The following is a 72,089-nucleotide window of genomic DNA, read 5'->3' as shown; positions in this document are numbered from 1 at the left end:
ATCCGACTAGGAGAAATGATGGAATAACAGTGGCAAAGTTACTGTTAAGAGAGTTGATTCCTAGGTACGGGTCCCCAGTGACAATTGAGTCAGACAGAGGGGGACACTTCTACAATGAGCTCATGGGTTTGATTTGTGAAGCCTTGAGCATACAGCAGAAGCTACATTGTGCATACAGGCCAGAGGCTTCTGGTGTTGTTGAACAGATGAATGGCACAATCAAAAACAGGATTGGTAAGATGTGTTTAGCCACTGGAATGAAATGGCCTGATGTCTTGCCTCTAGTGCTAATGACTATTAGGTCTACTCCAGATAGAACTACAGGGTTGAGTCCACATGAAATATTGATGGGACGAGCAATGAGACATGCATTCGTGCCTGTCAACAAATTGATGACAATAACTGATGACATGATTTTGGATTACTGTAAAGGCCTGGCTGACGCAGTTCATTCTGTGTTTCACCAGGTTGGAGGAGACGCCACCACACTAGAAAAGAAGCAAGCCCATGATCTGAGTCCAGCGGACTGGGTGAGGATAAAGGTGCACAGAAGAAGAAATTGCTTGGTTCCAAGGTGGGGAAGGCCAAGACAAGTCATTCTGACTACGACAACTGCTGTGAAGTGTGCTGGTGTGAAGAACTGGGTTCATGCAAGTCATACTCTGAGAGTTCCAAATCCAAAGGATGGGACTGGGAAGGAGTATTTTGAAAAGTCAGATTCCAGTGATGATCCAGACACTGAAACAGTGAGAAGAAAAAAGAATCCTGAAAGGGGGGAAGAGTTGGAAAGAGAGTCAGGTGATTCTTTTTTCTTACCAAGAGAAGCTTCAAGAGAAACATTGAGAGCTTCAGAGGAGAGTTCAGATTCTGTAAGAGTGCCTGAAGTTGTTCCAACAAGCAGTGGAGAAAATAAAGGAGGAAAAAGGAAAGAAAAGAGCAATTCCACAGAGACTACACTTGAATCAGATGAAGAGGTTGAAGATCCACCTGAGATTATTTCTAAAGAAGTAGGGTCAGGAGAAGATAGAGAGGGACAGATTGCGGAAGACCCCCGAGGAGGTATAGGGAACATTCCTGATAAGCTAGGTGAAGGGACAAGTAGACAGCAAGAAGACTGCGTGTCGGAGACCCGAGGAGGGACAGTAGCAGGGAAATCTCAATCGGTGGGGAAGAAGTCTGTGGAGCAAAAGAAAATTGTTGATGAACAAGAGGCAAATGAGACGGAATCGGATGAGAGTGAGAATGGAAAATCAGAGGGTCGAGTTCTGAGAAAGAGAACTTGGATCGGAGAAAGAAATAATAAAGAAGTGAGACCGAAAAGGAGTGTAAGAGGAGATCTTTGGCCTAACAAGATAAAGAGGCTAAGGTACAGACTGACACGAGCAAGTTCAAGTTCATCGAAAGCTGAACAGGTGAACGAGGTGTCGAGTCAGAATCAAGCAAAGGGTGAGAAACAAGAAGAATCAAGAGAACCAGAGGAGATCAAGAGAATCAGAAAACCTAACCAGAAGTATAGGTCACCGGAATGGACGTATGTGGCACTGTCTGAAGAAGAAGAGGCAGAAAGTCAAGGAAATCCAGAGGGGACCTTACGAGAAGTGGTTGAGGAGGAGAAAACAGTTGGAGTCCTGAAAGTTATCTTGACTGACATTGGAGAAGAGTCAGATGCTCAGGATATTGAAGACCTGATACAATTTGATGTTGCTGAAGAAGAAGTAAAAAGTGATGAAAATCCAAATTGAGTGAACTGAAGGAGTCACTTGGAGAAGAGTGAAAAGAAGAAATCTAAAACTAGTAGATTGAAATAATCTAGTGTTCTAGTGTTTCCAGTAGTGGAGTAGAAGAGGCTAAGTCAAAAGACACTGCCAAAGTAGTAAAATGGCTAACATAGAAAATAATCATCAAAGTAGATGTGCCTTCTTGAAAAGATGGTGTAGAATGTGCTGCTGCTGTACCGGATTAATAATGCTGTTATGGAGTGTACTAGCTTTATTAGTTACATTTAGGGTTACTGTGGTAAATATTTAAATTACCTGTACTATTTTTTATGCGGTAAAGTCTAGTAAGAATAACTCAGTCAAAATAAGAGGCAGAATCCGTGGTATTAGAGGTTCTGAAAAGGACTTTATTCCTTACAAAGGAATTATGGTTCGAACCAGGCAATCATATTCCATCACCACGAAGGTTCAGGAAGGGATAGGCAATACATTATTGACAAGTAACAATATATATATGAAAAGCATTGCATTAAGACAGATGCAGGAGGCGTAACAGCTGATAATACAGATAAGAATACACATACGTAATGAAAATAGGCGTAAATACAGGCGTATACTAGAAACGTCATTGAAAATGATGTCACAAGTGGGTGGATCTATAAGAGAATCCTGCAGTGTCAGCAGAAATATTTGGCAGAGATGCGCGCGCAGCCGCATGACGTGTGATTGACGTGCAACTAGAGGGTGAAGGGGAATTGACATTTAGCTCTACATGTGGAGACAGAAGTCTGGGGGGTCAGGTCAACCTAATCCCAAATCGTATCTAATATCTTTGTTTAAGGAACTGTTTTATCCAAAAGGAAAGGTCTCTCGGACGGAATCTATTCTATACTGACTGTTAGTGCATGTACAAGCGTCTATGTGTCTACATGAGATGCGAGGGGGCAGGAATCTTCCATGGTGACAGGGGCTATGAATTACTTGCATAAAGACAGCGAGGCCGAGCCCTTTGCTCGGTAGCTGGAAGGATGTTTACCTAAACTACTAGACAGGAATGCATTGGATGAGGAGCGGAGCAGATAACTTGAAGGCTGAATACAGTTTTTGGCAGGCAACAGGCCGCGTCAGGCACCGTTAGCCGCGCAGGGAGTAGGACAAAGTTCATGGATACGGATGCAGGTCCAAGCTGGAGCATTTCAGAGGCAGAAGCAGAAAAAGGCTTGATGGCAGAATTCAGGGCCTACTCGCCTGAACTGTAAAACTAGAAAAGTGAACCATATAAAGTCGGTGGCCAATCATACTTAGGAATGGAATATTCGACCCATTCATGGCGGATCTGAATAAGGGCATGTTGACGTTGGACGCACATGTATTTGCGTCTTCATAGCTGGAACTGGAGGGAACATACATGTACTTATAGCATGTACATGGAGCCGTTGGGGTCTAAGATAGGGGACACAATTGACCATGAAAATTCATATTTCCTCATTCCCTCCTTGTCCCCTACGGACCCTCATGAAATATCCATCTTCATCAATCCATCAATCTGTTCATATAGCATCATTTGTTCTTCTTTCTTCTTCCGGAATCTTGAATGAAAATTTGAAGGCGGGATACACGATGTGGCACACAGACCACAAATCGCTGGCCCACATTGTAGACACAAGCAGCAACTGAATAGTATGAGAAAGCCAATACCTAGGAAGGATAGGATCCTCCATCCCCAGGCTGACAACACGCTCCAGAACCAACCGGACCAAGTCCAGGTGCCTGGATTCTGGTGTATCTGGCTTACGATCTTATGAAGTCGAGTTATGGCTTTATATACTGACGGCGCGTTTTCTGGAATGAAAACACAGCAACTTGATCCGATGACCCTACAGGCTCCGCCCCTATCGGCTAGGATGACGTCAAGGACAAGACGATTTTGGAGAACAACAATCCGCATCGCAGACTGCTCCTCTGTTAAGTTGCCCAAGGCGGAAGTAGTTTCATTCACTACTGCTTCAAGGGTTCTAGTTAATCTACGTATCAGCTTACTATTAGTGACTGTACCTATGTAGGGAAAGAAACCTTTATTGAAATCTGTGTATTTCTCCCATGCTGTTTCAGTGTAGTCGACAATCGGGAGATCTCTCTGCTGTCTATTGGGTACTAAATGGGTATTCCTATGATAATCAGGCGGGGCTAGGAAAACAGGTGGCAGAAGGAATGCAATGTAACAGGTGCCATCCCAATCTAGGGGTAGGCGCATGTATGCGGTGTGACCACAGATGAAGTAGGAGTGACGAGAAGCTCTAAATGTAGATTTGCCCTTATCACTGAATTCTATTACAGTGGTACATTTACTATGGCCCATGTGTATCGAACCATTCTTTCTTACACATAATTCGCCTCTAACTGGAAATACTGACATAGCGGGCAAGCTGGTGTAGCTTCGGATTCAACATTCAGGATCATGAGGTTAAGTGTAAAGTTACCTAATCCATATACTTCATTTTCTAGATCAGTCCCTGTTCTTTTGGGAAGTCCCTCCTTGTTAGGGTAGTAGACTTTAAGTAAAACTAGGTTCAGGTTTCCCCATACCCAGTTGTCTTGATAAACTACTGAATTTGAATCTAGGGAATTAATCAAACTAAACCATGCTCCACAGGAGCCATTGTGTGTGAATGGATACGGAAAGAGGGGCAGAACTCCCCTATATTTCTGATAGGGAGGGAGTCGGCCACATATCCAACAATTTGTAGCATTGCTGGTCTGATGAGAATGATGTAACATACTAATGAATGTGTTGTTGCGCAGCGCAAATCTATAGGACAACTCATGCGGGGGTAATTCGCTAAAAGAATGTTCGGCAGTAGCATTGAAAGCACGCTTGGAAATAGGGTAGTACATGTGTAATAATATACTGGCAATGATAATCAGAAGACTTAGAAAAAACATAATTAACAATGTCACTATGCAGTGACTACGAAGTGATTTACAGTACGCATGTTTCTTGAGCTGTTTCTGTCTATTTCTCTCTCTATTTCGATCTAGAGGATACATGTCAGAGACAAATTCAACCGATTCACCTTGGAGAGGACTTAAACAATCAAATTGTCTGACTTGCTAGACCTTAGTTTCAGTTTATAGTTTTCTTTTTCTGTCTTGTCAACCAGGGGGAGTTTTGAGTCAGTCTGTGAGGGAATGCAGGGCTGATAATTCAAGTCGGATGATAGTCCATGAAATTTTTTGATATGGCTCGAGTGCAACCACCCTTTACGTCCCTCAATCTTCACAGCTGTCCTTGTAGTCAATAAGACGAGTTTAGGTGACTGCCAGCGAGGCTCCAGCGGGTTCCTACTGTCGAAGTTCCTTATAAGTACAAGATCTCCCGGAACCACGTCATGGGGCTTCACCTCAGTGTTATCGGGAAAAGCTGCAGCTACCTGTGAACGACAAGATTGTAGTGCAGACATCAAGGAAGCCAGGTAATCTGTCAGCATATTACAATCAACATCAGTTATTTTACGGGGTATAGGCGTCCCCCACATATTTGGTGGTCTACCGAAGATCACCTCATACGGAGATAGCCCTGTTCGAGAGTGTGCTACCATTCTCATGTAAAAGAGCGCAACTGGTAGAGCTACTATCCAGTCGACACCTTTTTCTCTACATACTTTGGACAGTCTAATTTTCAAAGTTTGATTATGCCGCTCCACGAGACCTGCTGCCTCGGGATGTCGGACACAGTGGAATTTCCATTGATAGCCTAACAAAAGTGAAACATGTTTCATTAGCTCGGATGAGAACGGTTGGCCATTATCTGAGTACACGACACGGGGCAAACCATACCGTGGGAAGAATTCTCGAACTAACTGTTTGGCAGTAGTCGGGGCAGTGTAATCTGAGACGGGATACGCCTCTGTCCACCGGGAAAGAGCGCATACAACTACGAGGACATATTTGAATCCTCGACAACGTTCCATCTGGATATAATCCATCTGGAGGACTTCAAAAGGGTGATCGGGGGGTTGAAATCCACCCTGTTCTACAGGTACGCCTTTTCCTGGATTGAACTGACAACAAATCATACAGGTCCGTACTTTCTGTTTAGCTGCTGCTCGCAAGTGTTTATTGAACCAAATGTGTTGAATACTGTCTAGCATAGCTTTCTCTCCTAGGTGCGCTGGACTATGTATTGTGTTAATGATGACCTGAACCATTGAGTCGGGGAGAAACCATATAGATTTTCCCTTCGTCATCCATCCTTGATCTGTTTGGATCCCTCCTAATTCAGTCCATTTCTTTATTTCTTCTGGTGTAGCATGTGTCTGTATGTCAATTACATCAAGGGCGGGATCCTTAACTGTCATGCAGTGTGTTGGTGTCGGAACTATTGTCTTTGTCGTGTCAGTTGGATGAGTCTGATTCTGAGCAGTCTGTTTAGCTGTTCTGTCAGCTAGGTCGTTACCCTGAGAAATAATGTCAGTCACTTTTGTATGGGCTTTACACTTCATAATCGATATTGCAGTCGGCAGATGTATTGCATCTAACAGAGCTTGAATAAGGGGACCGTGCTGGATGTGGGCACCGTGAGAAGTTAAATAACCTCTCTCTCGCCAAAGCATGGACGACTCCGAATGCATAACGTGAATCTGTGTATATGTTGACTTTCTTATTTTTGGCTTGAATACAGGCTTGTGTCAGAGCGATGAGCTCTGCTGCTTGAGCTGACAAGGTATCGATACAATTTGTTTCAATAATTTCAGTGTCTGTTGTGACTGCATAAGCGGCCACTAACTCTCCTGTACTTGTTCTCATGCATGAACCATCTACATACAATGTCAGATCTGGATCTGATAATGGAATATCTGTCAAGTCTTGTCTGGGTTTCGTCGTAATAGTGATAACTTCAATACAATCATGTGCCAATGGGTCTGTTCCACTTAATGGCAAAAGTGTGGCAGGATTTAATGTACTACAACGTCTGATTTCTATGTGTGGCTGGAACAATGTCAATTCATAACCCGTCAGTCTTGCTATAGTCAAGTGTTGTGTTTGGGTCCGGTTCAAGAGAACCTCTACTGCGTGTGGTACTTGTACTGTCAATTGATGTCCTAACACTATGGCATCGCTTTGTCTGATTGCTAAAGCTGTTGCTGCGACTGATTTCAGGCGACTGATTTCAGCTACGGGATCTAATGTACTGGAAAAATAAGCACATGGCTTGTGTGATCCTGCTTGTTCCTGCGTGAGTACTGACAAAGCAGTACCTTCACGTTCTGTAACAAAAAGTGTAAAACGTTTGCTGTAACATGGTGTTGCTAAAACAGGTGCTTGGCATAAAGCTTTTTTTAAGCTTTCAAAAAGCTTGCATATGTTCCTGAGTCCAAGGGAGGACAGTCGATGTCGCTGCCTCCTGTGTTGTCAACTGAATGAGTGGTTTTGCTAGAAATGCATATTGAGGGATCCACTGCCTACAGTACGAAGTGAGGCCTATGAATGCCCGTACCTCCTTTTGTGTCTTGGGTGGCGGCATGTTAACAATTAACTGGATACGGTCGGGTGTAAGCTGTCTTCCCCCCTTGGACAGCAAGTGCCCAAGGTACACAACTTGCTGGACACAGAATTGCAGCTTTGAAGGGGACACTTTGTGCCCCTTGTCGGCTAAGAAATGTAAAACCGTCAGTGATGCTTTTTCACATTCAGGTTCGCTTCGGGCGGTGATCAGCAGATCATCGACGTATTGAAGCAGGGCAGTGTTAGCTGGCATGTGGATACTGTCAAGTTCTCTTTTCAGTGCTTGGCTATAGATGCTGGGGCTTTCTGTGAATCCTTGAGGTGCGCGTGCGAATTTAAAACTTCGTCCATTTAAACTGAATCCGAACAAATATTGGCTTTCCGGATCGATTGGGACGCTAAAGAAAGCGTTCTTGAGATCAATTACAGTAAAGAACGTTGCTTCTGAATCTATGGCTGTTAATAATGAAGAGATATCTGGGACCACGGGGTATTGTGGTACAATGCATTTATTTAATTCTCGCAGATCAATAACTAATCTATATACTGGGGATGCTTTTGGATCAGTTCGTTTAAGAATCGGAATTATCGGGGAATTACATACATTGGAGTCGGTTTCCACAACCACTCCTTGTGCAATGAGCTCGTCAATGATTTGCAGTAAAGCCGCTACAGCATCTGGCGGTAACTTGTATTGTCGCATTCGTGGTAGTACCACTCCTGTTTTGAGTGTGACTCGATATGGTGTGATGTGCATACAACCTACATCAGTGGGGCCTTGCGCCCATAAATGTGCAGGTAGATTCTGTAACCGGTGATCCATGTCTCTAGACACGTAGTGACCTTTAAAGTCACGCAAAAATAGTCGTACTCCTTCCGGAGAACAACATATTACAGCTCCTAGAGCCTTCAATGTTTTTATACCTAACAAGTTTTCTGGACATGATTTAGTAAGCAATAGATCTGTAGTCTGTGTTAATGGACCGACTGTGAATGCAAGTGGTTGCGATACTTCATTAATAGTGGGCTTTCCTGAGAAACCAAGGGAAATATTTTGTGAGCCTGAGAGGGGTGCCCCTGGGACTTCGCTGTGACTGATAGTGGTTCTGCTTGCCCCTGTATCGAGTAGAAACTTTCTGTCTTCCCCTAATACTTGACTCTGTACGTAAGGACCCTCTTGATCTACGGGAACCTCAATAAGGGGTAGGCCAACTTCCCTCTCTAGGCTATTTCATGTGTAGCGCTGATACTCTGGGTAGTCGTTTTGTGCATACTGGTACATCTGTTGTGTCGTGTTTTGTGTTGCAGCAATAGGCTGTGGCTGTTGTTGTTGTTGTGGTGCGGTCTGTTGTACAGCTGGCACAGGCTGTATATTCTGAGGTACTTGTTGCTGGATCTGATCCTGTCTAGGCGGACGTGGTCTCTCTTTCGTTATACCCGTAGAGATATTATGTTTCAGAACTGCGCAATCATGTATATAATGACCTGGCTGTTTACAATAGTTGCATGTCCCTCTAACAGGACCCGCTGAATCATTGGACTGTGTCGTACCCTTTTTATGACCGTCAGCTGGAACTGACTGAGCAACAAGCATTTTCATTTTCGTATCTTTATTACGTCTTTGTTCATGTTCTTGTTCTTCTCTAATTCTATTGTGATGATATTGTAACATTTGTAACATCTGTGACGGTGTGTTACCTTGCCAAGTACTCTCGAATTTCAGCACTCTACTCTTAACTTGGGGCAGAGAATTTTCAACTAATTTTGTCACAAACAGATGTGGATATGACTCACTACTTGCTTTTATGCCACTATTAATACCAAAACATTTTTCAAATCGGGAATAGAAATCACTAGTGTCTTCATCTTGTTTTTGTTTACAGGCTGAAATTGCACCCCAGTCTTCCTTTTTCGTAGTCAATAAACGTGGTAGTACCTGCACTAATAATCCTGGTAATGCTGTAGTCTTTTCCCCAAGCCCTGAACCTGCAGCTCGGGCCTTTTCTTTGTTTTCTAATGCTGTCCAATCTATCTTTTGGTCTCCCACCTCCCATTCCTTTTCTTTGAGTTTCTCGTAAATACCGGCAGGTAATAAGACTTTTAATATTTTCATAATGTCAGGGTATGTATACTCTCCCATGAGTAACATGTCTTTTATCTCACGGTGGAAACCTGCTGGGTCTTTGTCATGGCTAGGTACTACTTTCTTCATTTCTAATAATTCAATTTTAGTTATGGGCGTGTACACAAACACGCGTTTAAAAGTATTGTCATCACCTCTGACTGGGTGCACTTCGCGTAAGGGATTCTGTCTGTCTATGTGATACGTTTTTCTTTCCTTGGGGGGAACTGAAACATGTTCTGGGCATACAAAGACAATGTACTGGTGTCGATATTCGAGAATTTCTTTGATTAAGTCAGTACCTGAACCTCTCCATTTGTTCGTGAGTAATTCTATCAGTATATCAGGTAGGGGGCCAGGATCGGAGTGTTGGCTTCTATATAATATAAGGAGGTGTTGTATCATGTATATACCAGCTAAACGCTGTTCGTCTGGGGTAAGATTCAAAAACGTGTGTGCTAGCGCATCATCACTGTATTTTTCAGAACTGTCAGCCCATTGTACTGCTGACCTGGCTAATTCTTGTTCATCCATAGAATCGAGCAAGTGATACCCCCTTCGGTCTCGGAGTAATTTATCAGCAGCCTGGAATAAGTGTTCAGGGGACTTCGTATTTAGCATAGGGGCTTGAAAATGTCTGTTACATTCTGGACGTATCGGACGTATCGGATCAGTAAAGTATCTGGTATTGTTACAAGGTCTTCCCCTACCTACATAAGCTATTGTTTCTAATTGTCCTGTGGGCATTTCTGATTCTTCCTCCTCCTCTCCCTCTGATTCAGTTTTGTCTGCCTCCAATTTGGCTTTATGTATTCGTTCTACTTCTTTGCGGATCTTCCGGCACATAGCTACTATACACGTCTGTTTATCATGTTTTCCCTCTGATATATTCTGACCCCATCTGGTAAGTACTTGCATTTCATCCTGATCTACCCCAGGCCTATCTCTGTCTCTGATCAAGCAGTTTATGAAGAAGCGTAACAGTAATCTCTGTATATCCACTTTCTGATAATCCATGGCTTCGTCAATACTTTCAGGGCCTTGCCCTGTTTGGACAAAGCGATATATATTGTCTAGATGATTAATCATTCCTGGTAGTGTCGTTAAATATAGTGAAGCTCGTCATATACGTAGTGATGATAGCAGCATTCTGTCATTTTTACCGGGCACTGGATCATATCTACAATCTACAAGATGTTCCTTAAACATGTCGGACGTTGCTATTTGGGGTGTACGTTGGTTTGCTAAATCTCTAAGAGACGATTTACTTCGTGATGGTGGCGTGGCGAAAATTGCTGTCGCACCTCCTGTCGCACCTTCTGAGGTGCTAGGCACGAAAGGATTTGTGGGATGTAAGGTAGAAACTGAGGATGCAGGAAAAGCGGTGGAAACAGATGGACCTGTTGGATTGTGTGGAGGAGTTTGTTGTTGCGAATGTGGAGGCAGATGATCTCGGGGTTGAGCACCATCGACAGGTGGCGTGTGTGGAGGATCATTAACATATTCGGGAGCTGCATCGTCTAAATAGGAGGAAAGGAAAATATCTTTTGCGGTCTTGGGATGTGCTTTAATCGGGAGTAATGGGGGTGGCAAATCTTTCGGTATTTCCGGGGTGGCCTTAGGTAAACCTTCGGCCAAAAGAGGATACATACCATTCATAAGAGTGTTCCGTTGTCTGTCTACTTGTTCTGTTTTTACTCGGATACCTTCCTCAACTAATATGTTTTCTCGGGCTTTAGTTGAGTTCTCCCTACTTTTCTCTTCCTGTCTGAGCGCTTTCTCTGTGCGCCTATGCGACTCTTTGCGCCATAGTTCAATGGCATCTTTCTGTGACTGTCTGGCTTTCCTTTTCCATAATTCTTCTTCTACTCTCATGATGCAATCTGCATCCCATGTCCCAGCTGCGGGCCACCTCTGACTTTCTGCTAGATCCTTGGTGTAGTCCACCCATAAGTCAAGATATAATACGGCATCTAGGCCATGTTTATGATACATAAAGTACCCTGGAGTGTCCCTAGGTGGAATGGGAACAGCTTCTTCGAGTACTCCTTTTCTAGTTTTGATCTGTCTTAATTTTGAAAAGAACGGCATCTTTAAACCTTGCTACTTGGTTCTTACTCGAACTGGACTTGAACACAATTAATACGATAAACACAATAATGAACACTCATTCATACCACAATTTTTAAACACAGTAAAACATTTAACATTTGACATTTTAACGAACAATGATAATTAGAAGAAACTAGTTACTGACATAATACTTATACTAGATAATACTGGATTATATACATGAACATACTAGATATACTGCTAAACAGTACAGATACACTGCTAAAACAGTGCAGACCGGATCTGTGTACCCAAACCCGTCATGACCGGCACAAATTAATGTGCACGTCTAAATGCCTCCCCGGCAACGGTACTCACCGGGTAGCACGGAACGGAAGGCCTCTGAACTGAACTGAACTGGACCGGACTGGACTCGACTCGGAACTTCGGAACCTGGTGGGCCTCTGTATACCTCGGATCTTGCTCTCTCAGCTAGGCTCTGGTCGGGATACTTCGCACTTCTTACCGCCTCGTCTGGGTGTTGATCGCAGCCTTAGTCACCCCCGCTTGGCCGGAGGGAGATACAGGAAATCCTGCGGGTACGCGTTTTTGTCCGTTCAGCTGTGGCAGGGGACCGGGCCTGCAACGCACCTCCGGCGCGTGAGATGAGAAAGTGTCCCTGTTCGGGCGCCAATTTATGTGGTAAATATTTAAATTACCTGTACTATTTTTTATGCGGTAAAGTCTAGTAAGAATAACTCAGTCAAAATAAGAGGCAGAATCCGTGGTATTAGAGGTTCTGAAAAGGACTTTATTCCTTACAAAGGAATTATGGTTCGAACCAGGCAATCATATTCCATCACCACGAAGGTTCAGGAAGGGATAGGCAATACATTATTGACAAGTAACAATATATATATGAAAAGCATTGCATTAAGACAGATGCAGGAGGCGTAACAGCTGATAATACAGATAAGAATACACATACGTAATGAAAATAGGCGTAAATACAGGCGTATACTAGAAACGTCATTTAAAATGATGTCACAAGTGGGTGGATCCATAAGAGAATCCTGCAGTGTCAGCAGAAATATTTGGCAGAGATGCGCGCGCAGCCGCATGACGTGTGATTGACGTGCAACTAGAGGGTGAAGGGGAATTGACATTTAGCTCTACATGTGGAGACAGAAGTCTGGGGGGTCAGGTCAACCTAATCCCAAATCGTATCTAATATCTTTGTTTAAGGAACTGTTTTATCCAAAAGGAAAGGTCTCTCGGACGGAATCTATTCTATACTGACTGTTAGTGCATGTACAAGCGTCTATGTGTCTACATGAGATGCGAGGGGGCAGGAATCTTCCATGGTGACAGGGGCTATGAATTACTTGCATAAAGACAGCGAGGCCGAGCCCTTTGCTCGGTAGCTGGAAGGATGTTTACCTAAACTACTAGACAGGAATGCATTGGATGAGGAGCGGAGCAGATAACTTGAAGGCTGAATACAGTTTTTGGCAGGCAACAGGCCGCGTCAGGCACCGTTAGCCGCGCAGGGAGTAGGACAAAGTTCATGGATACGGATGCAGGTCCAAGCTGGAGCATTTCAGAGGCAGAAGCAGAAAAAGGCTTGATGGCAGAATTCAGGGCCTACTCGCCTGAACTGTAAAACTAGAAAAGTGAACCATATAAAGTCGGTGGCCAATCATACTTAGGAATGGAATATTCGACCCATTCATGGCGGATCTGAAAGAGGGCATGTTGACGTTGGACGCACATGTATTTGCGTCTTCATAGCTGGAACTGGAGGGAACATACATGTACTTATAGCATGTACATGGAGCCGTTGGGGTCTAAGATAGGGGACACAATTGACCATGAAAATTCATATTTCCTCATTACAATAGACACTTTTGAAATACACACTGAAAATATGACTAACATAGGGAAGGGTTCACAGAAAGTAGTGCCAACTAGAATTAGTAACATTTACATACATAAAGATAGATTGATTAATGATTTTTCTAGCAATGTTTTTTATAAAGTTGTTGTACGAATACGTAAAGACAATGGAAGTAAGGGATTGCAACGTTTGTATGCAATTGCCTGCATCCGTTTCAGAAGGTGTTACTTATCATCATCTTCCAGCTACGTATGGGATTTCATGTAGTGTGCTAAGTAGTGTTTTTTATCTGTTAGGGAAAATAGATTATGAGATGTCTAACACAGATAACATTTTTGGGCAATTACCTATGAATAAGAAACTAAATCCTGCAAAAGAAGCTAACATTTTTGGTGAGATTTTTATTGAGACAGAAGAATTAACATTAGATTACATTTTTAGAAACAATTTAACTTGTAGTTTGAAGGAAGAAGAAAAAGCTTTTCTGGATATGGTAGAGAAAAGAAGAGTGAGCATGCATTAAAAGGCAGGAGAATATAAAATGAGTGAGACAATATGGGATATTGAGATGGGAAAGGAGTTGAAGAATGGGGCCAGTCCAACTTTGGCTTTAGATGCACCACAGAAGGGTAAACTATGCATTACCAGAAGGAAATCCCAATATGATAATTATTTTGTTGGGACTAGTGAGTGTCATGATACATACTTTATTGCAACAGGATGGGGTTTTAAAGTTGGAGAAGATCCAGTTTTCCCGGGAGTGTATTATATTTGTGGGAATAAGGCTTATTACAGGTTGCCTGACCATTGGTATGGCACGTGTTATGTTGGCCTGGTCTTTCCAAAGATTTTTCATATAGATAAGATAGAAGATGTAGAACAAATGAATTTACTAACACGCTTTAAGAGAGAAACTTGGTCAGAAATTGTAGGAGATATTTTTGGAGCTTTAATTCCAGCAGTGGGAATTTCATTAAATGCATATGGAATTCGGAAGCTGTCAACAGTGGTGGATCGCTTATCGACAAGCACCGCTGGAGGGTTTCTATTGGTGAATACGGAGATGGTTGCCGTACGCGCCATGTCTATGCAAAATCGACTTGCCCTTGATATTCTATTGGCCAAAGAGGGTGGAGTCTGTGGAATGCTGAAGGTTCAACATTGTTGCACTTACATTCCTGATGAAAGCAAAGATCTAAAGATCTATATCAAGAATATTACTGATTTGCATGAAGAATTAGTACCACTGGAAGCTGAAAGTATCTGGACTAAAATGGCTAATAAGATGATTGCTGTTAAGAACTTTATAGCTAAAATAGGTAGTACCATATTTGGTAGAATATTGTTTCCTTTAACATGTGTGATTGTTGCTTTATTGATACTTAGATTAGGGTGTTTGTGTTGTAAAAACAGGGGAGGGAAAAAGAAAATTATGAGAGAAAATTCTGTTAAGAAACAAAAGAGGTCAAGGATAGACCCACAAGAAATAGAATTAGAAGAATTTAGGGAGAGTGTGTACCTGGATTCGAAGAGGGATGATTAAAGAGAGTCCGGTGTTTAATGTTGTTTATGAAAGACATTTCAATTTCTCCTAAAATGGGGACAAAATTTTTTTTTTGGGTTGGTTTTTGTGGTGATATATATCACCAAAGGGGGGATTGCAGGAGCAGGGTTTTCTATTGAAAATGTATTGAGAATTAAACTCCAGTTTATGTTTATATGTCATAATTAAAATTACTGATAATTATTTATTAAGTATTAATTTTGTTAAAGTTTCTGACTAATCGACCTTACTAATGAAAGAATTATACGCAGGATTGCATTTATGTTGCTTTATTAAAACGTGAACTAAGTTGGTGAGCAAATTAATAAAATAAGTGTTGCTAAAGTGCTATTTGTTTCGTGTTTGCGCTTCCAAATAACGTGCTTTAATGCTTCTTTATGTCGCAGATGACTAGTTAATTACATACACATAAGGGTATTAAATGACACTTAGCTAGAATAGGTAACTATGAGAATAATGATTTTGCTATTGATTGATTTTTCTAGCTAAGTGTCGTTTAGGTCAGGACAGGTCTCTCAGTAAAGTCTCCCGAGTCGCCGTCCTCTCAATCAGCGTCGATCCTCTCGAGCATAGGTTTGGGAAGAAGTGGCCTTAGACCCTCTCTAGTCTAACAATATTTATAGGGAAACTAACATTTTAAAAGTTACAAACAAACTATGGACGTCCGTTGAGCCGTTGAGCAGAGCGAGCGGGAAAGGATGTTGACTCGCAACATTTAGGAAAACCTCCGCTCTCGAAAATCACAAAAATAAAAACACGGAAGAAGGAAGCTCAAACTAAAAATGAAACATCCATGAATGCTCTTCCTCGGAACCATAGTAAAGCCACCGCAAGTTTATCAAAGTTCATTGTGGCTTTCTTTCTTTTCCAAGGATATCTGGTGACATCTGGCATCTAGCCCAGAGCTGCTGTCCTCACGGAAACTTTCAATACAGACAGAGGCCGAGGTCAGGTGGTTTCCAACCATATTCAGCGAGGCCTCTCCTCGTATTTCAGCAACTCAAATGCAGGCTGTAAATATCGGCCATCTTTTACTAGGCCAGAATGGACAATCTTAATTAAAAGAAACACAAAACAGCATTACTACATCGTAATGATTATACAGTGTTATTACCCACTAATACCCTTATGTGTATGTAATTAACTAGCCATCTGCGACATAAAGAAGCATTAAAGCACGTTATTTGGAAGCGCAAACACGAAACAAATAGCACTTTAGCAACACTTATTTTATTAATTTGCTCACCAACTTAGTTCACGTTTTAATAAAGCAACATAAATGCAATCCCGCGTATAATTCTTTCATTAGTAAGGTCGATTAGTCAGAAACTTTAACAAAATTAATACTTAATAATTAATTATCAGTAATTTTAATTATGACATATAAACATAAACTGGAGTTTAAATCTCAATACATTTTCAATAGAAAACCCTGCTCCAGCAGGGTCAGATTGTTTAGCCAAACTTGGTTTAATCCAAAGTTCAGCTTGATAATAGAAGCGTTACATCACAGATGTGTTGTGTGTCAACAGAACAATGTAGGGGAAAGAACGATAGTGACATTGAGCCACATAAGGAGGTCCGTTTGACAGGATGCAAATGGACTTTATTGAGATGCCTGTGTGCAACGGGCTGAGATACTTATTAGTTGCTGTGTGCATCTTTTCACAAGGTGTTGAGGCATATCCCACAGGAAGGAATGATAGCCTCACAGTAGCAAAGCTGTTGTTGATGAAGTTGATACGAAGGTTTGGCTTCCTGACTTTTTTATAATCGGACTGAGGCACCCACTTCACTAATGAAGTGCTGAGGTTGCTATGTGCTGCCTTGCATTGCACTTGCACGGATTAAGTTGTTGTGAAATACTTCAGGAACCAACATGATCCATTTCTAGAAGGAATTAAATTTGCGTACCAACCTTTATATTTATCAGAATAAAATATGAGTGCTTTCAAAATGAGATGCGGATAACCTTTAAACACGATATACATGAGCCCTGATGATGTTAAAAAGAGATGTTTTGAATGAAACCTGTTGGCTGGATGATTTATGTACACGTAAGGATTTCTTGGGAAGGAGAAAAAATGAAATAAAAAGGACTTTTTATAAATATTGCCTGAAAAATTATTGGGATGAGAACACTTTTCCCAGTGCACTCTTCCATTTGGAGTATTGCTATTTTTCTGCTGGACAGTGGTACCAAGCAACTGGTACAGGTACTGCAGTGCACAGGACTTTGATTTGTTGAAACGTGGAGTGAGATGCAGTACTTATGGTCCGCCATTGTTTTTTTGTATTTTATGATATGTATTTATTTACCGGAAAAATATTTCTCAACATGGAGAAAATAGAATACAAAACTTTACATTCCAGAGTGGTGCTTCCTTTCATGATTGCAGAACTGGACTGTTTGCACAATCTGATATTAGGAACATAGCAACATGTACAGGCAATAATGTGTAAAGTCAGAGGTATTAAATTTTATAGCCAATGAGAAGCTTTTCTTAACTACAAAAATGACCCTCACCTTTATTGGGTGCATAACAATTTACCCTACAATGACCATAGTAATATGGCTCTTATCAAAGTCACACATCAGTACTGCACAATTGTCATTACAATTTGGAGTAGGTAGCCCATAAGCCTACGACTGATTATTTGTTAACTATTAGTACCACCCACAAGTCGAAGGGTTTCTTGACCTACTTGTCAGTATTCAGTTTTCAGTATTCATCTATTTCCAGTATCCTAAAATGTCCAATACTTCCAACCTCTCACTTCTGGGATGAGTTCCATCTTGAGGCCTTTGTGAAACTATGCTGATTTTATCTACTCTTAAGCCATCTAAGAAATTTTTGGAAACAGCGGCATTATATTTTATAGGCAGATAGATACCCACCTCAGGCACGACCACTGAATGACCACTGAATCCAGCTGTTATGTCCTTGTGTTTATCATTCATAGTCCTGATTGTGTACGGTGAAGAATAAAAGTGCAAGTCCCATAATGAAAAAAGAACTGGAAGACATACTTATGCCTTACTGGCATCCCTTTAAAGGTTTATTTGGAAGTGCAAATATTCGCCTAATAAATGGAATAACATACCATCAAACAAACACTGAAAACATATCACAAGTCCATCTGGCACCCTTGCGGCATTGTATAGTGACGGAACTACTTGGTAACTGGTAACGTCCTTGCAATGTACAGTTGGTGGTACATTATCCCAATCAAGCAATCCTGTGAATGGGTCCCACTCCTACAATGTATACAAAAAGTGCCCTAAACCGAGTAGTAAAAAAAATATAACAAACATAAACAAAATTCTCAACATATTTTTTTAAATGCAAGAGAACAAAAGCCTCTATATTCTTGATTTATGTATTTAGTAGAAAATGATAATGTCCCTGGCTGCTTCCACCTTTCTCCCCTTACCCCTTCCCGCTAATCCTTCTAGCCCCCCACCACCCCTTACAACTGTATCTCCATTTCACTCTACAGCTCCCCATTGCTTTCTAGCTCGGTTTGGACAGTATACAATAATGTGTTTAAATAAAATCTAAATAATAGTTCTAAAAATGTAGCATATCTTTTAATGCAACACACTGCAACAAATAGTTGCTTTGAAACAAAATGCTTTTTACTCTCTTTGTTTTAGCTCAAGGTCGCTCGGAAAGTGTTTGGTTCTATTTGTCTGTGTGTCTGATCCCTCCTCCGTAATGGCGCCTAGCCTCACTAGCGATAATGGAATCTGGAAATAGGCGAAGGCCGGTTCTCTCTTCTGTCATTGAGTTATTTGTTAATCAGTCAGCTACAACAGTACAACAATACCAGGTCAATTGTAAACCAATTAGCTCTATCTACTAAGAGTCTGAGCAAAATGCAGTGTCTCCCCTTCAGCCCTTGTAGCAAATGTTGCTGGTCATTACTGTTTGAGCGAGGAATGACAAATCACAGTCAAGGCTTTCGTCTTTTCCTCTGCCCTTGCGCTCAGTGTGACCTTGAGCCCATTTCCAAAGTCTAGGTCACGGCTAGCATTGCTTTGCATAACGAGAATTGATGGGGTTTAAAATTGCTTGGGCAGCTCGATATCAATGTACATGTGGGTCTTTTTCAAAATGTTGAGTTACATATAGCTGTGCAAACTGTTCACCTTTAAGACTCACGTAAAAGTTAATTTAATGCATGCACGGCCCATTAGATAAAACACAATATAATAGCATAAGTTAGTAATTCCTTTAGTTAGGATGGAGGTCGCCATCTCTCTTAATTTAAATTTCTAAAATAAGATGTGCACGTGTTTGCTGTGTCCCTTTGGCAGGATTTGGAAGGCACCCAATGACAGTAGATCCTTGAGCAGGGCTTTGAACAGGAAAGAGACTGTGTGGTGTGTTTTGTTATCTTGCACTCTCTGTCCGGGTGCATCTGAAAGGTCAGAGCTTGGCATTTCAATTTCATGAGGAGAGTGAGATGATTGTCATAACCAGACATTTCAATTTTATTGCATTTCTTTAGTGGTCAAAATGTTAGAGTTTGACATGGCATTACGCGGAATGACTTGTAGGTAGAGTTCTCTTCTCTATCAGACCATTACTTTAGAAGCCTGCCTGTTTAATTTAGTTGAGTTTATTCTTTATATATACATTTTGTCAGTAATTCATGGTATACCGCAAACGTGGTAACAGTTACATAAAACTTTAAATAGATCTAACGTGACACGCCCAAATTGAAAGTAACGGAATTCATCAAGTAACATTTAAAACGATTCCTAAATGCAATGTAGCAAAGGGAAATGAAAATTTTAAAAAATGAACATTTTCAAATGGATAAGAAGAGTGGCAAGTTGGATACAAATGTTAATGAAAGTTCATCGCTTGTGCTCCTTTTTATAGCATGAATAAAACAAACTTTTTTTGATCTTAAAGCTATTAAAAGTCTGCTGTCATGTTGCATTGTGTGACAGCTGGTGATGTAACAAGTAGTGATTTTGATGTTAAATGGCATTCTTGTACACAATGGCGGCCTCTGCAAAATTTAAGTGGGGGACGTGGGAGGGGGGGATGGGACGAGGGAAATAATTATAATAAAATAAAATAAAAATTACCTGCCCCTCTCCTGCCCCGCCTCACCACCCCGCAGCACTCCCTCGAGGAGCCGCTACTGAGTTCTACATCACCTCTTATTCTGGTAGGTGCCTGAGTCCCAGGTATCTAGAGATTTGCTAATCTCACTTCACTACCAAAAAGATTTGAACACTCACAAGATACAGGTGGCCATCTTGTGTGTAGTTTTTATTTAAACTGCACTAAATGGAACGTCCGATGATTGGATTCATGGATTACACTATAGAGGTCTTACCTGTTGCTGCTACAGCCCGTCATCTCTGAAATCCCATTTCTGGTCATGTTGCACAGAAGGTATTTAGAGTTAGTACATTTAAATAAATATTGTGGACATGCGCTCTACAATTTGTGTGTCAAGCCCACACTGTAATCAGTAAAGTTTTATTTAACTCACTCTGGTGGAGATTTACAAAGATTTTGCCCCGTGTTTGAATAAAAAAGTGACGCAAAACTGCACAAAATCTTTCTTTCCTAATTTACTTTCCAGCGCTCAACTTGTTAAGCGCTGGAAATAATGTAAAAGTAATGATTTTGCATTACTTTTCGCCATGGGGGACTACCAAGGGTGGTGCATGGGTGTTCCCTTGCAACCACCCAATGTTTCTCACCCTAAACCCAATTTACTAAACACAGTAGATTGGGTTTAGTGTGAGAAAACTGTGCCCTTTTTAGATAGGCGCACGGAAGGAGAAATGTTTCTTTTCTCCTTCCTTTTCCAAATTTACACGAGTGCTCCACCGTGCAGCACGCATACAAAGTCGGAAAAGCTTTCCCTCGTGTCTATGCATAGTATTTTGAACAGAAAGGTAGCCTTCCTGTACAAAACCTATGCAAGACTCACACACACACCCTAGCGCTATGGCGCTACAGCGTGTGCGTGGCGCACGGCAGCTGTAATGAGCGCCGGGCCGGCGCAAGGGAAAGGGGAGGGGAGAGCCACATCTCTGAAGATGCGGTGCTCTCGCGCTCCTTCCCTGTCGCGCAGTTCAGTGCAGCCTCGCGGGAGGCTGCGCTGCGTTGCATGCAGGTTTGGTAAATCTCCTCCTCAGTGTACTGAAGGTCTGCGTTTAGGGATAAACAAGAGAATGCTATACAGAGCTTTTCCTTGACCTTAAAGCCTTCCGAGATCAGAAATGTAGTATAGAGGAGAGGCATTTTATTATACATGTTTATGCAGTAAGACACGCAAACCTATCCCCTTCAGTGATCGGTAAGTGCCTTGCACACTGAATTGTGGTCGTGTGTTGAATAATTTCTCGAACTAGAAGTCTGTGTTTATTGCTAATTACTTAAAACGTGGATTTTGTTCAAAGCTGTCGTATACACTTGAGTTCCGGAAAGCAGTGTATGTATGGGCGAGTGAATCGAGCACGTCAGTGCCTTCTTTACTGAAAATATCATCGCTGTTTATCGTCCCTTACATGATTACATGCTCAATTCCTCCACCTCAAGTAATTTTAGAAGCAGCCAGCTGTAGCAGGCTGACATTTCACAAAGGGTGATGACATTAACTGGGCTGAGTTTTGCAGTATGTTTTTTCACAATAAATCTGAAACATCCATCTCGTCCTTTATAGGCGTTCTGCTCAATCTCGGCTAGGCTAGTTAGCGTCTCCTGGACTGTGGAATGTGCATGCAAGACGTGAGTATGAGAGCCTGCATGCCTAAGTGTATAATGTGCAGGATCACACATATACGTATTCTTCTCATATTGTTATTTTCTTTTTTTTATTTTATCTATCTATCTATCTATCTATCTATCTATCTATCTATCTATCTATCTATCTATCTATCTATCTATCTATCTATCTATCTATCTATCTATCTATCTATCTATCTATCTATCTATCTATCTATCTATCTATCTATCTATCTATCTATCTATCTATCTACCTGTCTGTCTGTCTGTCTGTCTGTCTGTCTGTCTGTCTGTCATATTAAATATGCCAATTGGGGATAAAACAAAACCTAAAAGTGAATAATAAATGAGCGTGGGGTTCCTCCCGCAGCCCTCAATGATTATAATGGTGTGAGTTGTCCCGAGTGGGCACCAGGGCACGCCGTATATTAAAAAAATGATGGCTCCTACACAAGGGACCCCAAGAAAGGGACTGCTTACAGGGAGCCAGCAGGGCCATGGGTGCCCTGGGGCTCATCCTGCAGCACCAATGAATCATGGCCTGTGTCCTCAAGCGATCGACCCTACATACCCTACGGACTATTTTTGCTTTTCTACACCATTTGGACCTGAAGCTCCCAGCTGTGGCGGTACTTCTGGATGCAGCGAAAGCCTTTGATTCATTACAATGGGGGTACATGTTTGTCATCTTGCAAAGAATGGGAATGCCGCCGTTCTTCTTGAAGTGGGTGTGATCCGGCCTGGTCGCCAGGTTGCGTGTTAATGGGTGGATATCTGGTACATTCTCAATATGCAGGGGCACCAGGCAGGACTGCCCCCTCTCCCCAATGCTCTTTTCTTTGGCGCTCGAGCCGTTGGTGTGTAAGATCCTACAAAAGCATGCTGATGCCGCTCTGCCTTTCCGGGAGTGTCCGCTGGCTATCTCGCTTTATGTGGATGACATGATGCTATACGTCCGTGAGCCGGCCACGCATCTAGCATGACTACTATGTGAATACGTTCTATTTGAGTGAAATTCGGGGTTGGGAATAAATTGAGCAAAGTCCACGGTCTTTCCACTGACATACTGCACTCAAGAGACAGGCTTGGAGAACCCCCTCTCCTGGTCAACGGACCCTGTGAAGTACCTGGGGATCTGGGTGCACAGGGACCCTGATATGGTGCTCAGTATGAACTATGGGCGTGTCATTACCAAAATTACTGAACAAGTCTCCCGTTGGACTCGCCTTCTACTGTCATTGACAGATAGAATTGTTGTAGTGAAGATGACTATTCCTCCCAAACTTATTTGTGAATATTCCAATAACGTTGAACATAGCACTTTTTAAAGCCTTGCATACCTGCCTGCTGGCGTTGGTGTGGGCTGGCAAGCAGCACTAGATGCAGCTGGAACACTTTGGCACTGCTGTTTGAGCATGGGGTGTTTGAGGCGCCTGATTTGCGTTTGTATTACCTGTGCACGCAGGCACAATTTTTACACTATTGCCATTTCCCACAGCGATATTTACCGCATTTAGCTGTGGAGACGGAAACTGCATTTCCAACACCCTTAGCCGCTATGATCCTGCATGGCGGCGAGGGTGGCACCAGGAAGGAGTTTAATCCTGTCAGGTGCAGTGTCTGGACGTGGAGGGCCCTTTCTACTCGAGCAGGGAGGGACTATATATATGCACAAGAAATGGCGATTGCTGCACATCCGGGCATTTCTGTGACACATGAGCCTGGGGCCTTGAATGTCCTGCAAAATGCATATATTACTAAACTTGAGGACATGTATCTGAATCGGTTATTTTTTTCCTTGGATGATTTTCTGGCCAGTGAAACGTACAAATCAATGCACGGTTTCACGTACACTAGACTGCTCTTGGCAGTGCGTACTCTATACCCTGAGTTCTCTCTGGAGCCCAGAGTGCTGAAAGCGCTACAGGTGGTATGAACGGGAGGGGAAAGTAAAGGACTGATCACCAGATTATATAATGCTTCCCAAAAAGAAATTTACTGGTCTGGCTCCTCTTTCTTTCAAAAAATGAAACAATGAGCTTGATGTCCCTATGTCCTGGGAAAACTGGGGGTCTTGCTGTAAACTGACTGGGCATCTGACTGCCAAGTGTAATCTTCGCATTATACAGTATCTGCATCAGCTGTATGACACCGCTGCGCAACTGTTGAAATTTGGACTGCGGGAGGATGCAAGATGTACTAGATGTGGGCAAGATGGGGCTAATTTTATGCACCTGGCGTGGGGTTGTGTTGCTATACATAGTTTTTGGCAGTGTGTTGTGAAGGTACTCACTGACATGACACTGGATAGGATTGAATGCACATCAGAACTGAGTCTGCTAGGGCTGCTGAACAATGTTAAGCGTATTGTTGCTATCTCAACTTTGTTTGCGAAACGCGCTGTTGCAATGGATTGTGGTGGTAGAACGGGGGCCACTTTGGTGAAATGTATTAGAGACCTCATGTATTGCAAACAACAAATGGAGGCATATGCTGAGGAACTGCCAATGTCTTCTAGGCCTAAGGACTTTTGGGCTCCACTGACTACGTACCTATTGGAACATCCGGACATGTCATAATCGCATGTGGATAATCTGTCTACATGTGTTGTATGGTTTTTGTAAGATCTATTAATCCAGACTGCTCTTAACTGTGTTGCAAATGTGCTATCTTGCTTTGCACAGTCTGCCTTTTGTTTTGTGGGTTTGGGTTGGGGGACAGGAGGGGATAAAATGACTGCATCCTACTTGTCATTCTATTGATGTGCAGCATGGGCTCCTTTGTAGACTGCCAGATGTATCTTGCAGTATGATAAATAAAGCAATAAAAAGAAATGATTTAAAAAAAGGAATCATGGCCTGGGGTTCCCCGGGCGGGCAAAGGGGCACCCTCATAAATAAAAAAAAACTGGGTCTTGTGTGGTACCATAGGGCTGCTTGCAAGGAGTCGGCAGCACTGCAGGGGCCCTGGGGGTTCCCCGTGCTGCACTCTATATAAAAAAACGGTGGGTTTCTTGGGTGAGACCGGGACAACCAGAAAAAAATTTGAATATGAAATGAGCAGCCACAGCCCCTTTCAACAGCTGAGACTACAGTGCCATCTAGGGGCTAGTTGTGTGAATGCATTTTATGTGCTAAAGTGTATCACATAAACTACAAGGCCTTTACGTGGTTATTTTTGTATTTTGTTTTTTAAGGACGTAAAATATTAAAAAGCAGACATGTTTGTTTAATTTTATTTAATTAAAAAAATAGAATGTATCTCTGACTATTTATTTTCACATTTTTCACCACCAAAATGCAATAATAAAAACTATGCAAAAAGAAAGAGTTACATATATGTAGATTAATGAAACTCTATTAAATAATTTTTATGTAATCAATAGCAAGAAACATTGCATTTTGGGCATTATTGAAATGTACATTTTTTGTAGTTTTTGGAGCAAGATGATAGAGGTGCTTCATCTAGGGTGTTAGATGCCCAGGGTGGTGTGCTATGGGGCCCGGCAGCAGGCAAGGTCTCTGGCCAACTCCCCACCGTGCACAGCTGAAGGCTGTGCACAACATGGGGTTGACTGTCTGCGGGGAGCTGGTTGCAGGGCCTGGCTGCAGGCCAGGCCATGCACAGCTGAATGACATGCACAGCAGGGGGTTGGCTGTACAAATGGTAACAAGAAATTACTTTATGTTAAAACAAAATGCACTGCTAATTACCCCACATATTACATCACTCCTGACATCTTCTATGTGATCATTGATAATATCACTGTGAACAAAAGGACCGTACGGCTGACCAATGTTAAGCACACCAGATCCAAGTTCAATATACAGTTTCTTTAGTTGGTGCAAAGACACGTCCAGAGCAGGCCGCACTTGTGCTCTACTGGAAGACCAGATATACAAACTTGTATTTGACAAAGGGACGGTGCACTCAAGGAAAAGTCTTTTCAAATATCCCAAAGATTGTTTCTTTATTCTTATTCAAATCCAAGAACAGTCAAACTCAGCCAACGCGTTTCGTTCTTTACGAACTTCGTCAGGGCTGTAAATCAATCCAAATAAAAACATACATGTATATTGAAACACATCTTATACCACATAAAACACAACAACCTACATTGCCAACAATACATATATATCATGACAATACCATATATTACATACAGATGATTAAAAAAACGCCAAACACAAACATAATAAGTCTCACATATAAATACATTATATACAGTTAATAGAAAAAAGGGGGACATATTAGTCAAATGTACGCACAGAACAAGAGTTAAAACTATCACAAAAAACATACATATCCTGCCTCAACATGTATGTTATCTGATGTCCTAAAAGCGGAGAACTTCCATTTAAAGTATATATATATATGGAAGCCCAAACCATAAGTGAGTTTATAGGTATACAATAGGGAGATGTAGGGGTCTGTATGCCTAGTAGGTAACGGTGGTTTGTATGACCAATACCCTATTCAACGAAAGAACTATTATAATTTTACACAAATTCTTACCATGGATACTTTAAGAAACGAACTTCACGAAACTCAAAAAGATCGGCTTCCAATAGATATAAAAGTTCATGTAAAAAGGAGTATGACCTAATGAAAATAAATTTTTAGAAACAGTTATTACAGCCCCTTATGGGCATGGAAGACCGAGATCAGATGGAAATATGTACATTACAACGCTTTCCAGTTTATAGTGAAAGCTGCCTTACCTTTCCAAGTCGCTGAAAGGTATACGTATGAGTACGATCGTGTGTACGTCACCAGGTAATGTAAATGACAGTCAGATTCTTATTCAATCACTACGTGTCAAAAGCATTGTTCTGTCAACATTGTTGTTGTATATTTATGCCCAATGTGTGGGCTGCATATTTCTAAAGGAAAACAACACAAAATAGAAAATTACACGAAAAACCATCTATGATTTTATGTTAAATCACAGGTTCCCATTCCGAAACCCATCTCCTAGTGTTAACTTTAAATAAAAAAGAAGCGACAGCCTATATCTCCCATTCTAACTTATGTATATAGATCTAGAAACATATAAATCCTACATCTATTGTGCACCGTAAAAAATGACATCCGGTATCAAAGACATGAATTACAATGATAATGGACAGCATGTTGTGAGCCACGATTCTCTATAGTACATTCTATATATTTACGCGTTCCCTACGTGATTATACTTGCGGTATGCAAGTAGTGTCATAATCTCCGCCATAGAAGTAAACACACACAAGACCAACAAAGTATTTTCAAAATTCGTAAGGTAGCGATTCTTGAATGCCCGACAATATTTGTGTTATCGGTGTAATATTCGCGCAAGGTCCACACAATTTCCGCCCAAAAATGAAACACACACGAAAATAAGGGGGAGGGCTAAAAAAGATGTCCTCATACATCGTAAAGTAGCAATTCATGATTGCCTGAAAACGTTTGAACTATCGGTGTTATATTAATGCAAAGCCCGCTGGAACATAGTCACCAACAGCACCTTAGACAAGAAATCAAAAGACTCAAACATATCCGACTACTTCATTACTCTTAATCCAATGCATACGTCTTGTCTCACCTTTAAACGAGCGCGCTTCTCCTGATTACCGGCGAACCAAGTACAATAGGTCGAATGTCTTAAATACACTCCACCTACATATCCCGTGATGATACCGGAAGTATCAGGGGGCTACTCAGGTATTGGAACATCGTTTATATCCTATGGGCGCCATGTTGGAATGGTGTGCGAACATAGAGAGCCAGACATAAACAGTATTGTCCTAAGTAAACGCAAGATCCGTTAATGTATATCTATATAATTTCAAAATATAAAACACCCGTTAGGATCAAATCAAAAAAGTCGGTATATTCCATCGATATTAGTACACCCCATAGAAATGATGATAAAGAGATATGCGAGAGCCAGGCATATACAGGGTTGTCCTAAATGAACGCAAAGTACGTTCGTATGTATCTATATATTTTTTCAAGTTATAAGTCTACCGTCAGGATTATATAAGAAACTCGGTGTAATCGATCAATATTGATTCAACCATGGGCGCCATGTTGGAGTAATAAACGAAAGTAGTGATCCTAAATAAATATCAGTAAGTCAATTGTATCTAAATTTAAATTCGAACTAGACGCGCGCCTTAGTCATATATATTACTGACAGGCGGAAGATTCCAACAACTGGAATATATAATCGTATCAATTTGGCGGAGAGAGCCCGTAAGAGAAAATCATACGTATATGTAATGCGATAGTTGTCCACTATCATCTCAGACTCCAATGAAATAAAGGGAGTCGCCTGCCCTGATGGGCACACTCCTATCACCACAACATTGATGAGTTTTATGACAGGGTCACAGAGGAGTTTTATAACATCGAAACTCCTCAAAGATTCACTCCCAAAGTAGTTAACAATATCACAGCAACTGAGAGGTCAGCTCTGATGAGGTTGAATAAGGACACAAATATCGTTATAAGGGAGGCCGATAAAGGCGGGAACATCGTTGTAATGAATCGTGAGGACTACATGCAGGAGATCTCTAGACAACTGAATAATGAGGCACACTATCGAAGGATGAAGGAAAACCCCATTCCTAGCAGTACAATGAGGATCAATGCCAAATTACTGGAATGGAGGGAATCGGGCCTTCTTAGTGAAGATGAGTGCCGCTTTATGTGGGTGAATTGTCCTAATTTTCCTTGCATCTATGTATTGCCAAAGGTACATAAGGGTGGGAAATTTCCTCCAGGCAGACCAATCATTTCTGGGGTGGGTTCACCGACGGAGAAAATGTCAGAATTTGTTGACCTTAAGCTCCAGAAATATGTCCCCAATTTACCTTCATATGTAAGGGACAGCAAAGATATCCTAATGAAATTCAAAGATTTTGAATGGTCTGAAGACCTGATGTTTGTAACTCTAGATGTAGAGAGCCTTTATACTTGTATCAACAAGACCTTTGGTATTAAGGCAGTCCAATCCTTTCTGGATAGAGAGGATGCGAAATTTTATGACTACAATGAGATGATTATCACTATGATTAACATCATCCTGGATAATAACTATTTCCTGTTTGATGGTGAATGGTTTCAGCAGATACACGGTACCGCAATGGGTTCTAGGTTTGCTCCCTCTTACGCCTGCCTTTTCATGGGTTGGTTTGAGAGGGAGCATGCCTGGAACAGAGATGCCTCCCCCTGGACCAATTACATCGTGTACTGGGGGAGGTATATTGATGACGTGATTTGTCTTTGGTCTGGATCGGTCAACCAACTTGATCAATATGTATCCTTTTTGAATAATAACATGTACAATGTCAAGTTTACTATGATGTATCACAAAGAACACATTAATTTCCTTGATATTCAATTCTATATTAGACAAGGACAAATACATAGTAATCTGTACAGGAAGGAGACAGCGTGTAACGCTGTGTTGCACGCGGCCAGTGCACATCCCCACTCTGTAAAGAAAAATATTCCCTTCGGTGAAATGGTGAGGGTCAGACGTAATTGCAGCGAGGAAGATATGTTTCACACACATATCAATGATACTAAGAACAGATTCCTCAAGAGGGGATATGATCAGACGACTTTGGATAAAGCTGAACTTAGAGTCAACAAGATGAGTAGGAATATGACACTACAGGATAAACCAAAAAAGCCTGTAATTAACACCAGAGCTAGATTTATAACTCAGTATACTTCCCACAGCAACACCATTTTCAATATTTTCAGGAAACACTGGCACCTTTTGATGGGAGTTCCTGGTTTAAGAGATGTGATTAATAACAAACCATCCATTACGTACAGAAAGGGCACTTCTTTAAAAAGAACACTGTGTCCGAGCTATATAACCACTCCCCAAAGTACGCAAACTTGGTTACCAGATAAACCTAAAGGTTTTTTTACCTGTGGAACATGTAATATCTGTCCGCTGGGTAAAAATAAAACTTCAGTTTTCTGCTATAACAGCTCGAGACAGTTTGTGATCGAAAGTTTCATAAACTGTAACACAACTCATGTGGTGTATGTCTTGGGATGCAGATGTGGTATAATCTATGTCGGGAGCACTATCCGGAGTTTAAAACTCAGGATTCAAGAGCATAGAAGAGCCATAAAAACCAAAGATGTTAGATATCCTATCACCAACCACTATACCATGGAACATCCAGAGGACGATAAATTTTGGATTCATGCCATAGAACATGTTCCCAAACCTAGGAGAGGCGGCAACAGGGACCTGTTGCTGAGACAAAAAGAATCCAAATGGATTTGTCGTTTGAGGGCAATCAGCCTGGGGCACAACACGGATGGGGAAATGCACTATTTTCTATAGGGGAAGATGTTGGGGTGTTAGTACATTCCACACACCGGTCTCTGTTATAAGTTAGTTAGCTGTTCCACTAACTTTTGGATTGTCTGACATTTTTTGTACATTCAACACACTGGTTTTTGTTATAAGTTAGTTAGCTGTTCTACTAACTTTTGGACTGTCTAACATTTTTACAGATAATTATCCATATTGTTAGGTCTGATCGATTCTCATGACTTAAGGTTTTGGATGTTATATTACAATATAGGTAGGCTAATATAGTTTTCTTGCTATTAACAGATTGATCTGCCACGTCTTACTTTATATTCTCCATATTCCGTATTCCCCCGGTTATTAAATTTGAACTATCACATATATAAGAAAATCTTTCTTATACTTAGTGATAATCAAATTGTTACAAGTCCTGCTGGCTACATCAATTAGCGCTTCTGATTCATAAGGCCTTTCTAATGATGACCCTGAACCAATGTTCTTGTGCTCTTATATTTTCTACGGGCATTTATTTATAGGTTACATGCTGACATTATGTCTGCCTTTCACGACTGTTTCTTAGTTTCCCCTCTGCCGTTCCGATTCGTGTTTACTCATTGTTTCTAAGAAGCATAAAATTTAACATACCGAGCCCGGCTGGGCATGGTAGTAATTGTTCTAATTTCCCTTGTTTTCTTTTGCCCATCAGGGCAGGCGACTCCCTTTATTTCATTGGAGTCTGAGATGATAGTGGACAACTATCGCATTACATATACGTATGATTTTCTCTTACGGGCTCTCTCCGCCAAATTGATACGATTATATATTCCAGTTGTTGGAATCTTTCGCCTGTCAGTAATATATATGACTAAGGCGCGCGTCTAGTTCGAATTTAAATTTAGATACAATTGACTTACTGATATTTATTTAGGATCACTACTTTCGTTTATTACTCCAACATGGCGCCCATGGTTGAATCAATATTGATCGATTACACCGAGTTTCTTATATAATCCTGACGGTAGACTTATAACTTGAAAAAATATATAGATACATACGAACGTACTTTGCGTTCATTTAGGACAACCCTGTATATGCCTGGCTCTCGCATATCTCTTTATCATCATTTCTATGGGGTGTACTAATATCGATGGAGTATACCGACTTTTTTGATTTGATCCTAACGGGTGTTTTATATTTTGAAATTATATAGATATACATTAACGGATCTTGCGTTTACTTAGGACAATACTGTTTATGTCTGGCTCTCTATGTTCGCACACCATTCCAACATGGCGCCCATAGGATATAAACGATGTTCCAATACCTGAGTAGCCCCCTGATACTTCCGGTATCATCACGGGATATGTAGGTGGAGTGTATTTAAGACATTCGACCTATTGGACTTGGTTCGCCGGTAATCAGGAGAAGCGCGCTCGTTTAAAGGTGAGACAAGACGTATGCATTGGATTAAGAGTAATGAAGTAGTCGGATATGTTTGAGTCTTTTGATTTCTTGTCTAAGGTGCTGTTGGTGACTATGTTCCAGCGGGCTTTGCATTAATATAACACCGATAGTTCAAACGTTTTCAGGCAATCATGAATTGCTACTTTACGATGTATGAGGACATCTTTTTTAGCCCTCCCCCTTATTTTCGTGTGTGTTTCATTTTTGGGCGGAAATTGTGTGGACCTTGCGCGAATATTACACCGATAACACAAATATTGTCGGGCATTCAAGAATCGCTACCTTACGAATTTTGAAAATACTTTGTTGGTCTTGTGTGTGTTTACTTCTATGGCGGAGATTATGACACTACTTGCATACCGCAAGTATAATCACGTAGGGAACGCGTAAATATATAGAATGTACTATAGAGAATCGTGGCTCACAACATGCTGTCCATTATCATTGTAATTCATGTCTTTGATACCGGATGTCGTTTTTTACGGTGCACAATAGATGTAGGATTTATATGTTTCTAGATCTATATACATAAGTTAGAATGGGAGATATAGGCTGTCGCTTCTTTTTTATTTAAAGTTAACACTAGGAGATGGGTTTCGGAATGGGGACTGTGATTTAACATAAAATCATAGATGGTTTTTCGTGTAATTTTCTATTTTGTGTTGTTTTCCTTTAGAAATATGCAGCCCACACATTGGGCATAAATATACAACAAAAATGTTGACAGAACAATGCTTTTGACACGTAGTGATTGAATAAGAATCTGACTGTCATTTACATGACTATCTCGTCATGGGCACTGAAGAGGTTAATGGTAGGACAGTTGGTTTGAAAGTGGGGGAAAAAATCATGTTAACTTTTTTACAGATATTTGAACTAAAAGAAACATTTCGATTTTTTTTGCACAATATTACCCTATCACTTCTTAATTTTGAAAGAGGTAACATTTTTTAAGACAAAAATCTGGATTATTTGATTGCTTTTCTGTTTCTTTGTTCATTTTGAGAATAATTGATTATTCATTTTTTAAACTGTATTGGTTAACCTGTTTTTTTGGATTGAGTTATTTGTGGATTGTCCAAGAATGCAATGTGAAACGTTATTTTACTTCAGTATTTTTTTGGAATAGGCTGTTTGCAATTAATTTGTGGCAAACTCTCTGGTTTGTTGGATTACTTAAGACTCTTGGTGCGAGTTTAGTTAAAATATCCCCAAAGTTTGAAGAAAGAAGACATCTACATATAGGAAGTGAAAGAGCTTTTCCGCTTTAAAAAATGATCTAAAAAAATGCAAGTTAAATTGGTTTATGTAGTCAAAACAGGAGAGTAAATTTAGAAGGCACAATTTCTCTTTAGTAGTGTAAAATGTATGTAATATTGTCAAGGTATTCAGAAGCTACCATCAATGGAAATGGATGCCTCTTTGGCAACAGTTTTTCTGACAAATCTTACATTTGTTTTTGATATTCCAGGATTCAGACTACCTGACATTGATTGGACCATTCTCATTTACTGGAAACATTGTTATTTGTTTTATAATTTCCAGGAAATTATAGAGGTTGAGGGGACTTTTTTCTATTGAGTTGTTGAAAGAATTATGCCAACCCTCGATGGCATTAATGGTTTTTGCACCTCCTTCTAAGCAGGTTGAGTAACAGTTCCAACATTCAAACTGAAATCTTGATTTCCTTCTGCGACCTGACCTGTTTAGATCTATGCATGTATCTTTGAAGTAATTTAGAAGCTGAGCCAATTTTTTGTCGTTTCATGAAAAATATTCTGATTGTATAATTGAATCGTACATGTCATCCACACATTCAGGAGGTAGAAAATGTAATGTAGTTAATTTTTTTTAATTCACACTGCAGGTTACTAATTGACATATAATCCTCAGCTAAGGATGTTTCTGAATTTGTTCGCTAATATGCCTGGGAAAATTGAAAAAAAAATCTTTGAATTTGTTTGTTTGGATACATTTTGGTAAATGTGTTATTCATTTGTATTTCAAAGTCAATTATTATTTTCCTTGGAATTTTATTTATTATTTTAGATTTTATAACGGATAAAAATTCAATGTAAGTTGAGGATTGTTTTTCAGAAGGTAAACCGTAAGTTAATGGGATGGTTGTGTTGTTAATGTTAGCATAAACAGTTTAAATTTGGGTGAATGAGTGGAGTGTAGATTTAAAAGTGTCATCTGTCATCCAAATTTATCTATTTTCTAGGGTTACTGTGTTAGGTATTGCATTAAATGTTAGTATTAATTTTAGAGGGATCTCATTATCTTAAAGTAGAAACGATTCGTTATTAAAAGAAGCCACTAGTTCAGTGGGAATGTTTATGTCAGAGTAGGATTGAGAAATTTCTCTTTGAGGATAACTCTACTGTTAGTGCTGTTAAACCATTCTTCTTAAATATAGAATTGTGGTTATACTACTGGCAATGTGCATGGGATGTTCTGGCATAGAACTCTCAAAACTGAGCCAGAGAGTTCATTGGAGGTGGCTGCAAGTATCTTTGTTATGTTGAGTGTTTTTTTCCACTGTGTCACCAAGAGTAACAGGTCTGCCTTTGCAATGGGATAGAAAATATTCAACACACCTCCAAAGACTCCTGGGCGCAGTTAATACCTTTTTACAATAAATATCGCCTCCATATTTTTAAAGTCTGTTACTGTGTTTTGATTCAATGTAATTTGTTTGTCTTGCATTTTCCACTTTTAAATGGTCTTCAAAAGAAACAGAAAATAAATATATTATTATGATGTTCTAATGTTTAGTGTTCTTTGCTTCTTTTTGATTGGTCATTCTGAATAAATACATTTATAGGGTTAATTGATGGAGTCTTTGGAGAAAAGTTGTTCATTTGTCTGTTGAAACTGAGGAAAATTAGGGGAATATTTACAAGCCCCTATCGCAACTCCAACGTCACTTTGTCTGAGGTGTGGAGGCGATAGGGGCTTAACCTTATTTACAAGACAGCATTAAGCCACTTACGTAGCTTAATGCTGCCTTGTAAATAAGGCACTCTTTCAAGCTATAGTTAGTGTGAAAGGGGTGGGCAATGGATGTTGTGGTGGGTGTTCCACCGCAACACCCATTGATTTTGATGCTGCCCCATATTTACAAGGGTGGCGTAAATATGGGGCAGTGCCAAAATTAAGACCTGGATAAACCTGGTCTTATCCTGACGAAACAAGGAGAAATGTTTAATTTCTCCTAGTTTTTCTGTTTCCTGCATTGTGCAGCACACATTGAGACAACAAAAGGCCATTGTTTAAGTGCAGGAAGGTGCATCTTCCTGCACATAAGCAATAATTTAAAATAATTACGTTTTGCAACTCTTATGTGTGCTGCATTAAGCAGCACACATTGAAGTTACAAAATGCCATTTCAGACTGTTTATGTGCAGGAAGGGGCACATTCCTGTGCATAAACAATTTCCCCCTGCAACACAGGCACCCTTGCATTATGGTGCAAGGGTGTCTGCAATGGTGCTAGGCAGCTAAAGCAGCACTAGTACAGGAGAAAATGTAGGGCTGCAATGTATCCTTGTAAATACAGTGCAGCCCTGCGTTTCAGAAGTGGCGGAGCGTGGCATTAGGCCAAGGCGGCTAACGGCATGCTCTGCCACTGTCTCATAAATGTGCTCCTCAGTGTGTTAGCTTCCTGTTCTCAAAAAAGAATGTGATTAATATTGTTCTAATATATTATATGTTAAAACATTTATCTTTTGATTTGTTCTTTGAACTTTTGTCATTAGGGTTGCATCTTGGTTTGGTAGAGGGGTTAATATCTGTTGTACGTAAGATTGGAAAAAATTTTAGGGTTATTTAGTGATTTGTATGCTTTCTGAATTGTCTCTGTTTACATCAGATTTTTAAATTGTTTACCTTTCTTATGGTGCTTTTCTTTCCATATGGTTTGATGACTTGTGAACACTTTTTGATTGTTCAATGTTTCTTCTTTTTTGGAGTTTTGTTGTTTGGTTCTGTGATCTACAAAAGAAACCTCATATTCTCATTTGACACTGTGCAGCTTCCCAGAACTAACACTTGACAGAGATTAAATAGCAAATCTACCCCAGTCACTGTCCAACATCTTCTGTGTGGTAATACTTTGCGGAGGTAGGATAGTAAATCTTCCCCCCCAGCTACTATCCAGCACCTTCCCTGATGTAACAAAGGAGGGAGTTGTAATATTAAATCTGCCCCCAGCCACTGTCCAGCACCTTCCATCAGGTATAACTTGGCGGAGTTGCAATAGTAAATCTGACCTCAACACCTGTCCAACATCTTCCCTGAGTTAATTCTGGGCAGAGTCACCGTCCAGCACCTTTCCTGAGGTAGCACTTGATGGAGTTGGAATAGAAAATCTACCCCCCCCCCCAGTTAATGCCCAGCAACTTCCCTGAGGTAACACTTTACGAAGTTTGAATAGTAAATCTGCCCCCAGCCATTGTTCAGCACCTTCTGTGAGGTGACACTTGGCAGAGACGCAATAGTAGATTTGCCCCAGTCATTGTCCAGTACGTTTCCAGTGTATAGTGTAGTTCATCTAATGCTCTGACAATGGTATAAATAAATTAAAAACATTTTTACTAACTTATATTAAATTCTAATTAGAAAAGCCTCACATCTGGTTCATTGTTTTTGATATTCACCAAAAATATCTGTAAATATATAAAAAATATATAGTATATTCTTATAGTATACCTTTGTATTTGTATACCTATACATTGTGTAAGTTATACTTTCAGAGATAGATGGCAGTCTTTCACAGTATGTGTCTCCCTCCCCCTCCCACCAGAAGGTCACCTGCTTTTATATGTTTTTAAAGGTTGAAACATAATTTACATTGAAATAAGTGTTGCAAACTAAAGGCCTGATTTAGATCTTATGAAGCAAAAATATTGGTTCTGTTGGGAATACGCTTAGTTTGAATGACATTAAATGTTTTCAATAAATATTGAATTTTTCACTTTCCTACACACACATATAGAGATAATTAATTTGAAAAAACTGAGAAATCAATTTCCTTTTTAAACTGTATTTAAATCCACATATATATTAATACTGTACAGGACTGACCAAAAAACATATAAATCACAACGTATATAATGACCAACAGTGCATAGTGACATGACAATTGACATACATTACAATAAACTGAATAAACATAAAATTCAACAGTTATGTGTTTTGAATAAAGTTGATCCAAAATGAATAGCATATGACATCATAGTATATATCTTCTGTTTTTGAAATGATGAAATTGCATGGACCAATCTGATGAACAACGTCGACGTTTCGACCCTAGAATAATGTGTGAGTTTGTGCGCATCAATGGCGGGTCTTCCTCAGGACAATAGTCTAAATGTCAGCCTGAAAGTTCGAAATATAAATTCATCAACACTAATGTCACATCTGATGAATTCACTGGACTTCGTTCTTCGTCAGTTCGATATTAATTCTTAGAAAGATTAATTAGTCAATCCTAGTGTCATATTGTTCGAACATTTCTTGTCCGGCACGTTGAGAACTGGAAGCGGAATCTTTGCGCTCCAAATTTCGGTGATCGTTTTGACGGCACCGTCCCCTGACTTGTGACTGCTCAACGCCTAAGAATATATATCGAACAGACGAGGATTGAAGTCCATTTAATTCATTCATTATATACGTTGTGATTTATATGTTTTTTGGTCAGTCCTGTACAGTATTAATATATATGTGGATTTAAATACAGTTTAAAAAGGAAATTGATTTCTCAGTTTTTTCAAATTAATTATCTCTATATGTGTGTGTAGGAAAGTGAAAAATTCAATATTTATTGAAAACATTTAATGTCATTCAAACTAAGCGTATTCCCAACAGAACCAATATTTTTGCTTCATATACACACCCAGGTTCTGAGGGTCACTGGGTTACCCCATCACTCTTAATGATTTAGATCTTAAGCAAAAGACACCCAGAATGATGGGCGAAATGCAGAACTAATAAAACATTCACCATCAGTGAAGAGATCTGGGTTTAATCCATCATTCTTTTGCTAACCATGCCATCTAAATATGCATACCCCGGGTGTATGCATGTTTTGTGGGGCACCTCATAGCGGAGGCCACAGGGGGCCCGGCTAGTCCCCCAAAGGCGGTTTCCAACAGCCTTTATATAGTGGTCAGACTGCCATTGAAAGGCTCTCTGAAAGGGACATAGTAATCACTACAGCAGTGCCTGAGCAGGCACCGCTCCTATTGTAGGGTATTACGCTCCAACCGACGGACTCCTTGAGGCTGTCGGAAGCGTTGCTCGGTCCCTCTGCCCGCTGCCTCTGACTGCCCGCATCATAATGTGCCTGTTGGACAATGCCACCAGATGTCGATCGGATCGCAACCGGCGGCCTGCCAGTTGCGATCCGACCTACTTCATAATGAGACCCTTAATGTTGTACGGTTTGGGCAGACCATGTTGTCCCTCTGCCCCAATGATATTTTACGTGTGGTTCTCAATTTTCTTTTATTTTCTTTCAGTTCTTGGAGCTCTTGCCAGCTCCCATTCCCTATGCCTTCCCGGAAATGACTGGTTATTGTATACACCTAAGTTGGGAACATGGTCCGTGCAAATGTTATAATGAGGAACATGATTGGAATGCCCACTCCTTCCCTTAGATATGCTGTTTGCTCATATATGCGCCACTGTACTATGCACGTTGCAAATCTGCAGGAATCAAATTTAGTTAAAACATAAGCGGAGAAATTTTAATGGCATTGGCGAGGCCAGATTTTCTCCACTAATTATTCTCCATACATGTGAAGAGTCCTAATATGGATCAAGGTAGGCATCCCCTTCCAGGCACACACAATTGGTATTGACCCAGACAACGGATACATCTTAATTAAATGCAGGTTAGATCGCTGCCATAGAGTATTGGGAAGTATACATGCCCCCAAAAGCGACCAAGCAGCCTTTCTGACTAAGTTGTCTGGGGTGCTCTTACAGTGGAGCGGATTACCCTCACTACTCAGTGGAGACTTTCATTGTGTATTACGGCCTGATTTGGACCACTCTTTTCCTTCTAATCCTCACATGGTTTCCACCTGCAATGCCCACTCTCTGATTGAGTGGCTAGGGCACTGGCACCCGTCTGACATGTGATATGTATGCAGGGTCTACTCTTTTTATTCTTATCCACATTATTTACATGTCTGCATTTGTCACTTTAATGGTACACCAGATACCCTACCACATATTACTCACATTGATTATTTGGAACGTACACACTCTGATCATAATCCCCATGATGCTGGAAGACCTCCCATTTTGTTAATTTTCAACTACTGGATGTTTCTATTTCTCCCCAATTCCAACATCTTAGAGACTTCTCTCTTAATGCTGGCCCTCATCCTATTTAACAACCTGTAAGACTTATTTTTAACGAGGAGGCTGTCCTCTGTGTCGACATCATGGGCACACAGGTGGGTAGGCCATGGAGTAAGAGAGAAAAAAGAGAAGTACTGCTGCAACACTTGGCAACGGTCCCTCTGCTGTTAAGGAGTTGGAGTGGGGGAAAGAATCACTGCTTCCACAGACCCATGGTGATTTAAATGAGGTGTTGAAGCAATTGATGTGAAGCACCCTGTGGGGTTGCCTGGGGGTTTTAAGGTCCACCAGGTAAGTAGCCTTACCTTTCTTTTCAATCACCTCAGAGGGCCCAGTCCAATGGTCTTGGAGGGCCCTGGTTTCTGAGGGTTCCTTCACACACACTTTCTGCCTGGGCTGTAATTCCACAGTGGTAACATTGTGGTCATGCCACTCTTTTATCGCAGCCTAACTTGCTTCCAAGTTGTCAGAAGCTTGCTTTCAAAAGCTAGCCATCTGGCTTCTGAAGGCCAGCATCTAGCTCCCCACATCCTGGGGAATTTTCCTGGCTGCTTGCTCCTACCCCGTCCTTGGCAAAAACTCAGAGGTGCTCTAATGGGGAACCCATACAGAAGTTCACAGAGGCTGAAGCCCACACCCTTTGTAGAATCTCCCTATAGGCAAACAACAGGCATGGTAAGAGGATGTCCCACTTATTTTTCAGGGTCTCAGGTAGGCCTCTAATCATGCCTTTTGGGTTCTTTTTTAATCTCCCAACAAGCCCATTTGTTTGGGGGTAGTAAGGAGTGGAGAAATTTAAGATTACCCCAAACTCCTTCCACACTGACTGCATGCATGCAGACATGATGTTTGTGCTCCTATCGGACACAAATTCTTTGGGTAAACCCATTCAAGTAAAAATCTCCATCAGGGCCTTTGCTGCTGCAGGTGCACTCATGGTCCTCAGAGCGATTACCACTGAGTACTTAGTGGCATGGTCCACCAGAACCAGGATATACCTGTTGCCTGGTCCAGTCTGGGGATCCATAGGCCTGACAATTCTGATGCCCACCCTCTCAAACTGAGTGCCAATGACAGGCAAGGGGGTAAGGGGGGGCTTAAGCTTCTGTCCTGTCTTCCCATTGGTCTGGGAGGTTATGCAAGTCCTGCAGAATGCATCCAAGGGAATCCTGATTAGGGGTGGGCGGAATTTGCGAAATCCACTTTCGCAAATTAGCGCGAAAATGTTTAAAATTATCGCAAACAAGCGGAAATATCGCGAAGATGCGGAAGTTTTTTTCCCGCATGTTCGCGAGATTTTCTGCATGGTGCGGGTCGCCAACTTACCCAGCTGGTTGCTCGCGGGCGCGGCCATCTTGTTTTGAGTTGTCTCGCGGTGCATGATCGCGAGAAGAAAGACGTGATCGCGCGACGCATGACGTCACTGCGGGCGCGAACTGTCGCGAGACAGCGCAAATGACTATAAACAATACAACATCTCATGGAGAACGCGACCGGATCAAGAAAACTTGCCGGCGAACACAGGGATTCAGGTAAGGCGACCGCGCGCGCGCGAGAATGTATTATTTTACAGCGCGAGCAAGAAACAAATTATCGCCAAGCTGCGGAAAGCGAAAATTTTGACATTTTCGCGCTCTCCGCGGAACGCGAAAAAGTCAAATTATCGCAATTTCCGCGAACGGAACGAAATTTTAGCCCAGGCCTAATCCTGATCCTGGGCCAATAAAAGTGTGGGACAAGCCTGGCAAAGGTCTTGTCTTAGCCCAGGTGTCCTTCCAAGAGAATCTCATGAGCCAGGTCCAGTAGGCAGGCCCTGTAGCATTGGGGAACCATCAGGACCCTTTCTACCCCATGCAGAGGAGTCTTAGGCTCACTGTAAAGGAGGTTCTCCTCAAAGTAAAAGTGATAGCTACCAGAGACATCACCTGCCTTTGGGATTCAGCCTATTTTCTCATGCCCTCAAGGGTTGGACACTGTGCTCTACAGAACTCCTCCTTGGTGGGTCTACCTTCTACAACACGTGTAGGCAGGTCACCAAAGGAAGCAGAGCCCTCCTCAGTGGGCTCCTAGGCAGCCACCTAAGGTGCCCCATCCACCTCACTAGGAGGACAATCACGAGCTGGTTTCCTATGTCCTCTGCCTTTTTCCTTTTTAGCACCTGGCAGGGCCTTTGATCCAGGCTCCAGTCCTTTGAGAGTCCCATCTTGGGCAGCCATGGATCTTGTAGTTGCACAGATCTAATTAGGTAACCCCAACATCTCCATATGAGCTTCGAGCTCAACTTCCTTCCAGGTAGTGAGCTCAAGGTCATTATCCAACACACAGCCATGGCAGGGCTCATACCAACTCTCAGAATACCTGTAACCCCCACACAAAGGGAGCAAAGGCCATTGGATAGTGACCCTCTCTGTTATCAGCCAACACAACTTGGTGGAATACATTTGAAACTGACCCAGATGTCCGCCGCTTCAGCAAGTGTCCTGGGGTCAGTTAACTTGCTATCAACTAGCAGTTGGTGCAGCTCTGGGAAACTGAAATTAAGCAAGTGTTCCTTCAAAATCTCCAAAACATTGTACAGCTCTGAATAATCATCCGCCTTGATGCCCTTCACTCAGCCCTTCATTGCCTTGCTGGCATAATCCAAGAAATCCACTCACGTTTGTGATGAGATCTTGTGGCTGCACCTGAAGGGAAAGATCCATTAAAACGCAGTCATTACATAGCACTGATTTTACAATGCACCTGTTACAACGCAACTGATTTTACATTGCATGCAATTACAAAGCATGCAATTAAAACGCATGTCGCTACAACACATGCCATTGCAACCCATACAAATACAACACATGCCATTACAACGCATTATAAGGTAAGTAATAGAGATTTTTTAGGTTTAGGGTGGGTATGGGTTTAGGAGTAGATAGGAATAGTAATTTGTACCCCTACACTATCCAACACTTTCCCTACTGTTGCATTCACTGGACTGGGAATAGTCATTTTTGCCCCTACACTATCCACCACTTATCCTACTGTTGCACTCACTGGAGTGGGAATAGTAATTTTTACCACTACACTATCCAACACTTACCCTATTGTTGCCCTAAAAATCTTATGTCTTGTATTGGTATGCGTTGTAATGGTCATTTTATGCGTTGTAATGGCATGTGTTGTAAAATCATGCGATGTAATGGTAATTACAATGTAAAAACTGTGTTGTAAAAACATGCTTTGTAGTTGTTTGCATTGTAACATCATATATTCCCCCTGAACCTGAGCCTATTCCTCTCAGATGTCAGTCCAAGCCTGCTGACTACGATAGCCTTCATTGTAGCGTAGCATGTCTGGTCCTCTACCTCAAGTGTATAGAATGCGTCCCTTCACATCATGGGCATATACCTCCACAAACTACCACCCCAGAATTCTCAGACCCACTTTATCGCTGCAAACCATTTGTCTAAGTCATCCCCCACCACATAACTGTGCACCAAATGCTTTGGGATTCTGACTCTGGACTCAAAGTTTCCTTTACTCCCTTCTGTCTGCCAGCTCCTCTGGGGACAGGCTCCTGTAGGAGACAACGCTCTCTGTTCTGAGAACCACTATGACTCCTGGAAAGTTGTTAGCCCTTTCCATAGGCAGTTCCTGAGCCATCTCAGACTCCAAAATCAGGGCACCCTCCTTCTCAGAAATCTCCTCCTTGCCTGTGATGTCAACTGCTGCATACTGGGTCCCCGCCCAGGCTCTCAAAGACTTATGTAGCTCTTCCTTCCTGGTAAAGTCCCTTGTAGACACTTGAAAGTCCTTGCAGAAATCTTTCAGCTGCTGCTGGAAGATTCTAACCTGGTCAGCTCAAACTCAATTCCTGCTGATGAAAATTTGTGGCTTCTCCAGAGTGAAATATAATTTAGCAGAAAAATCAAATGGACAATGAGGGAGAATTGTAAAAGGCTTGAATTGGTATTAGGTATAGAGTTGTAGTGAACACTGAATTACCAAATGGTACTACACAAACACAAGTCCTATTCAGACTACTGATCACCAGTGTGAAATTGGGGGGCCTCATGTATGTAACTTTTTCACAGAATTGGGCCATTTGTGACCCAAAAAAAGCATTTTTCAATGTACAAACGCCCATTTTTCAATTCAGTAACCTATTACCGAATTGCACCACAGCTTTTGCTGATTGAGTGGAGGGAGTATTGATGCCACATTTCCACTCACTTCTGCTTTGTGACTGACGGGCTCCATCATGAGCGGGAGGCGGTCTAGTCACCTCACAAGATCACCCGGTGTACACTACAAATGCAGCAAATGGCGCTGACGTACAGCGGACGTGCGCAGCAGGCATGCCGGCGGCGCACCAAAGGCAAGCCCGTCTGTGCCCGTCTGCGCCCGAGCAGGACTAGGGGCCAGAATCCCTGGTTCACCTACCACAGGTCAGTTGTATTACTCCAGCGCACAGCTTAAAGCACTGAACTCCATCCTGGAGCCCAAATGTGTACACTCTATCCTGGTTCAGTCGTCCCAATCAAAGTGCTCCCAGTGCCAGTTCTAACTGCCCGCACCTACGAATCTTCCCCCATCTCATGGGAAAGTATACAATTTACTCCTACTTAATTGCAGATCTCTGCCAAAGCACACCAGTGAAAATCTCAATACTACTAAAGGAAGAAGTCCCTGAGGTTTTATTCCTCACAGAAACATGGCTCAATTCCAACTCAGAGCCGGATACGGTTCAAGCTCTCCCCCCAGGCTACCTGATCCAGAGAATGGATAGAGGGACAGGCAAGGGCGGAGGGATTGCTATTGTATATAGGGATCACCTGATTTGTCGCCTGCTGGGCAGTCCGTTGTTAGATTGTGAGAACATCCATTTTATGCTCGAATTTACACCCACCCTCACATTTTCTGGCATTCTGATTTACCGCCCACCTGGGGTGATAGGCAAATTCGGCAGAACTCTGCTAGAAACAGCCAGTAATCTTGTGAGTCTCGCTGCTAATTTTACACTTCTTGGAGATTTTAACCTACATTTTAACGACCCCTCAGCTTCATTAGCTACAGAACTGACACAGGACCTTCTGACCTACTATCTAGCCCAGAAGGTCTCGCTAGCAACACATGAAAAGGGACACCTCCTGGACCCCATCTTTTTTAACCTGGAAAATCTTGAAGGGAAAAAACCCATCCCCCTCCCATGGTCAGACCACTTTGTGATCGCCTTTCAGTGGGTACATTCCAATACGACACTTGGTGCTGCACCGCCACGCTCTCAAATTCGACCATGGTCTAAACTTTCTTTGGAGAGCTGGATATCAGAGCTGGAAAAAACTATACCAAACCCCGCCATTGACCCCATAACAGCTAATAAAAACTTCGGCAACTGGATCGAGAGGTTTCTCGATCTGGTGCACCCCAAAGTCTTAACCCAGAAGAAAACTGGCCCAAATAAGGCCCAGTGGTATAACTCTAATCTATGCACCCTACGCCAACAGTGTAAAAACGCCGAGAGTGGAGAAAAGACTTCTCTTCTGACAACAAAAAATAAATATAGGTCAGTCATTTGCCGGTATAAAGCAGAAATAAAAACTGCCCAAGCCTCTCACTACGCGTGAAAGATCCTATCAGCATGTAACTTCCCCAGAGAAATATTCAATATTGCCTCGCAGTTAATGAAATCCCCTGGCTCGGCGGTTCTACTGGATTCATCTAGTCAGCGATGTACCAAACTTGCAAATTATCTCTCCGCAAAGTCCAGAACATTCTTAAGATTCTCCCTCAAGAGATCAGGAATATTCCTATCATAGACACGAACCTCCCCTAAAACTGGTTTGGATATGAATGGCCGTCGGCAGTCAGAAAAAACAGGAATTAACGTCCTTCCCTATGCTAACTCAGGAATGTTTTCTTGCCATATTAGCATCTGTAAAAAGTGGATCCCCTTTAGACCCAGCCCCTCCCAACATTCTGTCGCTGGTTGGACCAACCATTGCCCCCACTGCTACATGCCTGATTATCTCCTCATTGGATAAGGGTGTGGTTCCCTCAGAGGGGAAAAGGGCAATGGTGCGCGCATTGTTAAAAAAAACCAACCTGGACCCTACTGAGCTAGGTAACTACCGCCCTATCTCGCTCCTGCCAGGTATCATCAAGATAGCGGAGAAACATGTAAATCACATCCTTTCCGCTTTTCTTGAGTCCAATGGTGCTCTCCACCACGCCCAGAGAGGCTTCCTCCCCGGACAAGGGACGGAGACTGAAATACTATCAGTGTTGGAAGAAACTCTGAAAATACTGGATGCAGGAGGAGTAGCAGCAATAATCCTCCTCGACCTGAGTGCGGCTTTTGACACGGTTAATCACTGGGTCTTGATTCACTGCCTCAGGAGAGCTGGAGTGACGGGAACAGCGCTATTATGGCTGCAGTCCTTTTTAGAAGAGAGATCCTTTCAGGTTTTCGAGGGCAATACCAACTCACGGCCCTTGCCCCTACAGTACGGAGTCCCACAGGGCTCTTCATTGAATCCCACTCTATTTAATGCCTATATGGCCCCACTGGCTGAAGTGGTGGCCCCTTTGGGATTCATATGGTAACCTATGCCGACGATACACAGTTGGTTGTAGCCTTGAACCACTCTAACCAACAGACCAATCTCCCTTCCTGCTTGCAAGAAGTTGTAAAATGGATGAGTCTATCCCATCTGAAACTCAATGGGGAGAAAACAGAGCTTATGATCCTTGGTAACTCGGTAAGTGCATTCCCCAAAAATCTCTGGCTATCGACCATTGGCCCAGCGCCGACACCCAAATCAGTGATCAAAAGCCTTGGAATCTGGCTTGACCAGAATCTCACCTTTAAAGCACAGGCAAGGAAAACGGCCGCCCTATGTTACGGCCTATTGAGAATCATTTGTAAAATTCTCCCCCTCCTACCGGCGATTGCAAAAAGATTAGTGATTCAGGCCATGATTTTGTCCAGATTAGATTATGGAAATGCTCTATATTTAGGTGCCCCTAAGGAGGGGATTTTAAAACTGCAGGTCATACAAAATTGTGCGGCAAGGATGCTTACCAACACCCCTAACCGATGCTCAGCCAGACCTACATTACATTCTCTCCACTGGCTTCCAGTACAGGAGAGAATTTACTTTAAGGCTGTCTGTAGAGCCCACAAAGCATTGAATGAAGGAAGGCCCGGAATCACAAATGCTATGATCCGACCCTGCGCTCAACTGAACTTCACCTTGCTATGGTCCCCAGAATCAAGAAGGCAAGAAGTGGCGGAAGGCTTTTTTCGATAAACGCTTCCATACTCTGGAATGACCTCCCACTACATCTATGGAGGGAACCGAACCATCTAAAGTTCCGGAAACAACATAAGACCTGGGTCTTCCCCTAAAAGATCAGCGCCCCTAGCCCCAGACGTTCACAGCACTGAGATGCCTCCGGGTAGCCATGCACTATACAAGTGCCAATACAATACAATACAAAACAGGTTCTCGATTCCGTATTAGGAAGGTCCGTGTTAAGGGCATCCCTTCCTAACAGTACCTTGCAGTGGTATGGAAGAATGTTTTGCGACTGAAATGCGGTCGAAAAACATTCGCATTTTACCTCCAACAAACACATTCACAAAGGGGAAAGGGTCCCAAGGAGACCCCTTCCCCTTTGTGAAAATATGTGAAAAACAGATTTAAGAGCAGACAATGGTCCCACGGACCACTGCCTACTCTTAAAAAATGAAAAGAAAACTTTTGTTTTTGTTTTTGAAACTTCTCCCATTTTTCTTTAAGGAACACTGACTGCATTGACATCATCCCTGTGTTTTTAGCGGTTCCCAATGGGTCACAAATTCTGACCTCCCTCATGAATATTAATTAGGTAGGTCAGTTGTGATTCCATTAGGAATCTCTAAATGTGCCATAGACACATTACTACATAAATATTTGTGATTACCTAATATCAAAGCGCAAAAATTCACTATTAGGTCATCACAAACTGACACCTATGTTTATGTGGCCCTGAGTCTCTAGTTGGCAGAGGTATGCACCCTGCCCAAGTAGAGACCACAATCCTTCTTTAGGGTAAGCTAGCTATATACTTTAAATTAACCTGTGCTCACCCTCTAGTAGCTTGGCACAGAGCAGGCAGTCTTAATTTAATAGGCAATGTGTAAAGTATCCATGCAACACACTCTCACAGTAACACAAGGAAAATATCAGAAACATACTCTAGACAGGTTTAGAACAATATAGAATATTTATCTGAGTAAAACAAGACTAAAACGACAAAAATCCAGTAAATAGAAACGGAGTTATGAATTTGTAAAGAATAAACCAAAAATAGAACTTAAATGTTAATAGCGCTAAAAGGTTATTTGCGGTAGTGTTAGACAGGGGTAAATTCAAAGATCAAGCCAACTGCGATAGAGTGCAGGCCAGCTACATGACTCAGATAGATCTGCTGACAAAGAACATTGGCTGAAGCAAAGCAAAAGCATCGAGGACTCGAGGTGATGGGTCGAAGAAGCGCTGCATCGATGTCAATCTCATGGAAGGAGGTGAGCATCGGCGCCGATCCACGCTGTCGAAGGCGGCTTCATCGACGAACCCTGTAGCCAGCAAGCCCTTGGAGTCACTTAGGGTTCAATTGAGATTGGTCCAATCCTTGTCCTCAGCAGGGCAGAAATCAGCATTCAGCAGGTCAGCTCAGCCCAGCAGTAAAGCAGTTCCTTAGAACAGACAGTCAAGCAAAGTGGCCATCCTTGTACCATTGCTACCTGGTCTCTGCCCACTGCCCTGGCCACCTCAGCCATCATGATCCACTCCAGGGTGTCCATTGACCCCTGCTCCCAGCACCTCTACAACCTCACAATGAACCCAATCAGCATGAAACTTACCAGCATCCTCAACACCTCCATATCCACAGCAACCTACTCAGACAGATGGAAACACGCAGATGTCACATACCTCCTAAAGAAAGCCTCCGCCGACCTCAGTGATCTAAAAAACAAATCTGATCTCCCTGCTACCCCACCCGGCCAAAGTAGTTGAGAAAGCCATCAACCAACAGCTCATCGAATTCCTAGAACAAAACCACCTACTGGCATGCTTCACTCCACTGGCAAAACGGCACTGAGACGTCGCAGATTACCACTACAGACAACATCAGAACACTCCTCCACCGCAGAGAAACTGTGACCTTTCTACAGCGTTCGACACCTTCTCTCATAACACCCTACTCAACAGACATTACAACATAGGAATACAGCCAGACTACCTCAAGTGGTTGTATTATGCTAAAAGTATTTATTAAGCGCGCATACACCAAACGGTTTCATGCCGCTGAGAACAAAAGGGGAGGCAGCGTCGACAGGACAGTTAGCTTACTCATATGCCTGAGAAAACAGCCTGGTCTAGAGTGGAGATGAGTTGGAGGCAGTTGTCTCTCATCTATTTGGTTATGCTGTTAATGGGGTTGCAAAAATTTGTTTTGGCGTTGGAGGGATCCTCTGAGAGAGAGAATCAGTTGAGTGTCATCTACGTAGGAGATTATTTTGAGTCTGTGGGATCTGATGACATCTGCGATGGAGGTCATCTAGATGTTAAACAGTGTTCACCTCTTTCCTTACAGTACGCACAGAAAGAGGTGAACACTGTTCAACATCTACATGACCTCCATCGCAGACGTCATCAGATCCCACAGACTCAAAATAATCTCCTACGTAGATGGCGTTAATGGGGTTGCAAAAATTTGTTTTGCCATCGACTGCCTCCCTTCGCCTCCGTCACCAAAAATATCATATGTGGCATACCACAAGGATCATCCCTCAGCACCACCCTGTTCAACATCTACATGACCTCCATCGCAGACATCATCAGATCCCACAGACTCAAAATAATCTCCTACATAGATGACACTCAACTGATTCTCTCTCTCTCCGAAGATCCCTCCAACGCCAAAACGAAATTTTGCAACCGCATGATCAGCATAGCCGAATAGATGAGAGACAACTGCCTCCAACTCATCTCCAACAAAACTGAAGTACTGATCTTCGGCAAGAACACCTCCACATGTGAACACAGCTCTCAGCCTGCAGAGCTTGGACCTACACCCACACTGACCGACCATGGGCGCAACATCAGCATCATCCTTGACAGCCAACTGACTATGAAACTACAGGTCAACGCATTTGCCTCCTCCTGCTTCCACACACTTTGCATGCTCTGAAGGATCTTCAGATGGATCCAACCAACACCAGAAAGATTGTCACTCAGGCCCTCATCATCTGCTGCCTCAACGTCATCAACGCCCTCTATGCCAGCATCTCGAACCAGCTTCTCAGAAGGCTCCAGACCATACAGAACGCTGCCGCCAGACTCATTCTGGACCTTCCCAAACAAACCAACATCACCCTCCACCTGAGAGGCCTCCACATCTAGAAGAAATGCCAGTTCAAGATCCTCACACATGTCTACAAGTCCCTCTATGGCGTAAGACCTGCCTACATCAACCATCAACTGAACTTCCACCAACCCTCGAGATACCTGTGCTCATCCTCACTAGACCTCGCACAAACACCCCACATCCATTACAGCAGCAGCAGTTGCTACTCCTTCTCATACATTGCTGCCAATACCTGGACTGACCTTCCCCTCTAGCTTCATACAGCCCCCTTGCTGACAGACTTCAGAAAGAGACTCAAGACCTGGCTCTTGAACAGAGACACAGCATACAGATACCCCTAGTGGCGACAATGTTGCACTTTACAAATGCTGTTTATTGATTGATTGATTGAGATTATTCCTCTGTCACACCTACACTTCCTGTGTTTGTGGCTGTCTAGAGGAAATGCACAAAGTGTAGCTGTCACCCAGCCCAGACATGTATAGGAAACAGGCTGCAAGGCATACAGATTAGTAGGAGCAGAGAATGGTAATGTTAAATCCAACTTTACCACTAAGTAGGATTTATCATTACCATTCCAAAGATATGAAACATGCTTTAGCTACTCCTTTCTAATCAGGATATACAGCTTAAAAGTGTTTTAAGGAGTTTTCAATGTTAGCCTATGAGAGGAGTAGGCCTTATAGTAGTGAAAAACAAATTTAGCTGTTTGTCACTACCAAGACATGCAGTACTTAAAAGTACATGTCCTACCTTTTACTTATACAACACCCTGCCCTTGGGGCCACCTATGGCCTACCTTAGGGGTAACGTATGTACAATAAAATAGGAGTTTAAGGTTTGGCAAGTGGTTTTAAATGCCAAGTGGAACTGGAGGTAAACGTTACACACAGGCCTTGAAATGGCAGGCCTGAGACAGGTTGGAAAGGCTACTTGTGCAGGTGGCACAATCAGTGCTGCCGGCCCATTAGTAGAATTTAGATTATAAGCCTTGGGTATATGGTATACCACTTTACAAGCGACTTATAAGTAAACTAAATATGCCAATCATGTATATACCAATGTTACCATGATTAGTGGAGGAGCACATGCACTTTATCACTAGTTTGCAGTGATAAAGGTGTTCCGAGTCCTAAGGCCAATAAAATGATACAGCAAAAAATGGATATAACCGGGCAAAAAGTTGGGGAAGGACCACCCTAAGGATCACAGGTCTAACAACTAGACAGATGACTCTCTGTGCCCCTAAAGAGCAGTTTCATCTCCTTGTGCTAACTCTGGGAGGCGGACTGAGGTCGGCCCTGCATGGAAAAGGAATGAAGTTCACTCTTGGAATGCCCTATTCGAGTTCCACGCAATGACCGCTTTTGCCTTATTCAATATTGAATCCTTAACAGGGATTATCTTACCCCCCAAAATGTAAATCATTATTTTATTCACACAGGTGCCACTTGCCCGCAATATTGGCTCCCAGATGTTGATATTTTACACATACTGTGATCCTGTCATCACTTCACCAGTAGTGGCATGGCGTCACTTCTCACTTGGCCACTTGTACAGTGTGGCCTTCTTTTCACACCTTGGAAATATGTATATTAGGTCTACGGCACCTCAATAAAAGACCCAGGGCTACCAACAGGTTTCTTGACCTAGGCCCTTTACTTCCCAAACACCTCACTATGCGCAAGTGGAAGTCCCCTACCCCTCCTCCACTTACTGCTTGGTAACACTCCATGATTGCATAGGGAGCAGGCGGAAAGGATTGCACTTCATGGGGACAATTCTCTGGGACTACACGAGTATCCCCTGGCAACCTGTTGGGGCACCGTTTTAGCAGACCTTCAGGCTGCTATGCGCCCATCAATATATTCCCCTGACTGATCCTAAGTAGCTGTTGCAGCAATTGGCTCCCTCACTGCATGCCTATTATGAAACCCTCTGTTGGCCAACAGTAACCATATCCCATTGATCATTGATTTTTTTAACTTCCTGCTGGGTTTGCTCCAAATTTTTTGTGTGCTAAATGGATGGGTGGGGGCCTGTTTCCTGTTTATATTACATATATTGTTTATCTGTTTGAGTCTTCTACGGATTGTAACAAATATGGATTGTCACTTTGATTCACACCTGGACATAAGAAATGTGTACCATGCTGTTTCTTCATACCATCTGTCATGTGCTTTACAGTTGTCATCTCCTAACACATTACTACACTGTTTGCTATTGTTATTTGCTTAATATACTGCAGACTGTTCATGATGATTTATCCCTGATGCGATTACTATGAACACTGAATATGTAAGAAACAAAAATATAAAATGTTTAATCAAATACAAAAAACCCCAGAAAAAAACTGACCTTAAAACAGAACACAATATTGCAACAATATGCAAATGATTTTAACCTTTTTTTTTAAGATGGTGGACGAAGTCTCTGAGGAAGGTCAAGTACATGTCAAAAAAACACTGACAAAATAATTAACTTTTAGACACATATTTGTTCACCAAAAATCACCGATTACAATTATTTTACAATCAATTGTAGTTAAACCTGACTAAACATATAAAAACAGGCATCCAGTCTTTTGTGATCAGTGGTACACTGCCTTCTGAAGTGATCACATGCACGGGAGAAAGCAGGACTACTAGAGAGATACTATTCCAAATAGTGTCATCTAAGGGCCTAATTCCAATCTCGTACAGAAGGCCCTCCTAGAGCCATCCGTAGCCTTACCGTCAGACTGACCCATCCCGGGAGTCGGGCCATCCAAACAGCAAAGTACGATGCGCAAAAGTCTAAAATTTCCGAAAGACTTGTATGCTCTGATTCCGGCTCCATTTTCCTTATGAGCAGGCTCCGTAAACGCTGAATGGAGTCCTCCGGAGGCATTTCCCAATCAGATTCCGTCAGGCCAAGTACGATGCGCACTTCCCATGCTCCAAACAGGTCACCACTTCCAGCACGTCAGAGCATCCCGAAGTGCGGTATTTCAGGTACGATTCACACCACAACACGATCCCTGTGAACAAGACGGAGCACCAATGTATCCTATCACGCATGTCATCAGTATACTGTATAACTACGGTCGATACTTCAACCCTAAACGACACGGTCATCACAGACGGTAAGTCAGACACCTACCACAATCAAAAACGGCACTACCCCGCGAAAGGCAACATAATACACAGCTTGTGATAAACTGCTGTCAATATTGGAGTGGGGGAATTCTTGCAGCAATATAGAAGCAAAGGGGGTGGTGGATGGCAAACACTCCCACCATTGTGCATTCCATAGGGGGGTGGATGCCTAACACTATCAGCGTTGTCCACCCCATAGGGGGTGGATGCCTAACACTACCAGCAGTGCCCACCACATAGGGGGGTGAATGTCTTACACTACCAGCGTTGTCCACCCCATAGGGGGTGGATGCCTAACACTCCCACCATTGTCCACCCCATTGGGGATGGATGCCCACCACTTCCACCGTTGTCTACCCCATAGGGAGGTGGATGCCAAACACTACCAGCGTTGTCCATCTAAAAAGGGGGGTGGACACCCATCACTCCCAGCGTTGTCCACCACATAGGCGGGTGGATGCTTAACATTCCCAGCATTGTCCACACCATAGGGGTTGGATGCCAAACACTACCAGCGTTGTCTACCCCATAAGGGGTAGTGACCCCCATCACTCCCAGCATTGTGCACCCCATAGGCAGGTGGAAGCCTAACACTCCCAGCATTGTCCACCCCATCGGGGGATGGATGCCCATCACTCCCAGCATTGTCCACTCCAGAGGGGACCTTTGCTGGTCGGAGCTACATTGAAACCGATCGGAGCGACAGAAAGTAAGTGTGGCGCTGTGTTTTTGTTCGCACAGTCTGCCCGCGTTGAAAGGGATGTGCTGGTACTAAATCGAAGCGTGTATTCCATTGCAGGAAATACAGACACCATTGATGGTTACACGCCCTGTTAGCAACTTCTCCAGTTGAACTAAGGGACTATATTATTCTTTCAGCAACCTGTAACAGAATGGTTGTGTAGCGATTAGAATTCCCAAAGTACTACCTCCCTTGCTGCTGCAAGACAGGATCATGCACGCTTTTACTCCCACATCGTTCTTTTAAAGAGATTTGCACCAGTAAGTAGCAGACAACTGTTCATACCGCTCTTTGAAACTGACTTTGAAGGAGAGGGGTCTAGAGGGAAAACGCTCTCTAAGAGGCAGTATTTAAAGGCTTGTTGTTGCTGCTGACTGCATTTTTAACCTTTTTTAACACGGCGCGAAGTTGAAATTTGGATGTTTCACTAAATAATCACTCCACTCACTGTAACCAGCTGCACACCCGCTCTCCTGCTAAATCGCCTTATTCCCCGTTCCACCACGGAGTGTTCCGATTGTTGTGGAGGGAAACAGCATTGGAGGCGGGGCACAGGGCAGGGGTCAGGGGGCGGAGCCAATACCCATAAGAATCGCATGGCAGCGCAGACGCACAGCGGGCGCGTCGCTGGTGCGCAAAAGGCGCGCCTAAGGCAAGCCCGTCCGCGACTGTCAGGGACCAGGGGCCAGAACCCATGGACCAAAAGTAAAGCCTCTCGCATACTCAGAGCACGACCTAAAATCTCTTTTCGAACCGCCCAAGGAGAAATGCAAACACAACATGAATCTTAGCGAGAATAGTAGAAATTGCAACTACTGTCCGTTCAAACTGCAATTTTCAAGGCAGCGCCCGGCCAATAGAGAGACCAATTCAGAACTAAAACTATTGCTGCTAAACTGTAGGTCGTTGCCAAAACACCACACCGAAGTTAACATGCTACTTACTGAAGAACAGCTGAAAGCACTGTTCCTGACTAAAAACTGGCTGCACAAAGATGCAGTCCCAGATGTGGTACAAGCACTCCCCCAGGATACTATATATTGAGGAAAGACAGGGTATTCCGTAAAGGGGGGGGATTGCCATCATCCTCAAAACCCACATAAAGGGACGCATCGAACCGGATATCTTACAAGACTGTGAGAACATGAGCTTCCCACTCACATTCAATCCCACATGCTCCCTATCAGGGATCTTAATATACAGACCCCCCCCCCCGGTCCATGCGGAATGTTTATAGAATCCCTTACTGACACAGTAGCAATGAGAGCAAACACGGCTGCCAACTTCACCGTCCTTGGTGATCTAAATCTACATTTGCAGGACCCCAGGAGTGGCGAGGCACACAACCTCGTACTCAATATGCAGGCATTACAACTTAAACAAAGAGTCGTAAGCCCGACACACAACAAAGGCCACATACTAGATCCAGTTTTCTCTAACTCAGACAGGATTTCAATAAACAACCCCTCCCCAGTACCCTGGTCGGACCATTACCTAATACCTATCATCTGGAAGCTACCAGGGTCCCCTCCCAACAACCAGCACCCCTAAGAATTGGGACCGACCCTGGGCAAAGTTAGATCCAGAAACCTGGGCCAACTCCCTCAAGGCCACTAAACCCATAATGGGCCCGACCCCATAAAAGGATACGATAAATTCAATGAGTGGATAACAACATCTCTCGACACCACCATTCCATTCAAATGGAGTTCGAAGAAATCGAATGAAAAAAGACTCCCATGGTATACCCCGAAACTAAGAGAGACTAAACAAAATTGCAAAAGACTGGAGAGGGCATGGAGGAGGGATTATACCTTAGAAAAAAACACAAATATAAGGAGGCCATGAAAGCATATCAAACAGCAATTAAGCGAGCCCAAGCTCAATACTACAAAGAAAAAATCAACCAGGCAGACAGCGCACCCAGGGAAATTGCCAGAATTGCAAAAAAACTTTCTAACTACCCCCTGCCAGAGAGGCCTTCAGAATCAGCCCCCCAACGTTGTAGGGAACTAGCAGAGTTTTTTAGTACTAAAATTCTTAATATATACAATGCCTTCCCTACATCGCAGCAGACGGACAATCCCAGCACAATAGGGGAAAGTCGGACAGAGGGGGCCAACCTACTGAGCGGTCTCCCAAATCTGGACATGACCACCCTGTCCACACTTTTTAAGAAAGTCAAATCAGGTGACCCAGCCCCAGCGCACCTGCTACATAAGGTAAAAGAGACAATACTCCCCTCACTCCGGGAACTCCTTAACGCATCCCTAAACACCGCGATAGTACCACCGAGCTGGAAACATGCCATGGTCAAAGCGCTCCTAAAAAAATCTAAACCAAGAAACCTGGAACAACTACCGCCCGGTTTCACTACTCCCCCTGGTCAGTAAAATTTTAGAAAAACATGTCAACACTGCACTTACCAACTACCTGGAAACCCACAAGATTTTACACTCATCCCAGACAGGGTTTCATCCTAACCATGGTACAGAGACAGCACTAATAACAGTGACTGAGGAATCAAGAAAAATCCTCGACTCGGGGGTAATGTGGCACTCATCCTACTCGACCTGAGTGCTGCATTCGACACGGTAAATCATGGCACTCTACTAGACAGACTCAATGAGGTAGGAGTGTCAGGCAACGGACAGAACGTTCCAAGTTTTTGAAGGCCACCACACCTCAAGGAAGATCCCCCTCACCTGTGGGGTTCCACAGGGGTCCTCACTGAGCCCCACATTATTCAATGTGTATCTGAGACCCCTAGCCGATCTGGCCCTCCCATACGGAGCCAAGATAGTTACATACGCAGATGACACCCAATTGGTGGTAGCCCTCAACCACCCAGATGGTAGAAAAATCAACCTTGAAGCTTGTCTGACAAAGGTGGCCATCTGGATGGACAAGTAATATCTAAAGCTCAACGGGGATAAGACCGAACTAATGATCCTCGGCAACACAGTAAGTGTCCCCTTAGATCTAAAATGGCCAGCCTGTCTGGGTCCCTCCCCCGAACCCAAGGATAGGATAAAGAGCCTAGTAATCTGGCTGGACAAGTCACTTAAACTTGATCATCAAGCGGTACAGGTAGCAGCCACCTGTTTTGGCATCCTAAGACAACTGAGGAAAATACTACCTCTCCTCCCAGATGCCGCACGCAGAACCATGGTCCAAGCACTTATACTCCCCCGACTGGACTACTGCAATGCACTTTACCTTGTCACGTGGTTTTAGGCCACTCCCTATTTACAGTGCTAAGTTAGCTTAATCACGTTAGCTGTTGGAAAACCATCTTGTGACTTTCGCTGCCTTTGCACCCGACACTGTTGTTACATGTTATTACTTTGAGAAATGCAGACTCGCTCTTGTCTCAAGTGAATGTTATTTATACATCCTTAACAGTTGCTAGTGCCCTTGGTCTGTACATCGAGTAAAGAACTGTTCTAGGACACTAGACGGTGCCGGCTGATTATGTTCAGGGTGATCGTACCACTGTTTAGTCACAACATGCACGCAGCTGCAAATACCAGAAAGTCGAGGGCTTTAATAACACAGCGCAGCATATTGTTAGGGCATTCGATAGAAGAGCTGTTGCAGAGAACACTGAGCTGATCCTGTGATGTGATACACCTGAGCTGATCTATACGGTATGGGGTCCCCTATGCAAGCCTATGAGACCTTCTAATAGTCTAATAATATTTTATTAGTAACTAGAGAAAGGAGGGTGGTTATTTTCCACTGTCATTATAATATGATCGCTCCTTTTATATTCTATGGTATTGTAACAATGTTAATGGTAATGATCTTAACCATTTGTCTACTTATGTTAGCCAAAGTATTGTATAACAGGACTCGAGGTTTATGAATAAATTCTTTAAACTTTACTGTGTCTTAGTTATTCTGTTGTGGACTGATATATATGTGCAAACGGGTATTTCGGGTTCCCACCATTCCTGAGAATAACTAAGTCGCTTGTTCTGGGTTGTCTATACATTGGGACCGCAGAGCTAAATCTCGGATAACGAATGTGACACTAAGCTAGTCGGATAAGGGGTTCTTAGTTCTGAGGGGAGTTTCTGGTACACCACAATTCTCTAAGGTTCTGGTTTCCTGCGCATAGTTCTGAGCATACGCAGAATCCCTACAACATGGCGCACCTAACGTTTGGTCTTAATATCTGAGATGCCTTAGTAGTGCTTTTTATTAGTCCACAACGCCCTCACTCTGGTTTCCGGATAACGGGAGTGACGGCTTAACCTACCTAGGTTTTAGGCTATAGGTTCTTTCAAGCTTGATAATAAAAAAGGTTATACTAATATAAGCCCAAGTGCTACTAAAGATCTCGTTGTATCTTTTATTTTAAGTCCTTATGGCGGTAGAAATTCCCGCTCATAGTAGAGTGTCTCTACGTGCTCATTTGAGGACGTACGGGGTACCCGATGACGGGCTGGCAGTGGTATTTGTCGTAAGTGCAAGTGCTACTTACCCTTATGAGTTGTTTTACTCTTGGGTTACCTTTGAGGCTGTGGAAGACGTTGATAAAACATTCCACAAATACACTGCTACTCAGGTGCCTCTACATTATACCCCATATATGGCATTAGAAATTCCTATTTCTACCTGGCAACACACTATTTGGTTTAATGGTGCCCTCCCCCACACGGTCACCCCGGCGAGACTGGGTCCTTTGTCTATTGAAGGAGCTACTTGGCCGGTGCTGGCCGGACATACACCTCATCCACGCTACCTGACGGTGGGAGTGGATAGCTTACGTGTACTGCACACGACCCTGATTACGGTCCATAGGGCGTTAGTGCAGTATGTGTCGCGCACTGTACAGGTGGGGGCACCTACAGTTGCGGGACACGGGGCTGATCACCATCATGCGGTTGTGATCAGTCCTGTAATGGTAAACGCGGTTGTTGGCAAGCGCCCCCAGAATAAGGATGAGTATCCTTATTGGCTTGCAGAGAAATTCGATCAACTAGAAGCCGTGTTTCCTAACACTAGTCCTGTGGATAAACACAGGATACTCACTATTACTTTGCCAAAAGAACTAGTCCCAGACATTGTCGATTGTGACAATTGGGGCAAGGTCTTTGCAGCGACCTATTCGAAGTGCTTCGGCACTACGTCTATGTCGGTACTACCTTCCGTTATCAAAAAAGTCCAGGAGGACCATGGGGCGGAAGCAGCTATTGAGTTGGGAATGCGGCTTATCGACAGCTTTGATGTAGTATGTTCCATGATCATGGGAAATCTCAAAGGAGATGCCATGCAGTTTCAAGTGGGAAACATGATGGCGCTTATTGCGGATGAAGATAAGCCGAGGGAGTTTGCAAAAGTTATTGCAAAGGCCTATAGGATGGTTGGACGTAGTGCCCTAGGCGTGAAACCCGTCATCAAGATTCCTGATGTAGTACAGCATACTAAAGTGAGTTCGTCTACAAAAGATGATAAACCCAACTTTCCAAAACAAAATTGGAGGAATAAAAAACAAGATAAACAGCAACAGAAACAGGAGACTCGTCCCGCGTCCCCAGTTCAGGCGTATGTTGAACGCACTTATGATTTGCGTGATCGTTCTCGTATTAAGTCACCTGATAGGTTTCAGGTTCCTGACCAGCGCTCTCCTCGTTCTTCACAGGAATCAGCGGCTTCACACTTTGTTGGAGGAGACCGTGGGAGAGGCAGGAGTGCTCAAGGACGTGAACAACCTCGACAAGCGGACATAAAAAGCAAGCAGGAGGATTCTGCACGTCCGCGTCCTCCGTTTCAGAAAAAGAAAGTTGCTGCTATCTCAGCGAAGTATGCCTCAGATGGTGCGGACGCAACTTCTGAACATGAAATGGGCTTTGACGCTGCTAGACAGCGCGGCGGAAGTTACAGTAGTGCGGGGAGCACTGCGTCCATTTCTGGAGGCGACAGCAACTAAAATCTATGTAACAGTAGAAACTGCTGATACTCGCGTAGCCCCCCCTGAGAGATTATTTGACGTAGTTCTAAATATTGAGGGTGACATACAACGAAAAATTAACGCGGTATTTTGGGATAATCTAACGACCACCTATGATATACTTTTGGCGGAGAAAGATTGGCCCCCGGCTTTCGTTCTAAACGCTCCAAGGGGGGAAGAAGTTATTCTTCCTTCTTTTGGACACGTAGTGCCCAAGGAGGAGTCTGAGAAGTTAGCCGAGGAGTGGGCGCGGGTGCTTGCACCTGCGTTGTATCGTAATCAGGTGGGGTGGGATAAAAGTTCTACCCTCCACGAATTTCCATTGCGGTCCGACCCCCAGCCACAACCCCAATACCCTATGCGACGTGAGGCTAGTTCTCACGTCGCGGCTATCCTTGAACAATTGGAATATCAGGGTGTAATTGAAACGTGTGTGTCATCCATGAATAATCCTTTATTCACTGTAACGAAGCCTGACGGATCGTACCGCCTAGTTTTGGATTACCGGCACTTAAACTCACACTGCCGGAATTGTGCGGTGCAAAATACCCATAGTTCGGCTCTCGTTGATAGTCTTGTGAGAAAAAGGTTCAAAACCACACTCGACTTGTCCAATGGTTTTTATTGCCATAACATATCCTCTCATAGTTATGAGTGGACAGCTTTTACTTCGGGTGGTAAACAAAAAGTGTTCAAAAGGCTCCCAATGGGCTATAAAAATAGTCCTGGAGTATTTGCTGCCCGTGTGGTCTCTCTCTTAGAGATGGTAGACCCGGAGGCATACTCGTACGTTGATGACATCTACTTGACTGACGACGAGTTGCTTCCACACCTTGCTCGCGTGGACAACATAATTTGTATGTTTGCGGACTTTGGTTACAAGTTTAACTTTAAGAAGTCCCACATAGCCGAGTACACAGTTTTATTCTTGGGGTACGAACTCAACAATGAGGGCCGAGGCTTGGCTCCGCAGTTCCTTGAGAAATGCGCACGCCTTCGTATCCCTACGACACTGAAACAACTTCAATCGTTGCTGGGCTTTCTGAATTTCGGTCGTACCTACATTCCTGAATATGCCCAGCGTATCAAGACATTATATGCCTTGGTGCAACCTACTTTTACCAAATCTTGCTGGCTGCCAGAGCATTCGGCTGCATTGCACTCTTTGCAGTCTGACCTTCTTACTGCGATATATTTACAAACTCGTGATAACCACAAAAACCTGGTCATTAGAATTGTGCCGGGTGCTGAGGGGTTCACGTACTTAACATACAATGAAGGCGACACTGTCCCCATTGCTTACAAATCTCATTTATATACTTCGGCTGAAATGCGTTTCTCCACTGTCGAAAAGGTTTTGACAGCTGTTCAGATGGCAATCCTGAAAGAACGAGCGCTATCACAGGGGAAGCACATGATGGTGGTAACACCATTTCCTGCCCTAGAGGCAGTCACTAAAGCAAGTGTGCCGAATTCTAAAGCTTTGCATCCATGGTGGATACAATGGGCGACCTCCTTAGCCTCGCCTGATGTCGAATACATTTTTGACGCAGGACTTCAGACTCAGGAGAGTTTGGAGTATGAATTAGTTCATCCGGCTCCACTTACATTGCGCCCGTTGGAGGAGTTCCATTGTGTCATATACACTGACGGGTCCGCGCAACCCGCAACTGGATCAAGGCACGCTTATTCAGCGGCTTGCGCAATTGTTGTTGGTACATTCGTGAATGGTGAATTCGTTCAGGATGCGGTGCATACGCAGACTTTAGGTGATTGTACCGCACAATTGGCGGAGCTTAGAGCTCTGGTGCTTGCACTGGAGTTTGCTGATTATAAAGTCACAACTCTTATAGTGAGTGATTCTTACTATTGTGTACAATCTTACAACGACAATCTGATGTTTTGGATTGCGAATGGATTTCGTGATTCAAAAGGTAGCGCAATAAAGCATAAAACGCTTTGGGCTAGGGTGTCTGAACTGAAATGCAGTCTACCCCTTGTGAGTGTTATTCACACTCTTGGTCACTAACGAGTTGGTGTCCATGCTGTCGGTAACAGTTTGGCTGACGAGGCAGCTAAAACAGCAGTGGCAACATACTTAGTAGCAGCAGTTACAAGATCCAAAAGTAAGATCGATGATGACATCTTGGCAGCTATTGCTGCTTCAGAGACTGGGGAAAACTTCCCTAGAGGTTTCCCTTCTCGATACCATTATCACTTAAGTCCTGATAACGTCCCGTTAGTGAGGATTAATGAAGTTGGGGATAGGGTTATTCCCAATTCGGACTGCAGACCTGCATTGGTACAAGCTGCGCACGAGGGTGTTGCGTCAGCGCACGCCGGAGTGTCCGCAACTGTGTCACTGTTGCAACAGCGTTATTGGTGGTACGGTTTGTACAAACATACACAGACTTATGTCCTCAATTGTGGAATTTGCCAACAAATAAAGCCGTCTACGGTGGCACGTCCACCACAAACGCAGCTGCACATTTCTAATCAACCACTAGCGTGTGTTTATTTAGATCACTGCGGTCCTTTTTCCTCGGACACTGCGTACAAGTATATCTTGGTTGCGGTAGATTCGTGCACACATTTTCTTTGGGTGTGGCCACACAGGAGTGCTGACGCCAGGACTGTCATCAAAGCATTGCGTGTCTTTATAGGGAGTTTTGCATGTGGCACCCTTCACTCTGATCAGGGCCCTGCGTTCGCCTCTAAGGCTTACAAAGAAGCTATGAGAAGTTTGGGGGTCCAAGTCAAATTTTCGTCTCCATATCGGCCTGAGGGCAATAGTGTTGTGGAACGAATGAACCGTGACCTAAAGCAATCATTGACGGCCCGGGTGTTAGGTACTGGCAAGAACTGGCTATCCCATTTGTATGACGTCCAACGTGCACTTAATAATCTCCCTAGAAGGTCTCTGGGTGGGAGGACCCCGTACATGATGCTCTTCGGAGTTCGAATGTTTGTTCCAGACCTTGAGGGTCTCGACATGGCGGCGGCAGCCGCGCCTTTTGACTAAGATGACCACTGTACTGTCTTACAGAATCTTCAAGAAACAAGAGACACTCTAGCAAAAGAGCACGTATCTTCTGCGACCGAGGCTGGATTGCAGATTCCGGTAGCCGGCTGGCTACCCCGAGTTGGTGATCTGGTCCGTGAGAAGGTGGAGAAGAAAAAGGAGTTTGGTCCCTCTTATCGTGCACCAGTGCCGGTGCTTGGAGTTGAGGGTACCCGCACAATTGTTTTGCCTCCACTTCCTGGTCACAGAGACAACAGGTACATTTCGGTTGACAATGTCAAGCTACACAGGGTGGCCGATACTCCATAGTCTGACACCTTCAGTTTCTTGCCCTTCAATGATGCGCAGTGCTGTTGTGGTGCGACCATCTGACGTAGTACCTGGAGTTGCCATTGAAATGCAAGTACTTTCTGATTCTGCTGTTCCACCTGCGGATGGTGCTTTACCTGATGATGCTGAATATTCATATCCTACTGATGTCCCATTGCCCCTTTTGCATTCGACTGACATTGTCCAGTCTAATTCTTCCTTTGGAACTGAATCATTGACTTCCACTGCCCCTTCCAAATTTTCTAAATTTTTTGCCTGGTTCAAGAGACAATTTTTGGTTCCCCCCTGGAGTTACATCTGGCTGGTGCTCATTTGCATTTTTTTATTCATGTCCATTGGTTTTGTGGTAGTGTTTTTTAGGTTGATAAATGGACACTACCTGAATGAACGTTCTACAATTAGATTGATTAATGGAACTTTGGCCCCACATTCATCGTCGCACATCATGAAGAGGGACCAGACCTTTGTGAACATCACCGCCTGGCCTGTTCATGATGGAATAGCATGGGATACAGTTAAATTTCAAATTCATGGTCCCACGGAAGTGATAAATGTGCCATCTGTATATCGTGTTTCTATGGGTGATGTGGTTAAGCAAGACATTCGATCTGACGATTGGGATGTTAGAGCTATAGAGACACTGTTTTCTGATTTAAAATACTATGCCGCATTTGATGCTGAGGATTTGTATTTGAATAATGAAAACTATGCGGAACAGTTTTGTTATCAACATTATGGCACACATTTTCTTCATAGGGCCAACACATTTCGTAGTATAGTAAATTTTACTCAGTGGGAACATTGCCCTGCCCCGAAGGTTGGTAGTTCAAAAACATTGGTCGGAAAGTTTTTATATTTTTCAGATTTCAGTGTATCCAATAATGCTTCTTTTTATTTTAAGCTTAAAGACGAACCTGTTTCAAAGGTGCGTTTGACCCACACAAAATTATTGTTTTCCAAGTCCTTTATGGACGATTTGGCAATTGGAGGGTATGACGTTTGGAAACATACTATTGATCTCAAGTCGGTCTGGGGAACTAAATCTTGGCAAGTGCAAGGTACAGAGGCTTTACATCGTGCCTGCCTCATCCCAAACCACATGTTATTTTTAAATTCTACAATTTTTCAGACAACCTGTTTTGGATTGGCTATCTCTAAAAAATTAAATTCCCCCTCGATCCCGGATCTGAGAGCTTATCCTGGTTGGGAAAATCACACTGATCAGTCCCTTACTATGTTGCAGTCTTTAGTTTCTAATTCCACCTTCAATATTAGTGCATTAGACCCTGCAGGTTGGTTAATATGGCAGAAAAGTTCGGATACCTGTCAACGTAGATTTTTGGGGTTAATTCCCGGGTACATACAGGATAGAGTAGACCCACGTTTTCTGTCCTCACACACTGTCACTACTTACTCGGTAGGTAAATTGTGCCAGTCATGGTTGCAACATTCCACATTAGATTCTGTTAAAATTCACTTGTCACGTTTACATGAAAAAATTGATTTGAATGATTTTGTTAAAGGTCCAGCATTGGGAAGATCCAAAAGATGGGTGTATGCTGTTTACAACGAAGTATGGAAGTTGTCCCAGATTGAGGCTGCCTCCAGACTCCGTGCTATTGACCAAGCGAATATGGAAAAAGTGTTGGCAGTAATAGATAATAGTATTAATACCTTATCTTCAAGAATATATACATTAGATAACATTGTTTCATCTGTTGTAGATATTGTCCAAGACGATGTGTCGGTTTTATATCATGGTCAAAATCAATTGCGATCGATTATGCAATTTGCTTGGACTTTGCAGACGTTAAAGGCGGGGAAAGTACCATGGGATTACATGAATATTTCGTCTTTATTCCGCCCATTTAATCTGTCAGCAAAACAACAATTCATGTCTATGAAAGATGCAACATATTCGCTACTGCATATAGAAAAATTAGAACCTTTGCCTTTTTCTGTTGCTGAGTTGGATTATGCAGTGTGGCTCGTACATGGAATGGTAACTTTACCAATTTCTATGTATAAGTTTAGTTCGTGCATGAAACATTATGCCTTAGGCAGATTTGAAAAACTTGGTTCTGCCTTCTTGCATGAAGTCTGGTCTCTCCCATTTACATATCGTTGTGAGAGAGACGGCAAAGAAGTTTATTTGAAGGGTGAGGAGTGTACGTCTGCTCCTGATCATTCTGTAGTATGTAGACATATCCAATTACATGGATCGTGTAATATGAATGCCCCTAATTTAGCTTGCGTTTTGAAGGGCATTCCTGTGCCAGTTATAACGCCGTCATTTACGCTGCTTGCTAATGGTAGTTATCTGCTTCTAAATAGTGAGGCTTGCTGTGGGATGTTAGCAGGAATTCCCTATATTGTTTCAGTTTCACGAAGAGTAGTTTGCTGTAATAACGTGCTTTTCCCACCCCCGCAAGGCCGACTGGATATATCCATCTGGCCGACGATTCCAACCTTGAAAGCAGAGTTCAATAGGATGAGCAGAATAAGGGCTCTTTTGTCTCAAAAGGAGGTTGCGTTGACTTCATCACGAGAAACATTTCTCCTTCAAGTTGCGAACACTCGCACGGAAGTTCAAGCGCTTTTGAATACTGACCTCCCCCTACATTTTGGCACACTAATACACACTATCTTCAATGCTTCTTCTACGACTGGTCTGGTGCACTTTTTTAAAATTGTAGGCTCTGGCCTTGTGACGTCTTTCCAGTCTATCTTTGGTGTAATACCAGCTATTTTTCATTCTATTTTTTCTGGGGTCTTCGGAGGGTTTCCTCTGATACTCGCATTAATTGCTGGCATACTCCTGTTGGTCTGCGCACTACGCTATGGCTGCACGACTCGACCACGGATCCAGCATGTTCCATCTGCGTAGCCGGATGTGGGAATCTTATGGAACTCTGCCACTGGCTACCTTGAGTGTCGCTTATGGATTATCCTTCCGATTCCCGTTTTTCACTTGTGTACAGCCTGTCTTTCACTGTCTCGAATGTCCGTTCCAATGGGCTCTGGATATGTGTCTGTCAAACTTGGTGTCACCTGACCTGGATTTTGATCGACTGATGTATCCCTTAGTGGTTCATGAGTTTGACTGTTCTGGAGTCGGGTTTATGGCCTTGGGTGCGGCGCATGGAGTCCTCGGATTATGGGATATCGAGAAAGCAGCAGTTGACTTCCTGGCACGAAGTTACATCGAGATGCCTGCTTCTTGCCCGCGTGGAGTGCTTGATGCTCATTTCCCTGTGGAACACTTGTGTTCTTTTTCTTTGCTGAACTGGATGTCCGACAATTTTGCGGATGACTCAAATGATTTTCTACTGGAAGCCGCAGCGGCGTATGCTGCTTATACTTTCCTACATTGACTGCCTGATGGCAAGTCGAATAAAGTTTTTTTTTGTATTGATATCTTTTCACAAACGATCGTTGGCTTCTATGGACGATAGATTGTGTTTTTACATTTTTTTTTCTCTTCCTCTCCTTTTTCTGAACTCTCATTTCATGCTCTTTTAGTCTGCATCATTGTTCTTGAACTCTGCGTTCTGTAAAAATATTCGCCCCTGGTTATACTGTGGTTCGATCAAAGGGGGATGTCACGTGGTTTTAGGCCACTCCCTATTTACAGTGCTAAGTTAGCTTAATCACGTTAGCTGTTGGAAAACCATCTTGTGACTTTCGCTGCCTTTGCACCCGACACTGTTGTTACATGTTATTACTTTGAGAAATGCAGACTCGCTCTTGTCTCAAGTGAATGTTATTTATACATCCTTAACAGTTGCTAGTGCCCTTGGTCTGTACATCGAGTAAAGAACTGTTCTAGGACACTAGACAGTGCCGGCTGATTATGTTCAGGGTGATCGTACCACTGTTTAGTCACAACATGCACGCAGCTGCAAATACCAGAAAGTCGAGGGCTTTAATAACACAGCGCAGCATATTGTTAGGGCATTCGATAGAAGAGCTGTTGCAGAGAACACTGAGCTGATCCTGTGATGTGATACACCTGAGCTGATCTATACGGTATGGGGTCCCCTATGCAAGCCTATGAGACCTTCTAATAGTCTAATAATATTTTATTAGTAACTAGAGAAAGGAGGGTGGTTATTTTCCACTGTCATTATAATATGATCGCTCCTTTTATATTCTATGGTATTGTAACAATGTTAATGGTAATGATCTTAACCATTTGTCTACTTATTTTAGCCAAAGTATTGTATAACAGGACTCGAGGTTTATGAATAAATTCTTTAAACTTTACTGTGTCTTAGTTATTCTGTTGTGGACTGATATATATGTGCAAACGGGTATTTCGGGTTCCCACCATTCCTGAGAATAACTAAGTCGCTTGTTCTGGGTTGTCTATACATTGGGACCGCCGAGCTAAATCTCGGATAACGAATGTGACACTAAGCTAGTCGGATAAGGGGTTCTTAGTTCTGAGGGGAGTTTCTGGTACACCACAATTCTCTAAGGTTCTGGTTTCCTGCGCATAGTTCTGAGCATACGCAGAATCCCTACAACAACCTGGGCACCCCGAACTCCATAATTAGTAAACTTCAGGTAGTACAGAACTGTGCTGCCAGACTGTTACACAACATCCCCAGAAAACAATCAGCCAAACAAGCAATGAGGAATCTGCACTGGCTCCCTATCCCGGAACGAATATTCTTTAAAGCACTCTGTATCACAAAAAAGACCCTCTGGAAAACAGGCCCTAAAATCTATTCCACCCTCTTCTCCTTTCACCGCCCTCTGCGAAATCTAAGATCGGCCAGTCTGTTTCTAGCCAAGGTGCCAAAGATTCGAAGGGCACGATCTGGGGGGACACAGGTTCTCTTGCAATGCCTCTATCCTGTGGAACTCACTCCCTTTACAGCTTAGATCAACAACCAACCACCTCTCGCTCAGGAAACAACTCAAGACGTGGCTCTTTCTAAAAACGGAGTAATGGAAATAGGAAATGTGACTGACCACAACCAGCGCTGGGATGCCTAAGGCTAGCCATGCGCTTTATCAAGAATCGATTAATAATAATAATAATTTATCAAGAATCGATTAATAATTGGATGTCTAACACTCCCAGCATTGTCCACCCGGTAGGGGAGTGGATGCCTAACACTTCCACTGTTGTCCATCTCATAGGGGGATGGATCCCCATCACTCCCAGCATTGTCCACCCCATAGGCAGGTGGATGCCTAACACTCCCAGCATTGTCCACCCCATAGGGGGATGGGTGTCCATCACTCCCAGTGTTGTCCACCCCAAAGGGGATGGATGCCTAACACTCCCAGCATTGTCCACCCTATAGGGGGGTGGATGCCTAACACTCCCGCTGTTGTCCATCCCATAGGGGGATTGATCCCCATCACTGCCAGCACTGTCCACCCCATAGGGGGTGGATGCCCATCACTCCCAACATTGTCCACTCCATAGAGGGTGGATGCCTAACTCTCCCAGCGTTGTCCACCCCATGAGGGGGTGGATGCCTAACACTCCCAGTATTGTCCACCCCATTGGAGGGAAGCCTAATGCTCCCACTGATGTCTACCCCATAGGGATGTGAATGCCCATCACTCACAGCGTTGTCCACCCCATAGGGGGGTAGATGCCTAACACTCACAGCATTGTCTACCCCATAGGGGAGTGGATGCCTATCACTACCACCATTGTCTACCCCGTAGGGGGGCATGCCTAACACTCCCACTGTTGTCCACCCCATAGGGGGGTGGGTGCCTAACACTTCCACCGTTGTCCACCCCATAGGAGTATGGATGTCCATCACTTCCAGCATTGTTCACCCCATAGGGGGATGGAAGCCCATTACTCCCAGCATTGCCCCCCCCCATAGGGGGATGGATGCATAACACTCCCAGCATTGTCCACCATGGGGGGTGGATGCCCAACACTCCCAGTGTTGTCCACCATGAGGGGTGGATGCCTAACATTCCCAGCGTTGTCTACCCTATAGTGGGGTGAATGCCCATCACTCCCAGCATTGTCTACCCCATAGGGGGGTGGATGACAAACACTACCAGCATTGTCCACCCCACAAGGGGGATGGACCCCCATCACTCCCAGCATAGTCCACCCCATAGGCGGGTGGATGCCTAACACTCCCAGCATTGTCCACCCCATAGGGGGATGGATGCCCATCACTCCCAGCGTTGTCCACCCCAAAGGGGGTGGATGCCTAACACTCCCAGAATTGTCTACCCCATAGGGGGGTGGATGCCTAACACTGCCACTGTTGTCCATACCATAGGGGGATGCATACCCCTCACTCCCAGCACTGTCCACCCCATAGGGGGATGGAAGCCCATCACTCCCAGCGTTGCCACCCTATAGGGGGGTGGATGCCTAACACTCCCACTGTTGTCCATTCCATAGGGGGATGGATCCCCATCACTCCCAGAATTGTCCCCTCATAGGCAGGTGGATGCCTAACACTCCCAGCATTGTCCACCCCATAGCGGGATGGATGCCCATCACTCCCAGCGTTGTCCACCTCAAAGGGGGTGGATGCCTAACACTCCCAGAATTGTCCACCCCATAGGGGGGTGGATGCCTAACACTCCCACTGTTGTCCATCCCATAGGGGGATGGATCCCCATCACTCCCAGCACTGTCCACCCCATAGGGGTGGATGCCCATCACTCTTAACATTGTCCACCCCATAGGGGGTGGATGCCTAAAACTCCCAGCATTGTCCACCCCATAGGGTGGAAGTCTAATGCTCCCACTGTTGTCTACCCCATAGGGGTGTGGATGCCCATCACTCCCAGTGTTATCCACCCCATAGGGGGGTGGATGCCTAACACTCACAGCGTTGTCTATCCCATAGGGGGTGGATGCCTATCACTACCACCATTGTCTACCCTGTGGGGGGGCATGCCTAACACTCCCACCGTTTTCCACCCTATAGGGGGTGGATGCCTAACACTTCCACCGTTGTCCACCCCATAGGGGGATGGATGCCCATCACTTCCAGCATTGTCCATCCCATATGGGGATGGAAGCCCATCACTCCCAGCGTTGCCACCCCATAGGGGGGCGGATGCCTAACAGTCCCACAGTTGTCTACCTCATAGGGGGGTGGATGCCTAACACTCCCACTGTTGTCCACCCCATAGGGGGATGGATGCCCATCACTTCCAGCATTGTCCAACCCATAGGGGGATGGATGACCATAACTTCCAGCATTGTCCATCCCCATAGGGGGATTGATGCCCATCACTCCCAGCATTGTCCACCCCATATGGGGGTGGAAGCCTATCACTCCTGGTGTTGTCCAGCCCATAGCTGAGTGGATGCCAAACACTCCCAGCATTGTCCACCATGGGGGGTGGATGCCTAACACTCCCAGTGTTGTCCACCCCATAGGGGGGTGGATGCCCATCACTCCCAGCATTGTCTTCCCCATAGGGGGGGGTGGATGCCCATCACTGCCACTGTTGTCTACCCCATAGGGGGGCATGCCTAACACTCCCACAGTTGTCTACCCCATAGGGGGATGGATGCCTAACACTCCCACAGTTGTCTACCCTATAGGGGGATGGATGCCTAACACTCCCACTGTTGTCCACCCCATAGGGGGATGGATGCCCATCACTTCCAGCATTGTCCACCCCATAGGGGGATGGATGCCTATCACTCCCAGCGTTGTCCACCTCATAGGGGGGTGGATGCCTAACACTCTCAACGTTGTCCACCCCATAGCGGGGTGGATGCCAAACACTCCCAGCATTGTCCACCCTATAGCGGGGTGGATGCCCATCACTCCCAGCATTGTCTACCCCATGGGGGGCATTCCTAACACTCCCACCATTGTCCACCCCATAGGGTGATGGATGCTGATCACTCCCACCATTATCTACCCCATAGGGGGGTGGATGCCTACCACTACTAGCATTGTCATGCCAAATTGAGGTGTCGGGTGCAAACACCCACCAATGTTTACCCATAATGTGGTATGGGGGTCAACCCACCCAGCACTGTAGTGACAAAAAGGTGCTTGTAGGGCTCAACCCCCCAGCACGGTCAAGCAATTAGGGGTTCGGGGGGCTAACTCTCCAGCACTGTTATGACAAAAAAAGTGCTTGTGGGATCAACCCCCCGGCATGGTCAAGCTATTTAGGGTTTGGTGGGCTAATCCCCCCAGCACAGTAGTGACAAAAAGGTGCTTGTGAGGCCTAACCTCCCCACATGGTCCAGCAATTAGGGTGTTGCGGGTCTAACCCCACCAGCAATGTAATGACAAAGTGTGGGGTGGGGTCCAAACACCCACAGCACTGTTGAGGCAAATATTGTTGGAGGGGTTACATACCCTCAGCCATGGGCAGCCAACCTGTGCTTTTGGGGACTAACACTCCCAGCAATGTTTACTAGGACAATATGACATGTGACCATCCAAAATGCATCAACACACATTTTGGGTACAAGCAGCAGCAAATACAAAGAATTTAATCACAAAGTCCTGTTTTGATGAGATCCAGTCCCCCACTGGGGCAGCAAATTTAACTGCCAAACCTAAGGAATGTGCAGAGTGTAGATGTAGGAGGTCCATGGCCAGTAGAGAAAGAAACAAACACACCATCCACTCAGTGCCCTTCAAAGACAGACAAAATACACGGGGGAAGATGCACAAAGACAACCTACCAGCCACACACTGTAGAACAAACACAACATGTTTGAGTGTGGAAGTTGCTTAGCCTGGGCCGACACACACAACAGCTGAACTCCACTGAGCCATATGCATGTTGAGTCAAATCAGGAAGTATGCCATAGAGGGCTTGGACTGTCAATGTGGGGAATTAGATATTGGTTGATGAGCGGGTGCATCGAGTCACATGTGGGCCAGGCATCGGGGACCACCAAAAACCACATCAAGAGACTGGCTCACTTCCACAGTTCCCTCCAGGGCACAGCACTGTGGTGCCAGTATCCTGTCTGCAGAGTGGCTGAGATGCAAATTGAGGATGTGGGCGAGACTTTTTGAGGAGAATCACTGGTTCACGCTGTGTTGCGTTCCTTGCAAGAGGCACTCTCATCTCACATACCCAAACATGACTCCTAGGGCATGGCCGGTGTAGGGAGGCTGCATTGTAGGTAGGGGCCTTGCCGGGAGCCAAGTCACATTTGGCCAGTCTAAACCGTACCCACCTTTATCAGCAGCAACGTGCCTCATCAAAACCTCCCTTGACAGGTGACATTGCAGAGGTCACCATGACAGCGTGGATCACTGGATGTATGACGATGATTGACTAGCTATCATTGTGATTCCAATACAACCATGGGTCCATGTACTGTTGTATATGACCAATGGGGGAATCTCAGCATCAGTTACAGTCCCTATGTGTGGTCTGGGGCCGTTGCACACAACTCAAGATGGGACAATTTACGCTGTCAACTTGGTTGCACGCCTATCACAGCAACTCTGCATCTAGCTACAAATGCTGCAGTATGTGCAGCTCATTACTAATGCCATTTTGCCAATGCAGAGTGTATACTGCAGAAGAATTGAAAGACACATGAGTCACCAGATAGAGGATACAACAGGGTTTGTAGGCTCCAATGCAGAGCCAAATGTGTAAGATAATCTGCCTGCACTGGTGACCACGCCAGGGGGGTCAATCTGTGGCTCACAAACCCAATACACATAGCTAGCCACAAGCCATAGGATATGAGTACATCTGGTGAGGATGG

The sequence above is a fragment of the Triturus cristatus genome, chromosome 9 (genome assembly GCF_964204655.1).
Source record: "Triturus cristatus chromosome 9, aTriCri1.1, whole genome shotgun sequence".
Classification (NCBI taxonomy): Eukaryota; Metazoa; Chordata; class Amphibia; order Caudata; family Salamandridae; genus Triturus; species Triturus cristatus.
Note: the sequence above shows the minus strand (reverse complement) of the source record.